Source organism: Cryptomeria japonica, chromosome 5, assembly GCF_030272615.1.
Source record: "Cryptomeria japonica chromosome 5, Sugi_1.0, whole genome shotgun sequence".
In the NCBI taxonomy this organism is placed as follows: Eukaryota; Viridiplantae; Streptophyta; class Pinopsida; order Cupressales; family Cupressaceae; genus Cryptomeria; species Cryptomeria japonica.
The window spans coordinates 531929823-532001911 of NC_081409.1; positions in this window are offsets into that span (position 1 = coordinate 531929823).

Below are 72089 nucleotides of genomic sequence, written 5' to 3' on the forward strand. Positions count from 1 at the left end.
CTCTTGTTTCTTGAACTTCATTATTCTTTTACTAGGTGAAGGCTCTGTCATTTGCAATAAATGTACTGCAACATTAAAAGATCATCATTTGAAGTGATTAGTCTTCATAGAAATCTCCATTTGAGAGGATTAAACCATCAATCAATCACAAATTGATAAAAAAATCATCAATTTGTATGTGTGTGTATTAGGTACAAATCAGACTTATAAGTCCGATTTACACTTCATATAAGTGTAAAAACCAAAAGTGGTGTATATCAGGCTTATATCCCTAAAATACATCAAGGAGCAACAAATATCATGTAGGTGTAATTCTCCCTTGATTTACACATAAAAAAATATGTTGTTGTGCATATCAGATTTAAAACTCTAATCAATACTCTAGAAGATCAAGTGACAGGTGTTGGGCGGGGTTACACACCCGAATGATGTTGTTCAAAGGAAAGACAAAACCATGGTGTCGAGTGGGCATAGAACCCTGATTGACACTGATCAAAGAAAGGACTAAACATAGTGTTAGATGGGGTTTCAACCTCGAGTGACACTATTCAAAAAGAAATCATAGACAATAATATTGGTGATAGTCGGATTTCTAATCCTGATCACCACCAATCACTTCAAAGAGTGTGGTGGGTGTCGGGGTTACCAACCCGACTACGACCAACACATTGCAATGGAAGATAGAGAAAGGGTGGGTTGGGGATACAACCTTGATCACCACCATAGCCATAGACTATGGTAGGGATTTGGGGTAATATCCCTACCCAATATTATCACCAACGATAATAATAATTAGTGAAGATGGCACCACATACCATGAAGTATAAAACTTGGAAAAATAAATGGATGGATTGGGTATGAAATTCAACAAATATCAAAGAAATATTTAGTATGTGTCGGTTTGTAAACCCAATTCATACCAAAAATTAACTAGGGCATGACAATATGAAAATACAAATCAAAAGCTTATCAAAACAAAGCTTTTGAAAGTAAAATCTAGAAATGCAGTGCAAATAACATACCACAAATTCTGCAAATCAGGCTTGAAAGAAATCAAGCTCTTAACAACTCCATGAAAATAATAATGAATTATTAGGGCATAAATCAGTAAATATATGGGTAAATAAACCCAATTAAAATAAACTCTCAAAACATTAATTGCAAAATCATGCACCATTAAGATGTTAATTGAGCCTATATTTCCGATTTGCACTTAAATGACCAAAAAGGTGTAAATCAGACCTATAGGTCCGATTAACACTAAAATTGATTACCAAGGTGTAGAGTCGGGGTTAAAACCCGATTTGACACCAAGAAATCAAATATTGGTACAAAATTGGAGATAGAACCTGACTTTACACCAAAATAGGGAAATTAACTTTTAAGTTAAAATTTTGAAATTTTAACTTAATGAGGGAATTTCAACATTGAATATCAAGTATTCAAAAATGAATGAGATGACCAAAATGCCTCATTTACTTGACTTGAAATAAAAGAGGATGAATTATGAAAAATTCGTAGGGGTTGTCTTGTTTTCACACAAAATGAAAATAAGGACAATAGTTAGCTTTGCAAAGTTGCTAATTCATTAAAAAATGCAAAGATGTGCCAAGCTTACACTTCCCTTAAAATTATTGCATTAATGATGATTAATGAATCACCCTCCAAATGAATTTTTGACAATCCCAAACGTTTGTCAAATTTAACCTCTTGAAGGGCTGCCATTTCCTCTGCCAAATTGTTTGTACCATCCTCTATTTTTTTACACCCATAGTAATAATATTCCTTGTCCAATCCCTTGCCACAAACCAATGCTCGAAGGACCCAGATTTCCCTTAGAGGCACCATCAAAATTTATTTTACACCAATATTCCTCTATTTTTTTCCAAGAAACCTCCAAAGATCTATTGATATTCAGATTAACCCGATCAAGCCCATTCATAGGCCATTATGATTGCAAGATTTAATAGCATAGGAACATTTGGTATTGGTACTTAAAATGAATGTAGTATCTTAGAAGTGTTAAATATGTTATATCTCATGATTATCTTTTTTTGGTTTAAATAAGTACCTTCTTATGCTATGTTTAATGATAAGTCCTTATTTTAAGTAGGGTATGTTTCATGTATCTATATAGTTGTTGCATTATTAGTAATGATGTTAGGAACCTTAGAGGACGTAGGTTAGATGTTATGATTTTATTCACACTTTTGCATTAGTGTTATGTTATCATGTTAATTTAAATGTATGAATTTACTTTAAGTTTAGTGTGACACTGTATCTCTTAAATTTTTTTTATCTCTATGATGTCTAGTTAGGTTGTTAGTTGGGTTTGTTCTCTAGGGTTTCTTGGTAGGCACTACAATTCCAATAGTCCAGACATGTCTATAGAAGCAATAGACGTGTCCCTGGGCTTATAGAGCTCCTCATAAAAAGCATTGAAATCCCACTAAGAAACCATGTCTTCAAGGGCAAGATCTCCTAGGAAGAAATATGCAATTTTCTAGGCGGTCTATAAAAACCTCACCTTTTGGGTGTAACAATAAGTCATGGTAAAACCCTTCTTAAATACTCTTCTTGGGTTTAGATCATCAATGACATTTATTTGAAAAGGCATTGAATTCAAAAATTTCTTATTCCTTATTTATATTTGTACATTTCTGCATGCATGTCTTTCATATTTTTTCTTCTTATGTTTTGATGGATGTCCATACCTTGTTTCACAACTCCCATTTTGACAAAGGAAAGAAGGATATTAGAAAAGATCATGGAATTTGGATTTACACCTGCCAAGTTTTATTTACATAAAAGTCTTTTGAAATTATTTTCAATAATTTTTTTGTTGTTATGAATATCATGCAATTTAGTAGGCCATATTTCAAGGCAATTTATATGATCATAATGATTCTATTAGTATATGCCATGATGGTGTTAGTCAATTCCAACTGCATATTTCAAAATTTGAAACAAAAGACATATTTTTTTGACTTCCAACATTAGTAAGAATTCTTATAGGCCTATAATAATATACCAACACTAATGCTTATCTATTATAAGGAAGTTAAGTGGCGGAACAACTTCATACACTAACCTTGAGAAGAGGGTAATGCAATTTTTTTTATAGATCGTTACAAAATTTATATAAACTTAAAAAAAGTAACAAAATATCATGCATACAACAACACAACACAATGATTTATGTGGGGAAAACCCTTTCGGGAGAAAAACCCCACACTCCAAAAACAACTCAATAAATTATTCAACAATCAATAACATATTACAATATACTTGCAGAGCTAGCTATTCACAGGAGTACCACTAATTATAGACTCAAAGGTAACTCAATAACCATAAGACTCTTACACACAACCTCTATCTCACACACCTCATATATAAGAGATACAATACAAGAAACTGTCAAATGATATTACAAAACCATGGGCTAAAACCATCCAATAAAGTAGAGCTGACCTTAACTCCATTCTAAATGCCCTATGACATGTTAAAACACATATCAACACATGTTCCTCCCTTTTATAGCTCATTTTTGTGTCTGATGCAATTTATATTTCCTATTTTAAGAGTCCAAACTTATGGAGGCCATAACTTGTGAACAATATGTTCAATTGACGAACCGTTTCAAGTGATGGAAAGCTCGCAAAGTTCTCTATCACCTCATAAACATATACACTATTTATGCCCACTTTTAAGGGAATTTAGGAGCCTATAAAGTCCTCAAAATTAATTTTAAACCTTTCATCACACTTTCTAAAAATGGAAACTTTAATATCTTCAAAGCTAGCTATGATCTTGTGACAAAATTTATTGGCATGCTCATCTACCCAACCAAAAGCTTCGGGGAGAATTTCACACTGTATTATGCTCAAACAAAAACTTACTATAAATAGTAACCCCATGTAAATGCAAGGTTGAGACACCATTTTCCTAACATATAGGAGGTGGAAGCACATGTTTAAATCATGATATGATTGATGAGTATTCCTAGTAAGAAATAAAAGAATTTATATGGAGATAGGTAGATAATAGACATCAACCATTGTTGCACCCTCTTTTGTACAATTCGTTCCAAATTACTATTACCATCTACAAAGGCAATTGCCACTACCATTAAAGTTATTTTCTCCCTTACAAGGTTTCTAAGATAAAACTTTGTCAAATTGATTGAGTTTTTATGACTTTCTCGTAGGATATATTTGAAGAGCACATAGTTATATTGAGATGAGGTGGCATGCATCACTATAATAACATTTTTTACAAATTTAAACTATTACTACTTATCAAGTTGCCATTAGTTTTATGTTCAAAGTTATTCTATATACTCTAGTCAGTTATCTCTATTGGAATATTCAGTCGGTATGTATAGTCCAGTCGGTTATAGAAGAAAGTAGTCTCAGAGCGTAGTATACACCGAGCTGTCTATCAAGTATCATTCCATGTCTACCAAGAAGCAAAGATGACACACCGAGTTGATATACACCGAGTGAAACGTGTTACCAGATTCATTGAACCTGGACATACATATGGAAATGTGTTACAAGATCAAGGAACATCTAACCGTTATCACATTGGTAATTGCACTTTAAGATTGTGTATGATTTTGAGGTCATCTAACCAATGAAATATTTTGCATGGTTATTCATTCAATAAAACATATTTGAATGGATCACCATCATAAGAGATCTATTTATACAACATGGATTAAGAATAGATATATACATGGAGCATGACAGAAAGGAAGATAGAGAAATATATGAAGCAAGACATGTGAAAGCACTAAGTGTTATGACTATTATAGAGACACAAAGGTCACCGAGAAGGATTTTGGAGAACAGTCAAAGAACAGAGTAAACAAAAGGGTTTATCGAGTTACTATATGGGTTACCAAGGTATGCTATAAGCAAGGTAATCTTATTCTAAACACATAGAATCTGCTATAACATTTCAGATGTAAAGTTGCAGATATTTGTAAAGATTTTATTGTAATATTTTGAAGTTGTAAGAGAAACCTTTAACAGGGTAAAAGACTCTAATCAAGTCTATAAATTGTAAAGCCTCTAACTAGGTGCAGCATTTAGATTAAGTGTTGGAAAATCCTTTAGCAAGGTAGATCTAATAGATCTTGATACTCCTAACAAGGTAAGCTATCAAAAATAGCTAAACATGTAGCTCTAACTGAGCAACCTTTATTGTTGCAGTAGTGAAGTTGTGGGTGCTATCCCCACTGCAATTTTTCTCTCTAACCAAGAGTTTCTGCATAACCAAAATATATGTGTTATGGAGTGAATCATGTATGATTGTTATCTATTTGTTTTAGCTTTATATTATGTTACTGCACTATTCGGTTTATGCAATAACAGTAAAGTTATTGTTGAAGAAAAGTTTTGAAGTACTGATTCACCCCTCCCCTCTCAGTACATTAGCTTTCCATATTGGGCCTAACAATTGGTATCAGAGCTTCAATCTTGGAAAAGGGTTTAACTACCTAAAGAGAAAGATCTTATCAATGGAAGGCTATAAACAATCTCAGAGGATTGTGTATCTACAAGAAGAGTTGGACCATGCTAATCAAGTGATTGCAGACATGCAAAGGCAAATGCAAAAATCTCTAAAAGTGAGAAGAAGATTGTCTGATGATTTGCAAGACTCTCAAGAGTTAGTGGAACAATGAGACATCATCTGAGAATAGTATGTCTAAAGAGACTGGAGAAATGATTGGAGTATTTAAAGAAAAGAACAAAGCACTGGCTAATCAACTAAAAGCAATGAAAAGAGAACATGAACATTTTAGCACATAGATGACTGAAAATCTTGATGCATTGAGGATAGATGAGGATAAGGTAAGAGATCTAGAAAGAGAGAAACAACAACTTAAAGCCTTAGTATCTGATAAGAATGATGAAATCACAAGGATGACTAGAATTAAGAGTTGGACCATGCTAATCAAGTGATTGCAGACATGCAAAGGCAAATGCAAAAATCTCTGAAAGTGAGAAGAAGATTATCTGATGATTTGCAAGACTCTCAAGAGTTAGTGGAACAATGAGACATCATCTGAGAACAGTATGTCTGAAGAGACTGGAGAAATGATTGGAGTATTTAAAGAAAAGAACAAAGCACTGGCTGATCAACTAAAAGCAATGAAAAGAGAACATGAAAATTTCAGCACATAGATGACTGAAAATCTTGATGCATTGAGGACAGACGAGGATAAGGTAAGAGATCTAGAAAGAGAGAAACAACAACTTGAAGCCTTAGTATCTGATAAGAATGATGAAATCACAAGGATGACTGGAATTCAACAAAACCTGTCAGATCAACTAGGTTATGCACATCATGAAGCAAATCTGAAAGATGGTGAGAATCAAGCATTGAAACTTGAAGTATCAAGGTTGACCAATGACCTTGAAATAGAGATAAAATCCAAAGAAACACTGAAGAAGAGTTATGAAGCATCAAAGATGTTGGATGAGCAACTGAATACAAGAAGAACCAACAAAGATGCAGGACTCGGTTACAAAGGAAAAGACTCCACCGAGAAGGGAATCCATACTACCGAGAGAGGAGAATCATCAAAGCAAGCTAGAATCAAGAAGAACATCAAAAGAAAGAAGCCTATTTGCAACTACTGTGGAAATCAAGGTCACACTACCAACATGTGCCAAATCAGAAAAGGTAAGCAATCGACTGTCACTAAGTCCAATGGTTATTATTACAATTGCAATAAATATGGTCACACATCTAATAAATGTAGGACAAAGTCTGTTAACAATTATCAGAAGGCAAAATTCAAAGGGTTTTGTAAAAACTGCAATAGATTTGGACACAGTACCAAGAAGTGTTGGCTTAAGCAAAAGAACTATATGTGGTTTGCACACCGAGCAAATACTAGAGGTTAAAGAGCTCACACAGATCCTTATCGATAGTATTCTGAAGTACCATGGGATTACAATACAAGGATATGGTGTGAATGTTGTGGAAGATATGGACATATAAGTGCCAACTGCTTTATAAGGTTTAGGATGAACAACCAAAGATCATGGAGAAATCCTAGTATGGCATGTTTTCATTGTCACAAAGTTGGACACTTGGCTGGAGATTGCAGAGATCAGCCTAGAAAAGACACTAAGGAAATAAAAGAAAAATTAAAGATGATTTGGAAAAAGAAGGAAATTGTGTCAAATGAAGAAAGCACCTTACCTATCGAGTTAGGTGCACCTATTCCAAATTAATTGGTAAAGGTATGAAGGGACTACATTCTCTCAAGGTTAAATCTTAACAGTTCCTATTTTTATTATGTACTTAAGTCAAAATCTGCATAGTTAAGATGTAGTAGTAAGTTTGAAATTCTATCAAAGTCTTTTGGAGCACTATACAGGAAACCTGTCAAGTCGGTGAATACAGGAAACCTGTCAAGTCGGTAAATGAAGTTTGGTTACTCGGTTAAAGCGCAAAAAAAAGGAGAAAGAAAGTTTAGTGGAACCGAGTGCATTTAATGTTTTTGACCTAACCTGCATGGAGCCTGATAAGGTATATTGTGTACTTAAAGCATTTACACGGTCATTTTCACTTACCAAGTTTTCAAGAGAGCAAAGCAAAGCGAATCTAAGGTGATCAAACCTCCTACAAAGAAAAATTCAAGGTATTTACATCAATCTCAATGCATTGTTAATCTGGTTTATGGATCTTATCAAGTTATTATTATCTGCTAAGTGTGAAGCGTCTGTCGTTTGAAAATCATCAAACCCTAAGGATCTTTTGTTAGCTTTTATTTGAAATCTACAAATGGCACCTAAGATCCAAGATCCCATCATTGTTAAGAATGTAGAAAAGCCTTCACTAAAATACTCGTTAACTCCCAAAGTTGCATCTGAACCGGATGACAAAACTGCATTTTCACTCATCCCGGATAGAGTGTTATTAGTCGAGGATGTGAGATTCTTCACTAAATGTCATGTTGAAGAACTCAGTCATGTTGAAATCAAAGAAACATATGATGAATTGTGCACCAATAGTAAATTGAATAGAAAATATGAGCACATTAAGATCAAGGGATTAACTGAAGCCCTAACCTATCCCCATGTGTTCAAACCCCAGTGGGTCAAGTTTGTTCTGAGCAGAGTTCACGATGATTTCATGTGGCTAGAAGAGAAATCGTTAAAGATTATCAAGGAAATCATTCATCTGATTACCGGTTACCCTATTTATGATCATGCCTGAGCTCAAAAAATGATATCACAGAAGGAATTGATCAGTTTAACTAGAGTCAAATCAAATTGCAGAGGATTGAAATTGAACAATGTCACTGGTGAAGAACTAAAATTTGCCATTAGAGTAATAGGCTATTGTTTTTTCCAATCGACAAGGGAAAATAGTGTACCCTATGCAGTAGTAGACTTAGCATACAAAATTGTGAAGAAAGGCATGAAAATTGATCTATGTGAGGTGTTTCTGAAAAACCTGTTTGAGAATCTGAACACCATCAGGAAGCTGAAGAAGAACAACTCGTCTAATACACTATAGTTTGGATCACTGCTTGTATGCATGTTTTTCTATTTTGAAAAATTCTTTCCATCAGTCAGTAAAGTTGTTTGGGAACTACACCGACCAATCACCCATTAGATCAATGACTTCATTAAGAAGCTAGGTGATAATTTTAATGATATTATGGATGATTACTTTAGTAAATTTCAAGTGAAAATGCATAATAGATATCGGATTCCACCCAAGCTAGTGGAAAAAATACAAAGATGACATATGTTTTGAAGTAGACACTGATTACTGTTATGTGAATTTTGTGGAACCAAGAACTCAATATTTGTCACCTATGGGTTATGAGATTGATTTTGACATCACACAACAACAAATTGATGCATTTCTTACATTGCCAAGGCATGCTACCGAGCTGAGGTATGGGACCTATGAAGAAGTGAAGGAAAAAGTAAAAATGAGCATTGTAGTACCCAAAGCTACAAGAAAGGCAACAAAGATGATAAAGGCATTATCAGAGAAATTCAGAGAAGATTCTTCCTCCACACCTGTCAAAGGCAGTACAACCATTATCGAAGAGGAATCTGAAGCCCAAGAGGCAGCTATAACACTGAGCACCGAATTGCCTAAGGGAAAAGTGTTGAAAAGAAAGAAACAGGACACATCAAAGGCCTCACTGACTCCTCCAGCAAAGCAACCTAACACTAGAGCATCTGTAGCTTCACCAAGTAAGAAAACAAAGAGTGTTACTGTTCCTAAGGTAACAAAGACTTACAAGAAATCTACTCAGAGACTCATTTTGGCAAAAGAGTCCAGTGACACAGAATCTGAGGATGCAAGCAAATTTCAGATTGTTAAGAGCAAGAAGGTAAATGTACATAGTGTTGAAAATTTTTGTACTAATCTGAAAGAATATAGTGGATTTGGAGGATTCAGATATGTTAAGTATGAGACCAGAAATGAAGATGAAAAGAGACAAATTGAAGAAGCTGTCATCTGCACACTTCTAAAATTTTGATTGGTCCCATTAGAAGTCTCTAATTCTCTCCCAAAAGAATTATATGCACATATTGATAACAGGTGGCAATATGCCCTGGACCCGGAGAAAAAGATCAGAGAAAGAAGTTTGGTACATCTCTTTCTTGACATGTCAGTAGCTGAAATAAAGGAACATCTGACAACCTACCACACAAAGTTCCTCGTCAAACAAAAGGCCTTGAAACTGATGAATGGGCTATATATTGAAGTGGAAAATGAGAGAAAAGAAAAATGGCAAGAAATCTTTAGAAACAAGGATGCCAGTGAGCAAGCTGAAGTGGAAATAGTTGATGTCACCGAGCAAGATCCTGCTGACACCATTCAAATAGATGAAGATATCATGGATACAAAGGCACCGAAATAGGAAATGATAGAAGGCAATGCATATGAAAAACTTGTATCTAGTGAATTAGTCTTGGAACAAGTTCAGCCTTATCCATCGGTCAATCAACCTGTCTCAATCGAAACCCCTCAGGATACGGATAAAGGCACTGGAGATCACAAGTCTACAGTAGGAGAAGTTACTACTCAAGAACAAACGTCTCAGGATCCTTCTAGCATTGAAAATGTTGCAACTGAGACACCGAGTACCGAGACACCAAAGAACACTATAGAGGCTAAAGAAACCAACCAAAGTGTTGCCTCTACTGAGAAATGTACCAAGGGTCATCAAGCCTCACAAGACCTTGTCTTAGTTCAATCGGTAAAAGGTAAAGAAAAGAAGATGAAAAAGCATAGTTTCAAAGTAGATTTGTCAAAACCAATAGTGTTTCCCAATGTTGATATATCCAAATTAAAGGGGCAAGCATTCATTGATTTTGGTGAACTATGCAAAGCAAAGGCCAAACAAGAGAAGCAAATGGTCATTCAAAAGAAAAATAAAGTACTTTAGAAGGTGAAAGAACTCTTAACAGATATGCTACCTGAAGCTACAATAACCAAAGATGCAGCCATCCACATTCAACTAGATGAACTCCTAACCAAGATAGAGACATCTGGAGTAGATGCATCCAAATACTTGAGCATGCTAAAAGATAAAGAGCTCACTGCAAAAATGATAGAAGAGGTACAGAAAGCTATAGCTATTGGCAAAGTCAAACTTGTCAAATTTATTGCTGAGTTGACCCCTCAACTCAAGCACATTCATTATTTATTTTAGAAACTCTGTACATTTTCTTTATTCATTAAAGACATCAAAAATAAAACAGAAGCAATTGAGAAAGAGATCACCGATCTCTCAAATAAGTTGACCACAAAGCCCAATTCTGTTCAGAATTTCTATACAAAGTTACAACAGCTCATGGCTCAACAATTGGACCTAAGAAATGAAGAACACAAGATCCAGATGGACATAATGACACTTCAGACATTATTCCTTCCTCATCTTTCATCCATCCAAGAACAAATCAATCGAGCCACATTCTTGTCTACTACAAAGAGGGAAGCACTTTAGATGACTTAATATCATTATTGGCTGATATTCAAGCACAAAATTCTTTAATGGACAGTGTAAAGGTTGCCCTCTTTGTCACTCTCACCGAAGCACAGACAAGTACAAAACCATTTTTGACCAGTTGCCACCACCGAATGGTAACTAAATTTTGATGTTTGTCAAAAAGGGGGAGTGATATAGTATTCAAAGCATCAAAGTATAGTATCAATCAAAAGGAGTGTAGTATATAGGGGGAGTATACCGAGCAGAGTAAGCAGTGAATTGAACAGTAAGTAAAGAACAAGAGTAGATCACCGAGCATGCAAAATCAGAGTTTTGTACAGTATATTGATAAGGGGAGTATATCTGGACATATTATTTCATTGACTATTGTATATATTGTCTGTATAGTCAAATTTTGCAAGTATATAGATTATTGAGTTATAACTTTGAAAGTAGTTTTTGTCAAACATCTCAGCTAATGTCAAAAGGGGAGATTGTTACTACTTATCAAGTTTCCATTAGTTTTATGTTCAAAGTTATTCTATATACTCTAGTCGGTTATCTCTATCGAAATATTCAGTCGGTATGTACAGTCCAGTCGGTTATAGAAGAAAGTAGTCTCAGACCGTAGTATACACCGAGCTATCTATCGAGTATCATTCCATGTCTACCGAGCAACAAAGATGACACAACGAGTAAAATGTGTTACCAGATTCATTGAACTTGGACATACATATGGAAACGTGTTACAAGATCAAGGAACATCTAACCGTTATCACATTGGTAATTGCACTTAAAGATTGTGTATGATTTTGAGGTCATCTAACCAATGAAATATTTTGCATGGTTATTCATTTGATAAAACATATTTGTAAGATTGAAGCAATGAATGGATCACCATCATAAGAGATCTATTTATACAACATGGATTAAGAACAGATATATACATGTAGCATGACAGAAAGGAAGATAGAGAAATATATGAAGCAAGACATGTGAAAGCACTAAGTGTTATGACTGTTATAGAGACACAGAGGTCACCGAGAAGGATTTCAGAGAACAATCAAAGAACATGGTACACATAAGGGTTTATCGAGTTACTATATGGGTTACCGAGGTATGTTATAAGCAAGGTAATCTTATTCTGAGCACATAGAATCTACTATAACATTTCAGATGTAAAGTTGTAGATATTTGTAAAGATTTTATTATAATATTTTGAAGTTGTAAGAGAAACCTTTAACAGGGTAAAAGACTCTAATCAAGTCTATAAATTGTAAAGCCTCTAACCAGGTGCAACATTTAGATTAAGTGTTGTAAAATCCTGTAGCAAGGTAGATCTAATAGATCTTGATACTCCTAATAGGGTAAGCTATCAAAAATATCTAAACATGTAGCTCTAACCGAGCAACCTTTATTATTACAGTAGTGAAGTTGTGGGTGCCATCCCCATCGCAGTTTTTCTCTCTAACCAAGAGTTTCTGCGTAACCAAAATATATGTGTTATGGAGTGAATCATGTATGATTGTTATCTATTTGTTTTAGCTTTATATAATGTTACTGCACTATTCGATTTATGCATAATAGTAAAGTTATTGTTGAAGAAAAGTTTTGAAGTAATGATTCACCCCTCCCCTCTCAGTACATTAGCTTTCCATATTGGGCCTAACATAAACTTTATCAAAGAGAATACTATTATTTACTAAATTCCAACAATCATGCACATAAGAACACAATAACACAATGTTACGTGGAAACCCTTGTGAAGGGTAAAAATTTAGGATTTCGCCATTTAATGTAATAAAATCACTAATTTCCCTTAATTACCATTACATTAGGGAGAGATAGGAATTTGATAGATCTAAGCCTAATAGACCAATATTTTGATCAAATTCTAAGCCTCCTAAATTGGGCTCTCCTTTCTCTTAAATTGAATTGTATTTGTGAATTGTAAAACATTAGGGCAAAATAGCAAATTATTGAAGTAATTATGCATAAAAATTGAGCTATAGTAGTCGTATGGAGCCACAAGCTTGGATCTGAGAAAAGGAATATGATTTGGTTATGCTGCCCAACATTTGGCCTAAATTGTTGAGACCATGGTGCTGGTTTCCTTGGTCCTCCTAACTTTTTGTTGTCCAAAGGGGAACCTGTTCGTCTTTATGAATCCTATTGTTCCTCCAAAATGAAACTTTTTACCTATTCCTGCACACAATGAAAAGGGGAAAATTATTAGGAATAGGGGTTTGCCTTAGGTCAAAGTCAGTTTTGGAATTAACCATGAAATAGAATTGAAATGTAAATGAAGTACTATAGTAAAAATACTTTCCTTTTGAGGGAAAGGCTAAAAATATTTGAAACACTAATTATATACCTTTAATGAAGTTTTATTTGTCTCCACCAAGGAATTAGGGTTTCATGTAGATAGTCTTGATAAAAAATAGAACATGAATGTCATTTGTGTGTGCGTGAAAAGTGGATCTATATTTGTAAATGTATCTAAATACACAACACTTCAATTAAGTCATTAGATGCATGGTTAGTAAATCAATAATCAATGAATAATGAAAGCATTACAAAGTGACCTATTGCCTTCTAGTAGATGTGAGTTTAGTTTTACTCTCAGATTTCCATATGCAACACTAGTGACTAGATGACACCTAAACAAAGGATTTAATCTATATGAGTATGAAATTGAGTTAAATGGATGCAAGATATGAAAGATTAAGCTAACATGATTTAAGTAATTTATCCATCTATATGATTTTAATCAAACTAACATGATTCAAGCAATATGATTAAGCTAATGCAATGTTCTCAATAGACCAAGAGTAAAAACAACATAATAACGATAATTTCTGAGGTTCTTTTTTATGAGAGATGAGAGCTTGAATTTATAGAAAATTCAGAGTGAGACCAATGGTCAAGATCGATCAATGATGAGCAACAGAGATTCTCCAAGAGGAAGCACAATCCAGGTGAATTGATGTGGTTGGTTGCTTTTCTTAGCTTTAAAGGAAATTGAACTAATTTTAAGATAAAATAAAAAAAAATTGATTTATTTCATATTTTATTCAATTTTGACATTTAATTGATTTTCTGAGATTTTTCAGTTTAATTCCATTTTGATTTCTTTTCTCAATTTTAATTTTTTATTCAAATTAATTCCTTTTTAATGATTTAATGGCAAACTGATTTATTAATTAAATATGCTAGGATATTTAATTAAATAAATAGGAAAATTAATTAAATAATTTACTTGGAATGATTAATTAATTAAATAATTATTTAATTAATATGGAATTATTTATTTGCCATGTGACATTGATGACTGAGAATTAATTAATTAGGTGCTTATGATTGATTTAATTACCTCTGGTTAGGACCTTGGTGATGTAGTTGAGATTTAGGGGCCCATGGTTTAGGTGACCATTTTAGGGTATTACATTTGCCCCTCTTTGAATTGATGTGAGAGCAGTGCATTGATTCAAAGAAAATTTAATGTCAAATAGATTATTAGTTCTAAATTTAGTGGATCACAAACCGATGAAGAGCGAGATGTTCGGCTTGATTTGAAGCGATGAAACTGAACAAATTGATTAAAGTGACACCGATCCCAAACTTGATTGAACTAGGACCGACAAAGAGAGAGATACCGGTCTTGAACTTGATGGATCAAGAAATGAGTATTGATGTAGAACTTGATTGAACTAGATGAAGAGATGAAACCAATTCTGAACTTGATTGAACTAGAACTGATTGAGCAAAGAAAATGTCCAGCTTGATTTGATACGATGAAACTAAACACTGAATTGAAATAAAAATGATTCAGATGAAGACAATATCAACTTGATTTGATGTGATGAAATTGATATGCTCCTAGAGATTGATTCAATTTTGAAGAACAATAAGGTTTTGTTTGATTAATATTTGATTAAAAATATTTTTTGCTCGACTTTTGATGAAGATTTGAAAAAAAATCTTGACTTTTGATGATGCAATCATTGATGATAATGATGTAATGATCATGCCCCCTTGGGAGTGTAATCGAAAGATGGAAAGGTTACAATGATTGTAGGCAATTGAAAGGATAAAAATATTTAAAGATAATGTTGAAATTAGAATTGATTTGAGCAAAAAATGATGAGAAAAAGTGATCTGAAGATGAATGTAGCAAGTGGTCAATGTTGTGAGATTTTTTACTAGAAAAATGATCTCAGGGTTCGATTTCGATCCCGAAAATGGACTCAAGATGGTCGATTTAGTCAAGGGTATAATTTTTACGTCCATCGGAGCAAGTTGAAAAGTTAGCGTTTTCTATATAAGGGGTGAAAAGGGTCATTTTCATTTCATTTTCACCTCTCAAAGTTAAAAAATTAAAAAACCTTCTCTGAAGAAAAATGGCAATTCTTGAGCATAGCCACCGATTTGAGCTGCAAAGATAACATAATCAACCTAGGAACTATCCCCTCGCAGTAAGTAATCAATCTTGAGCTTGTTAAATTTCTGCATTAGTAAAAATTTTGCATGAGTTTATCATTTTAATTTTTGTTTTAGCTCGTGTCTTGTCGTTTCATCGTATTGCTAAGTAGGGGTTGTCGTACGAGTATCTGTTAAATAATGTTTGCTTATATAAAGTCATTTGTTTTGTCATTAAATGTGTGCCCTCAATTCATATGAGACATTTCATCAGTGTCTGTTTAATCATTCTGCAATGTTTAGTTACTCATATTGGATAGGTTACTCATATTACATGAAATATTTACTTGTATAAAAAATAGTGAGCATTTTTAGCATCAAAACTTGAAATTTTGATTTTTCGTGATTGATTAGTTAGATTCATGTGCACTTTTGATATCTTTCTAACTCAATTTGTATTGCGTAATGAGTTTTCATTTAATTTTGCAGGTTAGCTTGCCCAACATACAGTTTTGATGTACTTATCTGCCTACCATCAGATTAGTTCGACAACTCTTAGATGCTCAGAGGGCTCATATTGATGTATGTGGTTTTGGAAACTTGTTACAAATGCTAGATATTCATGTGAATCATGGATTTCTGAGTGCAGTAGTCAAGAGATTCCATTCAGAGCATAACACATTTCACCTGCCTACCAGAGAGATGACGATTACTCCTGAGGACGTACATAGGATTCTAAGGATTCCTTTTTCAAGTGGCAGAGTGGACTATGATTGTTCTCCTCAAGTGGGGATTACAACATTACATAGGGTATTTCAGGATGATAGTTTTATAGTGTGATCCATTTCATGGGATGACCTGATGAGTAGATATGGAGGGAGATTTCTCGTCGCTTGTGTGTTGGCTGGACTGATAGGACATTTTGTTATGCTTGATAGAGGATAGCAAGGATTCTTGTGTGGATGGGGGAGGATATTAGAGATGTTAGTTGCTCAGTCAAGGAGATTAGGTTGGGGATCTTGCTTGCTGGTGTTGTTAGTATTTTGAGTATTGGGAGTTTTTCCTTGCAATCCCTAAATTTTTTAGGTTTTCAGTGTTATATTCGTTCCTAAGGGTTGAAGCTTTGAGGGTTCAGGGTTTTTCATTTTTAATTTTTCATTATGCAGGTCTTTCGCTTATGTTTCCTCATTACCTTTTTCCACTTAAGTGGAAGGTTCGGTCCATCGTTAGAAGGGGGGCTCCTTTTAAAGTCTTGGCCTAGGTGGGTTACAATATTTTATTGACTTGTCGCCTTTTTCCTAAGTTTTATTTCCCATTTTTTTGTCTATCGGGTTTCGTAATACTTGTGCAAATCCTGTTGATCCAGTGGTTATCGTTGTTTCACTATGCGAAGGTGCATGAAGTTTACCATTCGTGAAATAGCAAAAACAACATGTGGAAAAAGAAAAATAAAGATCGCGCATCTTAAAAATGATTGGACGACTGTCGCTGGTTCGCTATACAAAGTGGCACAAAATTTACCCTTCACGAAACAACAAAAAGGTGGTTGGCTCGGAAGGTAAGAAGCTCCCGAGGTAATGATCAAGCAGGTTGTAGATGATCGGATGGTTATCCCTATTTCACTATTCAAAGGTGCACGAAGGTTACCCTTCATGAAACAACGACCGATGAGTTGGCTGTCCGGTGGAAGATGAAGGGGCAGTTACATGGTAGGTTAGGTGGCAAGACAACTAGATGTGTGAGGGAAGCAGAGGGTGATCTGTCGATAGGACGTGTGGCTCCAAATGGATTTTCTATTGGTCTGATTAATAAAGTAGCAGTGTTGATGGAATTCTTGGTTCGGTGAGACACTTGGCGGTTGGAATGTGGAGCCTCACAGATTTCTTGAGCAAATAAGTGATAGACACATGGAGACATCTCATGGAAGTGTGCAGGTGAGTGGATTTACATAAGGCACCCACTTTGAAGGCTAAGGTACTTAATGACTGGGCACGTTCAAAGATGATCAGTTGTTGTCGTTGTTTCGCTATGCGAAGGTGCACGAAAGTTACCCTTCACGAAACAGCAAAAAGCCACTAGTGGTGGTGGTTAAAGTCAATTTTAAAGGAAAAAGGTTACAGTGGAAAATAAAGATCAAGAAGTTATTTGTTGATCTAATGGATGTCATTGTGTCACAAAGGGAAGTAGCACAAAATTTACCCTTCGCGAAATGATGAAAAGGTGGTGGGACCCGTTCTAAAGAGGATGACTCAGGTAAGGTAAAGGACGTGCAAGTTTTACATGATCTCATAGCTATCGCTGAACTACAATGAGGAGAAGCTCGACTGTTAAGCACCGCGAACCCACGACAAAAGGCAAAACACTTAGAGAAATTTTGTTGTCCGTTGGAGTCAATTGTTGAATTCAATTTAAGAATTAATTGTCAAAGCATGTCGCATAATTGACTCTAATCAATGCTCAGTTGCCATAATAATCCTTACACAAGTTGAAACTTTTTGCATGCTATCAAGGAATTTTGTAGAAGAACCAGTGCAGAGGGCAACATTTCTCAGGCAACAAGTAAGTTTCTTGCAATTGTTTAACAATTATAGATTGCTTGGTGTCACTGGATGTTTGAATTTCCAAAGAGTCTATTTGAAATTCCATTGAAATAAGTATAATTCTGAGATGGCACCATGAAGATAATTTAGAGGGAAGGTTGATTATCAGGAGAGAGCCATTTGTGACAATTGTCTAGAGCAATTAACTCAGTCCACTAATAGTTCGGCTAGAATAAAGGAATTGGTGCCTAAGTCTCCCCACCTGAGAATTGGCAAAGGTCTATATGATAAAGGGAACTGGCTAAGAGATGCCCAGATAGGAATGGTGGGCCTGGGACTCTTCAAAGTGGGGTTCAGTCAATGAAATTCCCCTACTCCAATTAATAGCATATGGGAGCTAGATGTTGGGAAGCTTATAGAACCTGGGATTTTCATGGACGTGGATTTGTTAACCCAAATTGCAAACAATTATGATCCCAATACCAGGACTGTGAGGAATGTAAATGGTGGGTCTCTAATTGAAATAAATGATGATGAGTTTAGGAGAGTTTTCTGGCTTAGTAAGGTGTCAAATTATTTAGAGCCTATCAATTTTGAAATGCTCAAAAAGGTCTATGAGGCACAGAGAGATCACCTCAGAAATGGCCCCTTGAAGGAATTCTTTGCCAAAATAGGAGGACTGACAGTAGTAGGCCCGAGCACCATGGAGCCTTTCTCCTTAAATTTATTTACTTTGAAGGCTAAGGGAATGTATTGGTCCTTATGTCAAATTCTTGGAGAAGATTTAGAAACTACCATGCCAACCCACTATATTCTCATGATAGCACAGATTTTGAAGCCATCTCTGGTAGTAACTTTTGATTTTGCACCTTATCTCACTGATGCCATTCATGAGGGATTGATAGGGATAAATAATGCTAAGGTGGATAGACCTTCTGGATGGTATTCTCTCCTCATGCACATGTTTTTTATTCAAAGGTGCTAAATATTTTGCTAGTGAAATGGACTTGCTCAAGGAAAAAAATGGAGAGGAGATGCATGTTCAGTTATGGAGCACAATTTTGTCTTGGGATAGAGAAGACGCAAGTTACTTAAAGTTTGATAGATGTTTTGCATCTAGTCTTAGAATCCTTTTGTGCCCACAAAACCCTAGGATTCCTAAAGCTCTTCTGGAATTCCTTAGGCCTAAAGAATTTGTTGAAGACATGAAAAGTGTACACAACTGGGGTGATATATATTTGTACCTAGTCTACACTGTGTTTAGAGTTTATGCTTTTAGAGGAACTCCATATCTGCTACCCTATCAAGTCCCTTTGAAGATAGGAATTGTTGAGGTCCTGAGACAAATTGGAGGCCTGCAGGAAGCGGAATTGACTAATAAGGGGTAGGGAACAATTTTACCAACTATTACCCTAGCACATTAGTTTGTAATCACCAAGGGTGGTTGGACACATTTGGATGATTTCTTTTAGCCATAAAGGCTATCTACGGCAGTGGCGAGGTTTGTTGATCCAGAGGATTTCTTTAACAACATGTTTAAGAAGAGGGCCAGATGTGTAGGTAAGGCCCACCAGTTTCACTTCCCTGAGGATTTAATAAGGAATGAGTTCAATTTAGATGAGCAAGAAGTCAAGAAGGAAAAATGGATAGCCTTCAAGAAAACTTTGGAATTCATTCACCATTTTGATAACAGTTATGATCCCTTCATTAGCTTTCATCCTTTTCAAGAAAAGATCAAGTTTTTGGTAGTTTATTTTGAGGATTTAATGCAAACCTAGAAGGAGAAAAAGGATGTTGTGACGAAAGATAAGCCTGGAAAGGCTAAACTAGTTTTAGCCAAGCCTGCCTATGCCAAGGTGATTCCCCCAGGTGAATATTGAATGCATAAAAGGTCAAAATATAGTGTACTAATGCTGATAAGAGATGAGCCTTGTAATTCAAAAGGAAAAAGGGCAATAGAAGATGTGGTTGAGGTCCAAGATTCCCCTAAAAGGTAGAGGGTATGGAAGGAAGTGCAGACAAGTGAGATTTTGTATTCTCTTTCCGAATCTCCAATACATATAGGAGATGAGCAAGTAGTAGAAGAGCAACTGTTGCAATTAGGAAGTCTTGGGGAAATTGCTTACACATATGAATAGTTGCAAGAAGGAATGTCGGAGGAACCAGCAAGTGCCCAAATGGACTTGACTATGAAGGAATTCAGAGGTAAAGAACTAGACCCTATCATTAAGCAGGCTAGTGAGGAGTTTCTGGCATATGATAGTTTTGTCAAAATAGGATCCTTTTTGTAGTTTGTTTGGAGAAAAAATATAGAACAATTCAAGGTAAGATGTGGGAAGAATAGAAATGAATGTCCTCACAAAGATGCATTTACGATTGAGGTAGATGTAAAGCAAGAAATCTTGAAACAATTTGAGACCATTACCCTAGTGCAAGGAAGGAAGATGATTGCAGAAGCTGGAGTTTTGATTCTCCCTAAATGGGACATAGCAGATGCATTAATTCTTGAAGCAGTAAGGAAGGAAACAAAGCCCCTGGAGGGAGTGACCTATAGTAATTATCATGATGCCTTAGTTATATGGTCATTAAGAAGGGAGGAGAGCAAAAAGAGGAAAGACTCCTCAGAAGCTAGCTATTTTGGAGGCATGATTGTGAAGAGAGTGAAGGACACAGGGGTGGTGGAGGCTGCTAGTACAATTATGGAATCCACAAAATTTAATATGGTTGTAGCTGATAAAGAGGCCAAGGAAAAGGTTAATCTCCTGGTAAAGTTGGAGTTAAACCTAAAAGCCTATAATGAGGCTAAAATTTAAATAGCTCAAAAGGATAGTACAATTGCAAAATTGAAGAATCAAATAGCAGGGCAACATCAGAAAGGTGAATCTTCTACCTTGATGATTGCCTCCTCTCCAACCAAACCTCCATATACTATCCCAATCATTGAGTTTCCCCCTTCCCCTATGACTCCTAATTTCCAACCTACTTAGACTATCTAGGATGAAATGGAAAAATTGAAGCTAGCTCAGGCCATGTTTGCAAGTAAATATGAGGAGAAGATCAGGGGCACAATTTTGAAGTTTGCTGACACAGTAGGGGCTTCTATTGTGTGTGTGTGTGTGTATATATATATATATATATATATATATATATATATATATATATATATATATGAAAAGTGTTTTGAGCATGTTGACTGCTTTAAAGGAGGACAATGCTATTCTGGAGCAAATTTTGAATAAATGGATGGCTAGGGAGGTCAATTTGGAACTTATGTGCTCATCCCATGAAGAGGCAGATGTTGATGCCACTATTAAATCCACTTGTGAGTTGGCAAAAGGTATGTTTAGGTTGGCAGAGGGAAGAGTTGGTCTAGAAAGAAAATAAAACATGTATAGAAAAGAGTATGTTGACCAGAAGTTTGAATTATTTCCTGGAGGTTTTGTTAGCAACAACAAGTTAAAAGGTGAATAAGTATGGCTTGGCGAGTTAGGTCATAAATTATCACAATGGATAAATGATGTCATCAATTCAAATGATACATCTTTATTCATTCGAACAATTGAGGAAATTGAAAAGATAAAGTCACATTATGGTTTTCTGGAAACTGAAGTTAAGCAGTTAAGGAATACATGGAAAAGATTAAATAAGTTGAAGAAGAAAATTGTTAGCTTCTCTTGGCCTAGTGATGATGTGTTCAAAGAATGGAAAGATAAATATGTGATGCAAGAAGCAGAGGCTCAAGAATAGTCAATTGATGCTGCAACATTGTAACAAACCTCAGGAAAGTTGGAAGTGGTTAGCTCTTGTAACTGCTTGTTTTAGGCTAATCAGATTTTTGAGGAATTAAAGACACCTGGCACTTGACCTGTGAATACTGAGAGGTCTCTTGGCCTCTATCCAGCTGGTTCACTAATTGGTTTTCCTCATGTTTCCTTTAGTAAGAATTGTAACCCTTTTTTGAGAGGGAATTATGGTTATAACAAAATTTCCTAGGAAAGTCTGAAGCTTGTTGCATCCATATCTCTATAAATGGATACCAATTTTATTTAGGAAATCATTACAAGAATTATGTAAGAAAAATCTAGTAAAATGTATTTAGGGTTTGTCTGGTCTTTGGAAAATCATTCTTGAGTTGTGTAGAATTTGATGGAAAGTATTAATTTACAGACCAAAGCATTTTAAGTCTTATTTCCTATTGTCTTCATGTCTTTATGATTGGCTACCATTTTGATTGAATGATTTGCAAGGTAATTTACAAGAATGAGTTTAGGTTGTTCCCTCAAGGAGGGAAACTAGATATACTTAAACCCTTTTCGTTGGTAACTAGTGATTCTTACTTGAATTCGATGACTGGATTTATGCATATGGTGAGAGTTTATGTATGTTAGGCATATGTAGATTTAGTTAAATAACTGTAATGGCATGTATGTGAAATCTTTTCTGTCAGTTCTTGCCCAATTCTGAGTGACTCTGAAGTCCGAATAAGGCACTGGTATAGCTTGTTAAGGTTCATGATTTTCTTGATGATCAATGAAAATGAATACAATTATTTCTTTTATGTCCAATTATGTTTAAAGGTGTAGGGTTTGCATGAGTTGACACTGGTCTTCTGTAAATTTTCAATTGCATAAAGTGATCTAGGAGGTATACCCACCCAAGCTTAAGTTTATGCTTGAAGTGAAGAAGGTTTTTGTGTAAATCTTGTTAAATGTTGTCTTTTGTTTCAGTTTCATGTTGTTTCTCTACATAAGTGATAGAGGTTTGAGAATTCTAATAGAGAAAACAAAACAATTAGAAATTGAGAGCAACAAAAATGGTGACTCTGCTAGGGAGAGTCATAGTGTAAATCTATATTGCAGATCAATGCTTGTATTGTTGAAAGTTTGTTCAATTTTGTGTACCCATGCCCTCGTGATAGGTTGCTTTATCCCTACATCTTATCATTCCCCTTTTTAAACATTGTGTTCCCATTCTATTATCTCCTATGAATGATTTATCAAGCTTAATAATTTCTTAATATTCCCAATTTGGGTGGCGACTCCAATAAAGAAAAAACCAGTGTTCTTGACAAAGCATAATTCATTTTAAGGAAGTACATATAATGCAGAGGGGAGAAACACAAGGTCTTACATGAGGAGAAATCCTCAAGAGAGATTGCAAGAGGGATTGCCTGAGCAAGCCTAGAAAGGTCAAAGGAGAATGGTTGCACATGAACCAGCTAACGCTGCATGGATAAAAAAGAGTAATCATAAAGGTAAGTCTTCTAAAAGACCCATCTATGAAAATTCCAATACTTCTTCCCATGAATCTGAGCAAGACATTATGGGTTTTCATTCGGGTCTGTTTGGCAATAATGAGGATGTCCAAACTTTGCATCAAAGAGTCTCTCATACTGGTATTTCTAGAAAAGATAGGAATAGTTCTAATGTTAGGATGGATTCTGTACCACAAACTATAGACGAAAATATTAGTTTGATTGATATTGATCAAGCCCATGTATCAGATTCTGAAGAGGTTTTTCCAGATCCAAATGAAGTATCCCTAGAAATTAAGGTTCTTAATAGAAGAGTTCATTAGCTGATCTCTTTAAGAACATAGAAGGAAATGAACAAAGAAAATGAGATTAAAGCTAAATTGATTGAGAGAGATAGGCTGTTGAGGCAGATTGCAGACCTTGAACTATTTACCCAAGAAAAACCCAATAGCGAGGAAGAAGGCCCAGTTATCAGGGAAAATATGACTGTTAGGACCAATCCTACACATAAAATTATTGTGCAATCTAGTAGAGAGGTTCATAGTGACCCAAAACCCACTAGAAACACTATTGACAAATGGAAACAAAAGGTCATAGAGACTGGATCTGGGTCTTAAACTGTAGAAGAGATATCTCACAGATTATCTGCACATGAAACAGAAATAGAAAGAATGAGAAGAGAAAGAGAAGATCTACAAAGGGAATTGGAGAGAGCTGAATTAGAAGCAACCAATAAAGAAGTTAAGAGAAAAGTTGATTACTTAAAGGCTCCTCCCATAATATTTCCTCCAACAGACCCAAATAAGCCACCACCTCAGCATGTCTCACATCCTGTAGTGAAAATTCCGTCAACCTTACCTGTGAGTATTGTTCCAGTAAATCAAGTTCCTATTACAAATCAAAATAACCAAGTCCCTCTAACTCATGGTCCTAATATGAGAATGAAAATGGGTAATAATCCTACTAGTAACAAGTTCCAGAGAAGACCCATTAATCTGGAGTTGTATAGACAACTTTTCTTTGAGGGAATCCCGAGATACCCAACCCATGTTCCTATTGATTTGAGGGACATGCTTCAGAAATTTGCTGGCAACAATGCCATAAGTGTAGAGGAGCATTTAAAGTCTTTCGGTGACATGATAAATGAGTATGAGAGTGCCAATGAAGATGTCATCATGAAATTGTTTGTATAGTCTCTGGTGGATGATGTAAGGGATTGGTATAGAGGCTTACCTATAAATAGCATCAGTTCTTGGGAAGAGTTTAAAAACTGCTTCCAAGAGCAATATGGTGATAAAAACAATGTGAGATTTATGTTAAAGGAATTCAACAATATTAGGAAGTCTGATAATGAAGCTGTCACAGACTTCAATGCAAGGTTTCACAAGGTAATGCACAAAATTTTTCAAGTAATGAGATTAGATGAAAATGTGTGTTTACTTACTTACTATAATGTTTTTGATCCCAAAATGGCTTACATCCTCAAGGATAAAAACCCACATAGTTTAAGAGATGCTTTTAGAATTGCTATAAATGTAGAAAGTAATTGGAAAGCATTTGGGAAGGTGGGAAGGAGGATAGATGGTAGACTGTGGCAAGAGCCAAAGCCTCAACAAAATAAAGCTCCCAAGGAAGAGGATAAAATTGAGAAGCTTATGATTGCCATGAAAGATCTTATTGCCAAAGTGAATAAAAATGACAAACCTAACTACAATTGGCAAGATAGGGCTCCTAGGTTACATGAAATATCATATAACACCACTTGGAAGGATGGTAAACCTGTCCAAGATAAGCCAAAAAACACACATAACCAAGATACACCTGACCCCTTGAAAGGTGGAAATGTGCACAATATGGAAAACACTCCTTGGTGTATGGCTTGTGATGGGCCACATTCTCCTTACTAGTGTGTTGTGGCTTAGGCGTTAAATCAATCTATGAGGGGTGATGGTGAGTTGAGGTATCAGAATGAGGATAGGCCTGTTGTCAATATGTTTGAAACCATTGTTGAAAGTGATGATGAGTCCTCACAAAGTAAAGCTAGCAGGTATGATATATTGAGTCACAATGAAGGTTATCAAGGGAAGCTAACAAATGACTGGCACCCCACTTTGAATGTGGTGACAATTGAGGATGAAGAAGTTCATCTCAGAAGGCCCAGTAAAGAAGAGGTCAAAAATCTCACTAAATATGCTATAGCCAAAGCCAAACATAACTACAATTTGAGAAGTAACAAAAAGGATGGTGATCATGGTGAGCCTGGTTCTATGTTTATGAAAGAAGTGTCTCAAAAAAAGATGGCAGGCATTAACACTTCACCCAAAGATGACTCTGCAAAAGAGGATCGATCCAAAGATTTGGAAAAAATGCAGATAACTATACTACTGGCACTTTACAAGGGACTGCTACAGTTAAAAAGGCAAGCCAGCCAAAAACAAAGAAGGTTAAAGCACATACTGAGTCAATTTTTAGCTCCACATTTTATATGACTCAAGATTTGACCCAAATGAAAGTTACAGTGCCATTGGTAGAACTGTTGAAAATACAGGAACACAGAGAAGATGCTCTTTCTTTATTTTCTAATATATCAGACAATAATGCATCTTTACCTATAGATACCAAGAAGGATGAAAAGGATCAGGAGCAACAAATCCCAGAGATATATGTTGGAACAACAATCACTCAAGAACCTTCCCAGGTTGATCCTTTTTATGTAAATTTATTAGTCAATAATAGGTTAATTAAAAATTGTATGATAGGCTTTGGTGCTGCTGCAAATGTGATGTCATATGGTGTCATGAAGGAATTGGGATTATCAGTGAGTACTGTGTATGGGAAATGCTATGCCATGGACAATAGAGAAGTACCTATGGTAGGTACAATGAAGGATGTAGAGGTAAAAATAGCAGCGTTCCTTGAAGCCACTTACAAGATGGATGTTATAGTGACTGACACTAAACCTCACTATGGAATGCTATTATCTAGGCAATGGGTTGCTGCAGTTGGGGGGAATGTTCAATTAGACCTTTCATATGCAACTATCCCAGTGAATGGAAATCAGGTTAAGCTGTATAGGGAACCGCGTACCCCAAAGGTTATTAAGAAAATAGACCCTAATATGCTGAATTGTATGATTGATGTGGACCTTGACAATTTCAGAGTACAACCAATTCAACCTCAATTGAAGAATACTGATCCTATTGTTAATGAATTGGAATCTCAACAAGAAGGCTTGTGGCACATGTACTTTGATGGAGCATGCTCTAAAGAAGGATCTGGAGCAAAAGTACTTTTTGTGTCTCCATCAGGTATCACTTTCAAATACTCTTTTCTGATGGCTTTCCAATGTACAAACAAAATAGCTGAATATGAGGCCTTATTATTGGGGTTGGAAATTGCTAAGAAGCATGGAATTCAGTCATTAAGAGTATTTGGGGATTCATAATTGGTATTTTTCTAGATAAGGTCAAGATATGCATCAAAAAATGACCGTTTGAAAATGTGAGGCCTCACCTCGACTCAGTCTGACATTTCAGTGGATTTTATATTGAGACTATTATGGATACTTTATTTTGATGCATTTTGGAATTTAGAACTTATATGATTTCCGGATTTGCATAACATTGCTATATATTGATGATTTATTTATATGCTTTATGAGATAGAACACTACATGATTTTTGAATAAGATGAAATTGCAGTGATATATGTCGATATTGAATTTGCAAGACTTTACTATGATAATAGAACTATGATGTATGTTTAAGTTTTGTGAATTAGGATGAATTGCTTGGATAAAAGATGTATTTAATTTGTTCAGATGTAAATTGTATGCAAGTGATGATGTGTATTATTATTCCTTGGAATTATATTATATGTGGATATTTGAAAGTACTAATGTGTAAATTGAGATGCGCAGGAAGTTAACCATGTGAGCATGGAAAATTTACGAAGAACCAAACCTAGACTTATGTATGTTCGTAAGCCAGGGGTTGTCTATTAGGAGAGACAACACCCCATTTGTGTTGTATTTTATTCGTAATAGTATATGTTGCATGTGTGTTAAGTGTATTTAATTTACTTGTGTAAAATACACGAGAGACGATTTCATGTTTTAAATTGTAAAAGTGTTTTCTTTGTGTCACTTGACACATGTGTGGATTTAAGTTTAAATTTTTATTTTTGTCTCTTGGTGGGAAAGTGTTCAACTATAGCCTTTTCAATTAATATAACGTGATGTCATAAATACCTTGGGTAAAGAATCTTTGGGGTGGTCAACATAGGTTTGACCCGAAAATAAACTTCAGAGGGGTTTAAAATGGGTTAAATGAACACCTAAGGGTAGTTTAATAGGGTTTCCTAAAGCCCATAAGGTATACCTAAGGGTTAGGGGTAATTTTAGGCAAGTTTTTACTCCTAAGTGACCTTTTAGACACTCTAAAATTTGACTTTTCTAAGTTGTGCGAAAATTGAAATTAGAAGTTTGAACCTAGTTGTAAACTTTCCTTTTCGAATGAGAGTTCTCTTTCCCATTCTGTCTTACCTTCCTTTTTAGTTTTTAGAAACTTGTGAGAACTGAGAGAATGAGCTTCTTAAGAAAGAATTGGAAAATTTGAGGGTAATCACCCACTCTCCATTTTTGGAAACAAGAGAATTTTTGAAAAGAATAGAATAGATTTGAATAGTAAAATTTGGCTAAGGGTAGAAAGAGAAGATCCGTGGATTTGGGCAGCTCTTCCTCAACTATACTATCCTACCTTTGGGCAGATTAAGGTTGGTTACATTCTTCTTAAAATGAATTCTTTTTGGCATGTGTTTGAAAGTATGTTGGTGTAAGGAATCTGTTCCCTTGTTTTTTATTTTTGGGGATTTCATTTGGTATTTGTATTATGTTTTGTATGTGTTTTTGGGAGTCTCCAAGACCTCTTACTCTTGGGAGAGAGGAGGATCTTGTGGGTGGTAGCAGTGACAACCCTCGAGTGAGAGACTCTCGTTATGAGAGTGATCACAAGGGATTTTTGTGTGACCCTTGTTGCATGCCCTGTTTGTGCAATGGGGGTCTTAAGGAGGGATATAAGGCTAGAATGCCTTGGGGGCATAAGGAATAAGGGGTTGAAATTCTTGATGTATTTATTGTGCCATGAGGTGGCTACATGTTTTCCATACTTTTAGTTCTCCTCAGGGTATTGGTCCACTACCACCCTTAAAAAGGTCATCACCAAAGTGTGGTGCAATGTAGCCGGGAAGGGAGTGTGTTTGAAATCTGTGTGTAATTTGTCTTCTATGTGTTTGCATGTTTGTATCCCATCTAGGGCTTGGTTCTCCGAGCTCAGGGGTGGCTACCAGTTAGCCTAGGTGAGGAGGTGAGCACTCCATGGTCATATTTGTGATTTATTATGCAAGATTGTCGGGAGAAAAGAATAGGTCAAGTGGGAAGTTGCAGGAGATTATTGTTACAGAAATTTAATTGCAGTTGTATTTATTAGTTTTAAAAGGAGAAATATACCCTCATTCGTTGGAATGAGAGGCTAATTGTAAATTTGAAATAAAGATATGAGATTAGTTATTGTATTTAAATAAAGAAACATCTTGTAAATTTTGTAGAATATCTTTAGGATTGTAAAAAGCTAGATATATTCATCTTTATCTTGGAAAAGAAATACTTTTGAATTGCATGCAGTAGTCACTGAAATATGGAAATCATTTTTATTTAATTCTATGTTTTTTTTTAATCTGCGATTTTGTCTTCATTTTAATTGCAGAAAATATGAGTTGTATTTGTTGATAGATTTAAAAAAAATAAAAAAAAATATAATATCTAATTAGTTGTTGTAATATTTGCAGAATTCAGTAATTTATTTATTGTAGAAGGAAATAAGTATTCCTAGATTAGTATCCCCAAAGTGAAAATAAAATTGTATTTATGATGTGTTTATGATAAATTGATTTGCAGTAAATTTTTCCATTCTTAAGCATTTAAGATAAAATAAAACAGAAGAGGCATAAGTTAGATTTGCATGCATATTGTATATAGAAAATAAATTATTTATTTCTATTTTCTGTAAAAGCAATATAGTAGAATGAAGTTTGAAAATTATTAACCCATCTAAATCCTCTTCATCTAAATCAAAATACTAGAGCCTATTTATTTTAATTGGATGTCTCATGCAATTTATAAATTCATACAAATATTTTATTGGCACGCAGTTTGCATGTATGTCATTATAAATATGTTTAAAAGAAAATAAAATAAAATGTAGTGAATTTATATATATATATAGGATGTATATCAATATATATATATATAAGTATATATATTTAAAAAAAAAATACATAAAAATAAAAATATTTATAACTTTAAAAAAAAAGGGGGTTTTTTTTTTAGTATTGTTGAAGGGCCGAAGCCACTATGTGGACACACAGTGGATCGGCCGCAGACCCCACTGTGTGTACACATAGTGGTTGACCTCGCGGCTTCCACTGTGTGAACACACAGTGTGGACCGCGACTTCCACTGTGCGGTCATAGAGTGTGGGCCGCTGCGGCTCCCACTATGTGGACACACAGTGTCAGTCGCGGCCGCCACTGTGTGGTCACACAGTGGTGTTGTGCTGCCACTGTGTGGACACATAGTGGTGTCGCACTGCCACTGTGTGGACACACAGTGGCACCCCCATCACCCCCCCTTTGACCTGCGAAACTTCACCATGGCCGCCGCTCGATGGGTTTCGGCCCTGCGCAGTCCGAACCAAAAATAAAATGAAAGGTACAAAAAAAAAATCATTCCATTTTTTCCCTAAATTTTGGGCATGACATTTTGGTATCAGAGCGAGGTTTCCACACTAGGAACCTTACTCCACTTACATTTCGCCTTAGATTATTTAAATTATTTTTGTTAAATTGATTTTATCAGACATTTAAATTTAACTGAATTAATTAATTATTTATTTTGCCTTATTTTCCTCTTAGGATGCCTCTGACAATGCGACAAGCTCGCAAGCATGGACGGGGTGCTAGACATGTGCATATAGCACGCGAAGAGGTAGTGAGGTAGGCATTGGTTCTAGAAGAGAACCCAAGAGCACCTCTTGAACAGCCAAATGAACCTAACCGAGACCTCTTAGAAGCAATACAGAATCTTATTGGCATAGTTCAGGAAAGGATTCTAGCAGAGAACCCTCATGTTATAAATCAGGACTCTGGGAGTCATAGATCAGTTGATAGAGAACGAACCAGGAGCCCAGCTCCTATTCCTATAGAGAGTCAGGGTGGAAATGAGCCAGAGTCTGTGCACATGCCAGGACCACCTCTAGTGGTCGAACTAGTTTATTTTGAGAGAGCTCATCGGGATCCAGGGGATCTTATCAGGGAGGTCATGCACCTCTAGCCACCATCCTTCAGAGGTTCTACCAATAGGGTAGAGGCCGAGGCATGGCTTTTGAGTCTTGAAAGATGCTTTGCATTGTGTTCTTACGAGAGCAACCTAAAAGCACGTGTCGCAGTCCATCTGCTGAGAGGGTCGGCCTCCACTTGGTGGAGACAAGAAGAGTACAAATGTGGATTAGTTCCTGATACTCTCACTTGGGAGATATTCACAGAGAGGTTCCATGAGAGGTACCTATCAGAACACTTCAAACAACATCGTATAGACAAATTTCACGATCTCCAACAAAAAGGCTTATCAATAACCCAATATGAGAGCAAATTCTTTGAGTTGTTGCCTTATGTAGATTATCTAAAGGATGAGAAACTTCTTGTAAATGGCTTCATCAGAGAGTTAAATGCTAGTATAGCCAAGCCTGTTAGGATGTCCGCTCCAGAGAGCCTTTGGGTTGCTGTGGAGAAGGCACTAATTACCAAGGAAATTCAGGTCAGACCATAGGACAATAGGGGTCGGTTTTAGAACCGAAATCCCACACCTCAGACTTATGGATTCCAAAAACCACATTGGAAAGGAAACAACTGAAATTCTCAGGGGTTCTCAAAACCCCCTCCTTCGCAACAGACACCATAGAACTAGAGGCAGAAGCCTCCACAGTATCAGCAGGGCTCCAAGCCCAAGCAGTGGTAGACTTAGGGACAGAGACGTGATCAGAGAGCACAGGTGCAGTACACACCATCAGTGAGGACTCAGTAGTCCTCTAGGGGTGGGTACAGCGGATCCAGTAGGATAGGAGGTCAGGCTTTCTCTAGGCCTCAGGGTGCCCAGTTCCAGGCATGGGGTGCTTGCTTTACATGTGGAGACATGGGGCATATGGCGAGGGATTTCCCTCAGGGTCAGGTGGCAGGGAATCAGCAGATGGCTGCTTCAAAGCCAATAGTTGGTGATATGGGCAGGTCCCATAAAGTATTTGCAGCGGTTGACAACCGCTAGGCTGAGCATCAGGCCACGGTTATCGAATCTACAGGTATGATCAAAGGTAACAATGTATCTATTTTGTTTGATTCAGGAGCTACTGACTCCTTTATATATCCAATGGTTGTGGAGTGTTGCGGGCTAGTGGCAACTAGACAGGGTGTCAGTTGGGAAGTGGAATTAGCTTCAGGGGCTAGAGTGTTAGTGGAATCAGAGGTTAGGACATGCCAGCTGCAGATTGGCAAGACCACCACTTTAGTAGACCTTAGAATGACACCACTTGGATCTTACGGTATCGTACTTGGCATGGATTGGCTTTATGCCCACAGAACCAAGATGGATTGCCGCCTAAAAAAGATCAAGTGTGAGGATGATCATGGTTCGCCCATAGTTATCACCGGGATTCAGAGGCCCATGTCTCTTCGTATGATCTCCACAATGTAGCTTAAGTGGAGCATGCGAAAGGGATGTCAGCTTTTTCCTATCACTATCAGTGATAGAGGAGAAGAGGAAGAAAAAGAAACATCGCTTGACGACCATCCTATCCTTAAGGGATATTCAGATGTATTTCCTTTAAAGTTACCGGGAATGCCGCCCCATAGAGAGATTGATTTTCATATAGACCTAGTACCAAGAGCCGAGCCAGTTTCCAGAGCACCTTATAGGATGACCACCAACGAGCTTAATGAACTCAAAATAAAGCTTGAGGAACTCCTTGAGAAGGGTCATATTCATCCTAGCATATCCCCTTGGGGTGCACCGGTCATCTTCGTTAAGAAGAAGGACGGATCTCTGTGATTATGTATGGATTGTCGGCAGCTAAATAAAGTAACCATGAAGAACCAATATCCTTTGCCCAGAATTGATGATTTATTTGACCAGCTTCAGGGTGCCAAAGTCTTTTCCAAAATAGATCTGAAGTTAGGATACCATCAGTTGAGAATAGTGGAGAATGATGTCCACAAGACCGCATTTCGCACTAGATATGGTCACTATGAGTTCACCGTAGTTCCATTTGGACTTACAAATGCCCCAGTAGTTTTTATGAGCCTCGTGAATGGGGTGTTCCATACATTTTTGGACCATTTTGTTATTGTGTTTCTCGATGATATACTGATATATTCTCAGAATGAGAAGGAGCATGAGGAGCACCTGAAACAGGTGTTGCAGTGTTTGTGGGATAACCAGTTGTTTGGCAGTTTGTCAAAGTGTTCTTTCTTTCGGTCAGAGGTCAAGTACCTTGGGCACGTTATTTCCGGTGATGGGATCTTAGTTGACCCATCAAATATTAGGGCTATTATGGATTGGCCAGCGACAACCAGTGTGATAGAGGTCAGGAGTTTCATGGGCTTAGCAGGGTATTACCAACATTATGTCGAGGGATTCTCCAGAGTTGCACACCCTATTACTTCTCTTCAGTGTAAAGGGAAGAAATTTGAGTGGACAGAGAAGTGCAAGAAGGCCTTTCAGGATCTCAAGAAGGCACTTACTAGAACTCCTATCCTTATTGTACCAGATCCCACAACTGACTTCATGGTTTGTACAGATGCTTCACTAGAGGGTTTAGGAGCAGTTCTTATGCAGGATGGTAGGGCCATAGCTTTCGAGTCTAGGAAACTTAAGACTCATGAACTTAATTATCCCACTCATGACCTTGAGCTCGCAGCAGTAGTGCATGCACTTGTGAGGTGGAGACACTTCTTTTTAGGTCATCACTTCGAGCTGCATTCAGATCATCAAAGTCTTTAGTACATCTTCACTCAGCCGAACCTTAATGCATGTCAGAGGAGATGGATGGAGTTCTTCTATGAATATGATTTTGACGTTCACTACATCAAAGGAAAGGAAAATGTAGTTGCAAATGCTTTGAGTAGGATACGTCATGAGGTTTACACCATATCTATGGGCACAGATTTGAGAGACCGTATACTACAACACTTGCCAGAGGATGGATGGTATGCAGAGGTTGGTCAGGTAATACGATCTCAGGTTACTCTAGAGGGGAAATATGTGGATTATTCTTTGGAATCTGATGGACTATTTCACCACAAAGGGCACATTTATGTACCTTCCTCCAGAGGATTCCGAGAGCTCATTGTCACGGAGGCTCATAGAGCTCCTTATGTAGCGCATCCCGGGGTTAAAAAGTTGCATGCTGACTTGAGGCAATTATATCATTTGCCAGGAATGCGGCAGCTCATTGCTGAGATAGTAGCTCGATGCCTCGAGTGTCAGAGAGTAAAGGTGGAGCACCACCATCCAGGTGGGTTGCTCCAGTCTCATGCTATACCAGAGTGGAAGTGGGATACTATATCCATGGATTTCATCATTGGTCTTCCTATGTCTTCTCATCGCCATGATGCTATCTTGGTGACAGTTGACAAGTTGACCAAAGTAGCTCACTTTTCACCAGTTCGTACTACATTCACAGCTCCAGTAGTAGCATAGGTGTTCTTATGAGACATTGTTAGACTTCATGGCATGCCCCACAAGATTATTTCTGACAGGGATTCTCTTTTCACTTCTTCCTTTTGGAAGTCATTACAGGAAGCTATGGGCACTAAGCTCAATTTCAGTATAGCCTATCACCCGGAAAAAGATGGTCAGACAGAGAGGGTCAATCAGGTGTTAGAGGATATGCTTTGCATGTATGTCATGGATCATCAGACCCGGTGGGAGGAGTATCTTCCCTTAGTGGAGTTTGCCTATAATAATGGGCATCACACTTCTTTGGGGATGCCACCCTATCAAGCACTATACGGCAGGCCTTGCAGGACGCCCTTGAGTTGGGATCGCATAGAGGACATAGTTGCTATTGGTCCTGAGATAGTTTGGGATATGGAACAGCAGGTGGATTTGATTAGGCAGCATCTTAGAGAGGCTCAGGATAGACAGAAGAAATATGTTGATGCAAAGAGGATAGATCGTAGCTATTTGGTTGGAGATAGAGTCTTCTTGAGAGTGCGACCGCATAAGAGTCCAATCCATTACAGAAAGGGTTCTAAGCTCGCACCTCACTTTGTAGGGCCTTTTGAGATTCTTGAGAGGATAGGCCCAGTTTCCTACTGTTTAGCATTGCCACCTAGCCTGTCTAGCATCCACGATGTGTTTCATGTATCAGTTTTGAGGAAATATATCTATGATGAGTCTCATATTTTAGATTGGGATGCCTTGCAAGTGGAGTCAAATGGGTAGCTAGCTTTGGAGCCCATTCACATTTTGGCACGCTGGATGCTGGCCCTTTAAGGTCGAGAGCTGGACCAGGTTAGGGTCCAGTGGGATTGCTATGATGAGGTTAGGACTTCATGGGAGGACGCAGCACGTATGAGATCAGAGTACCCCCACCTCTTTGATGAACTCCAGGAGGAAGTTCATGCCTAGAGGGGGAGGGTGTGAGGCCTCACCTCAACTCAGTCTGACATTTCAGTGTTTTTTATATTGAGACTATTATGGATACTTTATTTTGATGCATTTTCGAATTTAGAACTTATATGATTTCAGGATTTGCATAACATTGCTATATATTGATGATTTATTTATATGCTTTACGAGATAGAACACTACATGAATTTGGAATAAGATGAAATTGCGGTGATATATATCGATATTGAATTTGCAGGACTTTAGTATGATAATAGAACTATGATGTATGTTTAAGTTTTGTGAATTAGGATGAATTGCTTGGATAAAAGATGTATTTAATTTGTTTAGATGTAAATTGTATGCAAGTGATGATGTGTATTGTTATTCCTCAGAATTATATTATATGTGGATATTTGAAAGTACTAATGTGTAAATTGAGATGCGCAGGAAGTTAACCATGTGACCATGGAAAATTTACGGAGAACCAAACCTAGACTTATGTATGTTTGTAAGCCAGGGGTTGTCTATTTGGAGAGACAACACCCCGTTTGTGTTGTATTTTATTCGTAACAGTATATGTTGCATGTGTGTTAAGTGTATTTAATTTACTTGTGTAAAATCCACAAGAGACGATTTCATGTTTTAAACTGTAAAAGTGTTTTCTTTGTGTCACTTGACACGTGTGGATTTAAGTTTAAATTTTTATTTTTGTCTCTTGGTGGGAAAGTGTTCAACTATAGCCTTTTCAATTAATATAACGTGATGTCATAAATACCTTGGGTAAAGAATCTTTGGGGTGGTCAACATAGGTTTGACCCGAAAATAAACTTCAGAGGGGTTTAAAATGGGTTAAATGAACACCTAAGGGTAGTTTAATAGGGTTTCCTAAAGCCCATAAGGTATACCTAAGGGTTAGGGGTAATTTTAGGCAAGTTTCTACTCCTAAGTGACCTTTTAGACACTCTAAAATTTGACTTTTCTGAGTTGTGCGAAAATTGAAATTAGAAGTTTGAACCTAGTTGTAAACTTTCCTTTTCGAATGAGAGTTCTCTTTCCCATTCTATCTTACCTTCCTCTTTAATTTTTAGAAACTTGTGAGAACTGAGAGAATGAGCTTCTTAAGCAAGAAATGGAAAATTTGAGGGTAATCACCCACTCTCCATTTTTGGAGACAAGAGAATTTTTGAAAAGAATAGAATAGATTTGAATAGTAAAATTTGGCTAAGGGTAGAAGGAGAAGATCCGTGGATTTGGGCAGCTCTTCCTCAACTATACTATCCTACCTTTGGGCAGATTAAGGTTGGTTACATTCTTCTTAAAATGACTTCTTTTTGGCATGTGTTTGAAAGTATGTTGGTGTAAGGAATCTGTTCCCTTGTTTGTTCTTTTTGGGGATTTCATTTGGTATTTGTATTATGTTACTCTTGGTAGAGAGGAGGATCTTGTGGGTGGTAGCAGTGACAACCCTCGAGTGAGAGACTCTCGTTATGAGAGCGATCACAAGGGATTTTTGTGTGACCCTTGCTGCATGGCCTGTTTGTGCAATGGGGGTCATAAGGAGGGATATAAGGCTAGAATGCCTTGGGGGGCATAAGGAATAAGTGGTTGAAATTCTTGATGTATTTATTGTGCCATGAGGTGGCTACATGTTTTCCATACTTGCAGTTCTCTTCAGGGTATTGGTCCACTACCACCCTTAAAAAGGTCATCACCAAAGTGTGGTGCAATGTAGCCGGGAAGGGAGTGCGTTTAAAATTTGTGTGTAATCTATCTTCTATGTGTTTGCATGTTTGTATCCCATCAAGGGCTTGGTTCTTCAAGCTCAGGGGTGGCTACCAGTTAGCCTAGGCGAGGAGGTGAGCACTCCATGGTCATATTTGTGATTTATTATGTAGGATTGTTAGGAGAAAAGAATAGGTCAAGTGGGAAGTTGCAGGAGATTATTGTTGCAGAAATTTAATTGCAGTTGTGTTTACTAGTTTTAAAAGGAGAAATATACCCTCATTCTTTGGAATGAGAGGCTAATTGTAAATTTGAAATAAAGACATAAGATTAGTTATTGTATTTAAATAAAGAAACATCTTGTAAATTTTGCAGAATATCTTTAGGATTGTAAAAAGCTAGATATATTCATCTTTATCTTGGAAAAGAAATACTTTTGAATTGCATGCAATAGTCACTGAAATATGGAAATCATTTTTATTTAATTCTTTTTTTTTTTATCTGTGATTTTGTCTTCATTTTAATTGCAGAAAATATGAGTTGTAGTTGTTGATAGATTTTAAATAAATAAAAAAAGAAATATAATATCTAATTAGTTGCTGTAATATTTGCAAAATTCAGTAATTTATTTATTGTAGAAGGAAATAAGTATTCCTAGATTAGTATCCCCAAAGTGAAAATAAAATTGTATTTCTGATGTGTTTATGATAAATTGATTTGCAGTAAATTTTTCCATTCTTAAGCATTTAAGATAAAATAAAACAGAAGAGGCATAAGTTAGATTTGCATGCATATTGTATATCGAAAATAAATTATTTATTTCTGTTTTCTGTAAAAGCAATATAGTAGAATGAAGTTTGAAAATTATTAACCCATCTATATCCTCTTCATCTAAATCAAAATACTAGAGCCTATTTATTTTAATTGGATGTCTCATGGAATTTATAAATTCATACAAATATTTTATTGGCATGCAGTTTGCATGTATGTCATTATAAATATGTTTAAAAGAAAATAAAATAAAATGCGTTGAATATATATATATATATATATATATATATATATATATATATATATATATATATATATATATATATATATATATATATATATATATATATATATATATATATATATATATTAAAAAAAAGGATGTATATCAATATATATAGATATAAAACTATATATATTTTTTAAAAGAAAAACATAAAAATAAAAATATTTATAACTTGAAAAAAAAACGGGTTTTTTTTTTTAGTATTGCCGAAGGGCCGAAGCCACTGTGTGGACACACAGTGGATCGGCCGCGGACCCCACTTTGTGTACACACAGTGGTCGGCCTCGCAGCTTCCACTGTGTGAACACAGAGTGTGGGCCGCAGCTTCCACTGTGTGGTCACACAGTGTGGGCTGCTGTGGCTCCCACTGTGTGGACACACAGTGTCGGCTGCGGCCGCCACTGTGTGGTCACACAGTGGTGCCGTGCCCCGTCACCCCCCCTTTTGACCTGTGAAACTTCACCATGGCTGCCACTCGATGGGTTTCAGCCCTGCACAGTCAGAACCAAAAATAAAATGAAAGGTACAAAATATATATATATATATATATAATGGAATGCCCTAATCCAAAACTTAGGGTTAGGGAAAACAAAATATGATTAGGGTAAAATAATAAAATATCCTAAGGGAAGTTTTATTTTTATAAATAAAAAAAAAGAAAAGGATTTATGAGATAGGTATTTGATTAGATAGGGTTTGCATGGGTAAAACCCTAGGTAGTTTTATATACATTATATATATATATATATATAAGGTTGCCATTATATAATTATGTTTTATATAAATGTAAATAGGTAGAAATGGTTTAAGTTAAATTGTATGGAATTATTATTTGATTTTCAAATAGTATGAAATGATTTAAATTAAATATTGGAGAAGTAAATAATTATTTTAACTTTATTAGCTTGAGAAGTTTTAAAATAAAATTAAATATTTCTAAATTAACTATTTATGAGAACTTGAAACTAAAAGTTAGGAGTTTAGCTCGATTGTAACTTTGGTTGTCTATGGGGACATAATTAATCTATTGACTAGGTATCTTGTGAAAATAAATTTAAATCGTCTAGTATTTCGCAAATAAATTTTGAATTAATTTCGTTACTTGATTTAATAACAAAATTAGCTCGAATATAGTTTGGGCAAAATACATTAGTGCATGTCATTTTAGCGAACTTTATGTTATCTAATTATTTTTAAAAAAAATCATTCCATTTTTGCCCTAAATTTTGGGCATGACAGAAAAGGTACAAACATGTTGTTTGGGATGTAATTAAGTATTTTAATGCATTTTCTATTGACTAGATTGAAAGATCAAATAATATTATGGCAGACTTTTTAGCTAATGTTGCATTGAAAAATAATGATGTAACATTGACCGGTGTATCTACAGTTGAGGTTAAAGCTAGACCTGCTATTTCGGATAATGTGTATAATTGGCAAGTATTTGCAAATGATGATGATATACTCAGATTTATACAATGCATTGACGATTATGACGGACAAAAAATTGATTGCAATGTATTAGTAGAAGTAGTGGATGATAGAGAAACAATATTCAGGAATGACATGGTTCAGTTAGAAACTAATGAAATACCCAGAGGGTTGGTAGAACTGGAGGGTATGTTCAGCTACAGTGATAGTCATTTGCACCAAGAGTCAACCACTAAAATGGAAGAATTGGAGGAAATGAACTTAGGGACATAATCATTCCCTAAGTTGGTATATATTGGGAAGAACGTACCTCCTCATGTTAAGACCAACCTCATTAACTTATTGAGAAAGTACAAGCATGTTTTTGCTTGGTCCTATGAGGACCTAAAGGTGTATAGACAAGACTTATTTCAACATGAAATTCCTCTACATCCATATGCTAAGCCTTTTTGACAGAAGTAGAGACCTATCAACCCCCTTTTGGAGACCAAGATGCAACAAGAACTAATCAAGTTGAGAGAAGGGGGGATTATCAAGCCTATAAGACATTCTTCATGGGTGTCCAATTTAGTCCCTATCAGGAAAAAGAATGGGGACATAAGGCTTTGTGTTGATTTCAAAAATTTGAATGTTGCCTCTCTGAAAGACAATTATTCTTCCCCCAATATGGAGGCTATGTCGCAAATAGTAACCGGCTGTGATTTGTTGTCCATGATGGATGGGTTCTGAGGATATAATCAGGTATTAGTAAAAGAGGCTGAGCAATTCAAGACTTCTTTTACTACCCCTTGGGGGACATATGTTTATGTGAGAATGCCATTTGGCCTAAAGAATGTTGGAGCTACTTTTTAGAGAGAAATGGATGTAGCTTTTAAGGAATTTATCAAGATCATCATGGTTATTTACTAGGATGATTTAACATGCTTCTCTAAGAAAGCTGAGGACCACTGCGGTCATTTGGAAAAGATTTTTAGCAAGGCTATGGAGTTTAGTGTGTCCTTGAACCCAAAGAAATGTCATTTTGCACTCACTAAAGGGAATTTACTAGGGCATATTGTCTCCAAGGAAGGGGTTAGAATAGACCCTGAAAGGATTGAAGCTATAAATAATGTACCTAAGCCAAAGAATATCAAAGGAATCCAGTCTTTTTTGGGCAAGGTAAATTTTGTCAGAAGGTTTATAGCTAACTTTGCTGAAATTATTAAGCCTATTGTCAAATTACTTAAAAAGGATGCAAAGTTTTCTTGGGATGAAGAAGTTGCACAAGCTTTTGACAAAGTTAAGAAGGCTATTCAAGAGGCACCAATGTTGAAATCTCCTGATTACAGTAAGCCTTTCTCATTATTTTCTTTTGCTTCTTATCACATGGTAGCAGTCATTTTGCTTCAAAAGGATGGTGAGGGATATAAACACCCAATTGCTTTTTATAGCAAATCCTTACAAGATTCTAAGTTGAAATATGAAATCATGGAGAAACAAGCATATGCTCTAGTCAAGGCTATGAAAGCATTTAGGCCATATCTTGTAAATGCAAAAATAGTTGCTTATGTCCCACATGCAACTGTTAAGGACATTTTATCTCAGTTTGAGGTTACTTGTAAATGGTGCACATGGATAACTCAAATACATGAGTTTGACTTAGAAATCAAGATCACTAAACTGGTAAGAGGACTAGGCCTTGCCAAATTGATGGTTGAATCAAATCTGGTTGATGTTGATGTCAATAATGTTGAAATTAAGGAAATCCTAGTTACTAGTACTGAGAGGCAGCCTTGGTACTCACAAGTAGTGCATTTTCTAAGAGATGCAACTTATTTAGAAGGAATGACTCAGAATCGAAGAAGGATGCTAAAATTGAAGTCTCAAAAATATGTCCTTATTCAAGGTGATTTCTATTGGTGAAATAGAGATGGGGCATCGTTGATGTGCCTAGATGATTCCCAAGCTTGAGGGATGCTGACATAAATGCACAATGGAGTATGTGGAGGTCATTACTCGACCAAGACCACAATTGGTAAAATAGTTAGGGCAGGATACTATTGGCCCACCTTATTTAAAGATGCCCATGAGCATGTTCAGAAGTGTGATCCGTGTCAAAAAATTTCTTCTAAGTTGAAGTATGGAGCTTTTCCCCTTAACCCTGTTATAGTGGAAACCCCTTTTGTCCAGTGGGGCATTGATTTTATTGGGGAGATAGCAGAGAAATCAGGTAGAGGTCACATATGGATCATGATGGCTACTGATTACTTCACTAAATGGATTGAGGCCATACCCACGAAAAGGGCAACTAGTAAAGTGGTCATTGAATTTTTGATGGATAATGTGATAACATGGTTTGGTGTGCCTATAAAACTAATAATGGATAATGCTATGAGCTTCAGATCAGAGGAATTCATCGAATTTTGTGCTAGTCATGGAATTATCATGTCTTATTCCTCATTATACCATCCACAAGGCAATGGTCAAGTAGAATCCAGCAATAAAAGCCTCCTGAATATTATAATGAAAATTCTTGAGCAAAATAAAAGGTCTTGGGATCAAAAACTCAAGTTAGCCTTATGGGCAAACATGATTACTGTAAAGAAAGCAATTAGTGTATCACCATTTGAATTGGTTTATGGAACATAGACCAAGGTACCAGTTAATAATCTTCTCCCTGTATACAAATTCCTACAAGCTAAGGAATTGGAATTATCAGGACCCATGGAAGACAGAACGGTTCAGATGGTGGAAATGGAAGAAATTAGAACTTTGGCTCATAAAAGAAACATGAAGATCCAATTACAGTCCAAGTATCTTTTTGACAAGAGAACCACATCAACGAAATTTCAAAATGATGACATGGTTCTTCAATGGAATGCAAGAGGACAAGATAAGGGTAAGCTTAAGAAGTTTTAATCACTATGGATAGGCCCTTTTATTGTCGATGATATCAACAAAAAGGATTCATACTTTTTGAAAAGAATGAATGGTGAAGTACAAAAATTTTCAATGCATGGACAATTCTTGAAGTATTACTTCTCTTAATTTTTGCTTAAGTCCATGCACAGTAGGTTGTAGGCTGTACATATTAGGTTTGTTTCTATTGTTTTTGGGCTTGTTTTTGTTCTGGTCTTCTTTCCAGGGTTTTCTATGTTCTTGTGTTGGTCTCACGTCCAACCATCCCCAATCAGAGCCGTTGTTGTCAGTATTTTGAGTATTGGGAGTTTTTCCTTGCAATCCCTAAATTTTTCAGGTTTTTAGTGTTATATTTGTTCCTAAGGGTTGAAGTTTTGAAGGTTCAGGGTTTTGCATTTTTTATTTTTCATTATGTAGGCCTTTCACTTATGTTTCCTCGTTACCTTTTTCCACTTAAGTGGAAGGGTCGATCCGTTGTTAGAAGGCAGGATCCTTTTAAAGTCTTGGCCTAGGCGGGTTATAATATTTTATTGACTTGTCGCCTTTTTCCTAAGTTTTATTTCCCATTTATTTGTCTTCCAGGTTTTGTAATGCTCATGCAAGTTCTTGTTGATCTGATGGTTATCATTGTTTCGCTATACGAAGGTGCATGAAGGTTACCCTTCATAAAACAACAAAAAATAATGTGTGGAAAAAGCAAAATAAAGATCCCGTATCTTAAAAATGATTAGATGACTGTCATTGGTTCTCTATTCAAAGTGGCAGGAAAGTTACCCTTCGTGAAACAATGAAAAGGTGGTGGGCCCGACAGATAAAAGGCTCCTGAGATAATGATTGAGCAGGTTGCAGATGATCGGATGGTTATTATTGTTTTGCTATTCGAAGGTGCATGAAGGTTACCCTTCATGAAACAATGACCAATGACCTGGCTATCCAATGGCAGATGAAGGGGAGGTTACATGGTAGGTTAGGTGGCAAGATAGTTGGATGTGCGGATGAAGCAGAGGGTGATCTATCGACAGGACGCATAGCTCCAAATGGATTTTCAATTGGTCTATTTAATAAAGTAGCAATGTTGATGGAATTCCTGGTTTGGTGAGACACATGGCAGTTGGAATGTGGAGCCCGACAGATTTCTTGAGCGAATAACTGACAGACACATGGAGACATCTGGCGGAAGTGTGCAGGCGAGTGGATTTACATAAGGGGGCCACTTTTAAGGCTAAGGTAGTTAATGACTGGTCACATTCGAAGATGATCAATGGTTATCGTTGTTTCGCTATGTGAAGGTGCATGAAAGTTACCCTTTGTGAAACAGTGAAAAACCACTAGCGGTGGTGGTTAAAGTCAGTTGTAAAGGCAAACGGTTAGGGTGGAGAATAAAGATTGAGCAATTAGTTATTGATTTGATGGATGTTGTTGTGTTGCAAAGGGAAGTAGCATGAAAGTTACCCTTTGCGAAATAGCAAAAAGGTGGTGGGACTCGTTCTAAAGAGGATGACTAAGGTAAGGTAAAGGACGTGCAAGTTTTACATGATCTCATAGTTGTCACTGAACCGCAATGACGAGAAGCTTGACTGTTAAGCACCACAAACCAGTGACAAAAGGCAAAACACTTAGAGAAATTTTTTTGTCCGTTGGAGCCAATTTTTGAATTTGATTTATGAATTAATTGCCGAAGCATGTGGCATAATTGACTCTAATCAATGCTCAGTTACTGTAATAATCCTTACATGAGTTGAAACTTTTTGCATGATTTCAAGGAATTTTGTAGAAGAACTAGTGCACAGGGCAACATTTCTCAAGCAACAAGTAAGTTTCTTGCAATTGTTTAACAATTACAGTTTGCTTGGTGTCACTGGATGTTTGAATTTCCAAAGAGTCTATTTGAAATTCCATTGAAATAAATATAATTCTAAGATGGTACCACAAAGAGAATTCAGAGGGAAGGTTGATTATTAGGAGAGAGCCATTTGTGATGATTTTCTAGAGCAATTAACTCAGTCCACTAATAGTTCAACTAGAATAAAGGAATTGGTGCCTAAGTCTCCCCGCCCGAGAATTAGCGATGGTCTATATGATAAACAGAATTGGCTGAGAGATGCCTAGATAGGAATGACAGGCCTGGGACTCTTCAAAGTGGGATTTAGTTAACAAAATTCCCTTGCTCCAATTAATAGCATATGGGAGCTAGATGTTGGGAAGCTTATAGTCCTTGGGGTTTTCATGGACGTGGATTTGTTAACCCAATTGTAAACAATTATAATCCCAATACTAGGACTGTGAGGAATTTAAATGGTGGGTCTCTAATTGAAATAAATGATGATGAGTTCAGGAGAGTTTTCTGACTTAGTGAGGTGTCAAATTATTTAGAGCCTATCAATTTTGAAATGCTGGCAAAGGTCTACGAGGCATAGAGAGATCACCTCAGAAATGGCCCCTTGAAAGAATTCTTTGCCAAAATAGGAGGACTGACAGTAGTAGGCCTGAGCACCATGGAACCTTTCTCCTTAGATTTATTTACTTTGAGGGCTAAGGGAATGTATTGGTCCTTATGTCAAATTCTTGGGGAAGATGCAGAAACTACCATGCCAACCCACTATATGCTCATGATAACACAAATTTTGAACCCATCTCTGGCAGTGACTTTTGATTTTGCACCTTATCTCACTAATGCCATTCATGAGGGATTGATAGGGATAAAGAATGCTAAGGTGGATAGACCTTTTGGATGGTATTCTCTCCTCATGCACATGTTTTTATTCAAAGGTGCTGAATATTTTGCTAGTGAAACAGACTTGCTTAAGGAGAAAGATGGAGACGAGATGCATGTTCAGTTATGAAGCACAATTTTGTCTTGGGATAGAGAAGATGCAAGTTACTTAAAGTTTGATAGATTTTTTGCATCTAGGCTTAGAATCCTTTTGTGCCCACAAAACCCTTGGATTCATAAAGCTCTCCTGGAATTCCTTAGGCCTAAAGAATTTGCTGAAGACATAAAAATTGTACACAATTGGAGTGATATATATTTGTACCCAGTCTCCACTATGTTTAGAGTTTATGCTCTTAGAGGAACTCCATATCTGCTGCCCTATCAAGTCCCTTTGAAGATAGGAATTACTAAGGTCCTGAGACAAATTGGAGGCCTACAGGAAGCAAAATTGACTAATGAGGGGAAGGGAACAATTTTCCCAACTATTACCCTAGTACATCAGTTTGTAATCACCAAGGGTGGTTGGACACATTTGGATGATTTCTTTCAGCCATATAGGTTATCTACTGCAGTGGTGAGGTTTTCTAATCCAAAGGATTTCTTTAACAACATGTTTAAGAAGAGGGCCAGATGTGTAGGTAAGGCCCACCAGTTTCACTTCCCTGAGGATTTAATAAGGAATGAGTTCAATTTAGATGAGCAAGAAGTTAGGAAGAAAAAATGGATAGCCTTCAAGAAAACTTTGGACTTCATTCACCATTTTGATAGCAAGTATGATCCCTTGGTTAGCTTTCATCCTTTTCAAGAAAAGATCAAGTTTTTGGTAGTTTATTTTGAGGATTTAATGCAAACCTTGAAGGAGAAGAAGGAAGTTGTGATGAAAGATAATCCTAAAAAGGCTAAACTGGTTTTAGCCAAGCCTTCCTATGCCAAGGTGATTCCCCCAGGTGAATATGTAATGTATAAAAGGTCAAAATATAGTGTACTAATGCCGATAAGAGATGACTTTCTACTTCAAAAGGAAAAAGGGAAATAGAAGATGTGGTTGAGGTCTAAAATTCCCCTAAAACAAAGAGGGTAGGGAAGGAAGTGAAAACAAGTGAGATTTTGTATTCTCCTTCCCAATCCCCAATACATGTAGAAGATGAGCAAGCAGTAGCAAAGCAGCTGTTGCAATTAGGAAGTCTTGGGGAAATTGCTTACAAATATGAAGAGTTGCAAGAAGGAATGCTAGAGGAACCAGCAAGTGCTCAAATTAACTTGACTATGGAGGAATTCAGAGGTAAAGAATTGGACCCTATCATTAAGTAGGCCAGTGAGGAGTTTCTAGCAGATGATAGTTTTGTCAAAATAAGATCCTTTTTGCAGTTTGTTTGAAGAAAAAATATAGAACAATTCAAGGAAAGATGTGAGAAGAGGAGAAATGAATGTTCTCACAAAGATACGTTTGCGGTTGAGGTAGATGTAAAGCAAGAAATGTTGACAAAATTTGAGACCATTACCCTAGGGAAAGGAAGGAAGATAATTGCAGAAGCTGGAGTTTTGATTCTCCCTGAATGGGACATAGCAGATGCATTATTTCTTGAAGCAGTAAGGAAGGAAACAAAGCCCCTGAGGGAATGACCTATAGTAATGATCATGTTACCTTAGTGATATGGTCATTAAGAAGGGAGGAGAGCAAAAAGAGGAAAGACTCATTAGAAGCCAACTATTCTGGAGGCATGATTGTGAAGAGAGTGAAGGACACAGGGGTGGTGGATGTTGCTAGTACAATTTTGGAATCCACAAAATTCAATATGGTTGTAGCTGATAAAGAGGCCAAGGAAAAGGTTGATTTCCAGGTAAAGTTGGAGTTAAACCTAAAATCCTATAATGAGGCTAAAATTGAAATAGCTCAAAAGGATAGTACAATTGCAAAATTGAAGAATCAAATAGCAGGGCAACATCAAAAAGGTGAATCTTCTACCTTGATGACTGCCTCCTCTCTAGCCAAACCTCCATCTACTATCCCAATCATTGAGTTTCCCCCTTCCCCTATGACTCCTAGTTTCCAATCTACTGAGACTATCTAGGATGAAATGGAAAAATTGAAGTAGGATGAGGCCATGTTTGCATGTAAATATGAGGAGAATATCAGGGGCAAAATTTTCAAGTTTGCTGGCATAGTAGGGCCTTCTATTGTGTATATATATATATGAAAATATTTTTGAGCATGTTGACTTCTTTAAAGGAGGACAAGGCTATTTTGGAGCCAATTTTGAATAAATGGATGGCTAGGGAGGTGGATTTGGAACTTATGTGCTCATCCCATGAAGAGGCAGATGCTGATGCCACTATTAAATCCACTTGTGAGTTGGTAAAAGGTATGTCTAGGTTGGCAGAGGGAAGAGTTGGTCTAGAAAGAAAAGAAAACCTTTATAGAAAAGAGTATGTTGACCAAAAGTTTGAATTATTTCCTAGGGGTTTTGTTAGCACCAGCAAGTTAAAGATGAAGAAGTATGGCTTGGAGAGTTAGGCCATAAATTATCACAATGGATAAATGATGTCATCAATTTAGATGATACATCTTTATTCATTCGAACAATTGAGGAAATTGAAAAGATAAAGTCACATTATGGTTTTCTGGAAACTGAAGTTAAGCAGTTAGGGATTACATGGAAAAGATTAAATAGGTTGAAGAAGAAAATTGTTAGCTTCTATTGGCCTAGTGATGACATGTTCAAAGAATGGAAAGATAAATATGTGATGCAAGAAGCAGAGGCTCAAGAATAGTCAATTGATGCTGCAACATTGTAACAAACCTCAGAAAATTTGGAAGTGGTTAGCTCTTGTAACTGCTTGTTTTAGGCTAATCGTATTTTTGAGGAATTAAATACACCTGGCACTCGACCTATGAATACTGAGAGGTCTCTTGGCCTCTATCCAGCTGGTTAACTAATTGGTTTTCCTCCTATTTCCTTTAGTAAGAATTGTAACCCTTTTTTGAGAGGGAATTATGGCTATAACAAAATTTCCTAGGAAAGTCCGGAGCTTGTTGCATCCATATCTCTATAAATGGATACCAGGACTATTTAGGAAATCATCACAAGAATTTTGTAATAAAACTTTGGAAAAATGTATTTAGGGTTTGACTGGTCTTTGGAAAATCATTCTTGAGTTGTGTAGAATTTGATGGAAAGTATTAATAGAGAGACTAGAGCATTTTAATTCTTAATTCCTATTGTCTTCATGTCTTTATGATTGGCTACCATTTTGATTAAATGATTTAGGATTGTTTAATTGAATGATTTGCAAGGCAATTTATGAGAATGAGTTTAGGTTGTTCCCTCAAGGAGGGAAATTAGATATACTTAAACTCTTTTCATTGGTAACTAGTGATTCTTACTTGAGTTTGATGACTGGATTTATGCATATGGTGAGAGTTTATATATGTTAGCCATATGTAGATTTAGTTAAATAACTATAATGGCATGTATGTGAAATATTTTCTGTCAGTTCTTGCCCAATTTTGAGTGACTCTGAAGCCCAAATAAGGCACTGGTATAGCTTGTTAAGGTTCATGTTTTTTTTGATGATCAATGAAAATGAATTCAAGTCTTTCTTTTATGTCTAGTTATGTTTAAAGGTGTAGGGTTTGTAGGAGTTGACACTTGTCTTCTGTAAATTTTCAATTGCATAAATTGATCTAGGAGGTATACCCACCTAAGATTAAGTTTAAGTTTGAAGTGAAGAAGGTTTTTGTGTAAATCTTGTTAAATGTTGCCTTTTTTTTCTGTTTCATGTTGTTTCTCTCCATAATTGACATAGGTTTGAGAATTCTAATAGAGAAAACAAAACAATCAGAAATTGAGAATAACAACTGGCATATATGTATCATGAGATGCATGAGATCATATATTGAGATATGAAGAGCATGGCTGCTGGCGTTCTTATTCTATAAATATGGGCATGGGAGCATATCCCAGTGTGCAGGCTAGTGGTTGATGATTTGAGAGAGCCACATCAACCCATTGTGTACTGATATTCAGGTTATTTGATGCAGCCCCACTTGTAGAAGATAGGTTTCTGGAGATGCCAGTTGGATGACATGATTGTAGTTGTCTGGAGGCCTTATAAGGGTTTAGAGGAGTGGGATGACTGGAGGTGTGAGCATAGATTGATGTTTATGACATACCCACTCATTAGGAGATCATAGACAGTTATTGAGCAATTTGTTGTTTGCCGAGTGATGAGGCAATATGGGCGAGTGTAGGCTATTTCATAGGATTTTATTGCTTATGCTCGGTTTAGGGATGAGGAGAGGAAGGGATGGGGGCTGAAGTAATCCTATGACCTAGTGGTATAGGAGTTGATAGCCCTCCAGCCACAACACTGGAATTATTTAGAGGATATTGCTGATGTGGTGGTGACTCCAGAGTATAGGGATGAGTCCTTGAGACATCCATTATCATGGTTTATAGATCTAGGAGAGTGAGCACCTCAGATTGATGAGGGTAGAGAGGACATACCAACTCAGGGTCAAGTACATGGATAAAGAGTAGATCCACCTAGGCGGACAAGAGGTGATCCTGGTGCGAGCAGTGGTAGGGCACTAGTGACTAGTTAGCAAGGGAGGAGGGGAAAGGGTGGTTCATTGGGTGTAGTTAGTGGTGAGGGAGGTGGAGTTTAGGGTGCAGGGGCTAGATGTGGTATTGGTGGTGAGGGGGAGATGGGAGAGAGATTTGTGCCTTGATAGGTGTGATAGCGGAGGGATGAGCTGATTGAGGGAGGAGAGGAGGAGATACCTTGGGGATAGATGCCAACGAATATGATCTGTATGCTATGAGGGAAGGCGAGGACTCTCCAGACACAGTTGGTAGTCACATAGACCTAGGTTACAAAGCATGATTAGGAGGTGTTGAGATTATGAGGAGAGTTAGCTACCTCTTGACGTACGGTTCTGCATCAGTCTAGCTGAGCCATGTATTATGTGGCAGCATAGAGTGCATCAGTGTCGACAGATAGATAGGTGGCTCCTTAATCATAGTACATGGCTAGATTAGAGGGAGTACAGGCACCTTGACAATTTGATGTTCCGTAGGCACCTCCTCCTCCACCAAGCGATGAGGGAGAGGACCAGAGCTAGATTTTTATAGGCTTTGTATTATTTTGTACACCCCATTTTTGTAGTTTATGTGATTCTTGCCACGATGGACATTATTTATGACCATTTATATCATTTTTACCCCTTTGAAATTGAAATTTTGATGAGATATATACGACACATGATTTGATCGTATTGTTCTTGTGTTGAGTTATATGAGATGTCTTGTGAGATGTCCTTCTATATGCATTTTTCTACATGATATTGTAAATGAATGCATTTGTTTTCAGTATGTATGTAATGTAGATGAATATGGATGTTTTTGTGTCATTTTCATATGAAATAAATGATAAAAATGATGAGCTAATGATGTAAATGTATATATATATGTGTGTGTGTGTGTGTGTGTGTGTGTGTGTTTTTATTTCCATGTAATAATATGAATGCAAATGAATGATTAATGAACTTATGGATCTATATATGATATGCTCATGTGAATCTAACATCTTATGTAAGATTTTAGATGTCGATGTTCAAGAACTCAGTCGTGTCGATAAAGTCAATTGACCACTTGGTGAAGAAATGATGATTGTTTCGAAGCTAGGTTCTCATTCAAAGAACAAAGAGATAAATTGTATTATGTTGAAATCACTTGTAATGCACAAAATTAAGAATGAATGCAACCTAAAACTGAGTCACTGGAGTTTAATATTCTTTTTATCATCATTGAGAGGAAATGTAGGAATAAACATAAGCATCAAAGCACAAAGATCCGGGATGACCTGAATGTCACATCTTTTTTAATATAGAAAGCGAACATAAGGATCAAGGCATAAAGAGACAGGATGACTTGAATGTTACCTACATGCAAACACACTAGACAAAGCATAGTTCCTTCCTTGTTATATGTAATATTGATTATCTTGTCCGCAATGACCCTTGTACCATTCATATCCTAAGATAGATTAAGCATGTATCCAAATTGCATGATAAAGAAATTTACTCAAAACAAACAAGGAAATGATTCCAACCTCCCTGTAGCATACAAATAAATGGAGTCAAGGTATGTGTGGCGAGTTCACATTAATGTGAAGGCACTTATCACAGACACCCATCTTATGAGATGTGTTCAGATCATCAAAATCATTCCTACAAGCAGAAAACAAAGAAAATTATCATGCCCCCAGTCCTTGCTCATCTTAGTTAAGATAGAATTCCTCAAGTTACTTAGAGGGAATAATAATCGAAAACCAATTTAAAAGAAAACATTCAAAGAAAATTTCAATGTTTTCAGTGTTCTTTCTTTATGTATTTATTCAATGGTAAAACTCTATACTGGATAGGAGATAGGTGAATGACGTAGATTGGGCGACCTGGTACTACTGACATAAAGATGACTTGGTTGAACTACTTAGGACATTTAAATTGATTAATTGATCACCCTTAGACTAGGATGTTGATCGGTTTCAAGGCATGAGGGTTCCAAGGAGAACCAAGGTGTCACGAAAGCACTGAAGGATATATACAAGCTAAAGAAAAGATGCAAAAAAGAGGGAAAGAAAGTGGGAAATGCCAAATTTGCGTTGATAGATGGAGCACTTTAGTACAAGAGGCACCTATTTACCAGGTTTTCACTTGCTTGGTAAAGATTCTTTCTTTTTTTTTTTTTTACTACCCAGGTGCTTGTTTACCAGGTTTTCACCAAACCATTTTTCTGTCATATTTTGATTTTTTTGTTGTTTTCTCTATTATCTTTTTTTTTCAGGACTTTTTCTGATTTTTTAGGATTTCTTCAGGACTTTTTCTGAGTTTTAGAATTTCTTCAGGACTTTTTTTGATTTTTTGGATTTCTTCAGGACTTTTTAGCTATACAGAGTGCTAGAGCAAAGAATGCTAGGTGTAGAATTTCTTCAAGTGGATGGTGTTGATCAATTCATGAAGTTGTTCTCCTTCCGATGTTGAGAGTTGATAAGCGCTAGAGCCAAAGGTTGTAGTAGTGATGTAGGGACCCAACCAGTTGGGTTCAAACTTCCCCTTTTGTTCTTGAAACTGTTGATTTTTAGGATTCTCTCTTAAAACAAGGTCACCAACCTAAAATTCTCTTTGTCGAACTTTCTTGTTATAACCTCTAGACATTCTTTTCTGATAATCTCTTAGATGATCGAGCACCACTTGCCGATGTTCATCTAGCAATTTGAGTTCTTGCAATCTAGATATTCTATGATATTCATCAGTGATAAGACCTTGCGGAGAAACTCTCAAAGACGAGATTTCCACCTCTATAGGAAAGACTGCTTCAGCCCCATATACAAAAGAAAATGGTGTATCTCCTGCAGGTGTTCTGATACTTGTTCAATAAGCCCATAGTACTAGATTGAGCTACAGATGCCAATCCTTTGTAGATTTGTTGACCATTCTGTATAAGATAGTCAGTAAATTTTTATTAGATGCTTCAGCCTGGTCATTACCTTGAGGGTAATATATAGAAGACTAATGCTGATTAATTTTAAACTTTTTGCAGAGCTCATCTAGATCCTTGTTTTTGAATTGCCCTCCATTGTCAATCACAATCGAAGAAGGTATGCCATACCTGCAGATGATATAGTTAAGAATTAACATAGATACATGTTTGTTGGTTGCTTTGATTAGAAAAACTGCTTCAACACACTTGGTGAAGTATTTAGTTGTAGTTATGATAAACTTGTGTACATTAGAGGATACAGGATAAATTTGGATGATGAGATCAAACGCCCATTTCTAAAAAGGCAAATGTGTGATAAAAGGTATTAGATCTCTTACTAGAGCATGTATGAGATGCCCATGTAGTTGACATTTCTCACAAGTTTTAGCAAATTTTATAGCATCTTTTTCCATATCTAGCCAATAGTAGCCAACTCTTAGTAGTTTCTAAGCTAAAGTTAACTATTTGAATGAGATCCATAAATACCTTCTATTGGACACAATGAATCACTAAGAGGAGGGTGAATCAGTGATTTAAACAATTTTTACTTAATCAGAGCTATACTTGTTCAATATGAAATAAACAAAATGTAGACCAATTACCAAAGCAATACAAACAACATGTGTAGGAGAAATATCTAAAAGATTAATACAATACACACATGAAGATGCAACACATAACACCAGATGTATGAGGAAAACTCAATGTGGGAAAAACCTCGGTGAGAATAGCTGTTGGAGATCTTTTGCTCCAATCCAGCCTCACAATGAAAAGATCTGATTACAAATTTTAGGGCACCACCAACCCCTAATTTATGTACACCAACTCAAAGGAGCACCAGCCCCTACACAATTTATAGGCTACAACATAAAGGAGTTGCAACCCCTTCACTAAGTACCTAATCAGTAAAAACAATATGAAAACTTAGATATACAAATGAGATCCTTGCTGCAACTGAATTTTTGCAACCCTTCAAAGCTTTGCACTACCAGTTTCTATCTTACCGATTCGTATCAACTCAACACACACTGCAACTTAACCTTTTTGCTGGTTCTAACTCTACTTAATCTTCTCTCCCTCTATTCTGCTGAATTCAAATCACACTTGGTCACTCTCTATTAGGTACCGCTTCTTTCAGTTTGTCACCCCTGCATTCTATGCTCACTCTACCAGTTTGTTCCTTACACCAGTTTACCCCGCTTCTCCTTACCGATACAATCTTCACTCACAAACACTTCAAGTATTTATCTCTTCGACTCTTAGACAAAAAATTCACTCTCCTTCACCCTTCAACAAACATACTATTTGTCTTAGGTCACCATATTAGAACTAAAGTTTTCCCACCAAAAATCAATTCAAACTGAGGGTGGCTAGGGTATCCTTCTACAGACCAAATCTCCATCCAATCTGATTTGATCCGCCTTGGATCGCACACCTGTTTTGGAGGAATAAGCCATCACTTATTTTCCAACTGTCCAAAGTATGTTTGCCAAAATAGAAAACCCGACCATGACCTCCGGCCTTGAAATGTGTTGACTCATTTATGACCCATTTGTTTCCTTCTTGAGGTCCTCTTGCAATACAATTTCCTTACTTTGATCCAGGTACCTACAACTCCCTGATATTTCTCTGTGATTCATTCTTTCTCGAGTCGCATCAATCTATTATCGACCCATGATTTGTGGTTGTTTCATTTAATATTGACTAACTGCTCCAACAACCATGTCGATAAACTTCACCGACCTCTGCATGATCACCACCTCAGCTCCATGTGGCATCACATCGGCATACACTCAACTCACCGATATGGGATCGGTTTAAACTTGAATATTCAACAAACTCATACCAACACAAGCCCTTACTAGTAAAACCTTCTCCTACTACTATCCGACAACATACACTACACCGATAGCTCAACTTTACCTCTGGTAGTTTGTGATCTCTTTTTCACTCTGCATCTTTATCACAAACATTATCACAAACAAATAGCCAACCTTCATATCGGTTAAAATTTGACATGCCAACACACAACTTCATATCACCTCTTACTGGTGATGTCACTGGCAGTCTCAATACCTGCTTGTCTTCCACACCTTCATACTTGTTTTGTCTTCCACCATACCAATTGCCAAGCCTTCATGTTAAACTTCCTTATGTCGGTTCTATCTTCTTTATACTAGGTTGACATACCCTAACGATAGCCTGCAATACCAGTTGACATGAATGACAACTCAATGCTTATACCTTCATGGACTTCAAATAATGCATGTTGGGACTCTTCAAGTTCTAGAAACCTACGAAAATTACTATCCAAACCTCACCTATACAAATCATTAGCAATAATGACATACCGTGAAGCATTTTAGATTAGGTTTCTTTTCTCATTACGGGCAAGGTTATCAAGGATAATTTGCTCATGTAGGTAAGAGTAGATATGAATATAGTGAGATGAGTCATGTCCAATGATAGAACAGACCATTTGGGACTCAGGAAAATCATAAGCAGGATAATCAAGCTCTTCCACTAGGAATTCATAGTGATACTCAAATTCTTGTAGTTGTGGTATAGATGCCAATGTAGCCATAGCATCGACTGCTTTGTTTGTTGATCTGGGAATCTGCTGAAATGATATAAAGGTAAAGTATTTCTTAAAGTCATCAACCATTCTTTTGTAGGGTATCAGTTTTTCATTTAGAGTTTGATATATATCATTGATCTGGTTGATTATTAGCTTAGAGTCACCATAGATATATAACTCAAAAACTTTCCATTCAATAGCTAGCTTGATTCCATTTACAAAGGCTTCATATTCTACAATATTGTTTGTACAAGGAAAGAGGATCTTGTATGCCTTTGGGATTGAGTGTTGTTGAGGAGTGATAAAAATAATTCCAACACCAAAACCTTGTTGAGTAAAAGACCCATCAAAGAACATTTTCCAGGATCACTGAGTAAGGTGCATTATGGATTCATTCAGAAATTCTCTGTGCAAAGGTTGATTGTCTTCAAGAGGAGCATCAACAAGTTGATCTGCAATGAATTGTCCTTTGATAGCTTTACATTCTATATATTCAATGTCAAATTATGTAAGTATCATAACCCACTTAGCCAATCTCACTGTAATCGTTTCCTTGTTGAGAAGATATTTGAGCGGATCTATCTTAGCCATTAGTTTGATAGAATGTGCTAGCATGTAATGTCTTAATTCCTGTGATGCAAAGACCAATGCCAGACAAGATTTCTCAGTAATAGTATAGTTCATCTCATAGGACACCAATGTTTAACTGATATAATATATAGCTCTTTCCTTTTTATTCTCATCCTATTGAGCCAAAAGTGCCCCTAGTGATGTATCAGTAGCTGATTTGTAGAGTATCAAGGGTTTGTTTTGAATTGGTGACATTAAGATAGGTGGATTAGAAAGATATTCCTTGATTTTCTTTAGATGTTGTTCACGGTCCTCATCCCAGTTGTACATAACTCCTTTCCACAAAGCTTTTGTGAATGGTTGAGATTTATCTGTGAGCTGAGAGATGAAATATCTTATTGATTGGAGCCACCCTTTTAGAGTCCTTATTTGAGTGACATTATTTGGAGGTGGGATGTCCATGATAGCTTTAACTTTTTCTGTGTCCACTTCAATTCCTTTTGCTGATACAATGTATCCTAGGAGCTTTCTAGATGTGACTCCAAATGCACATTTCTTTGGATTTAATCTGAGTTTAAATTTTTCCATCCTATCTAAGATTGGACCCAGTTCTAAGAGATGTGTTGATCTTTTCATAGATTTGAGTAGAGTATCATCGACATAGTCCTCCATGTTTTTGTGCATCATATCATGAAAAATTGTTGTTACAACTCTTTGATAAGTGGCGCTTGCATTCTTTAAGCTGAAGGGCATTACATTCCAACAAAAAATTCACCATTCATAGGTGAACGTTGTTTTCTCTTGATCCTCAGGTACAATTTTCATCTGATTGTATCTGAAAAAACCATCCATCAGAGAGTACATTTCATAATCAGCATTCATGTCACTATCATGTCTATGTTGGGCATTGGAAAATCATGGTTTGGACATGCTTTCTTTAAATCTCTAAAATCTGTGCAAACACGTATTGATTTTTCAAGTTTGAAAACATATACAATATTAGATATCCACTCAGCATAATCAATTTCTCTGATAAATCCAACTTTTAGTAATTTTCTAACTTAGCCTTAACAAGTAATGCCACATGAGGATGCATTTTTTTGGAGTTTTTTCTTGACAGGTTTAACTTCAGGAGCGATAGAAAGATGATGCATTATGAGGTTAGGATCTAGACCATGCATATCAACATATGTCTATGAAAAATTAATCTTTTTTCCATGAAGAAATCAGTAAATTATTTTAGTTCGTCTGCTAATAAGGATTGAGCTACATGTATGGTATGTTGAGCTTCTTTTGTTTCAATGTTTATGGGTTGTGTAGGTTCAATCAGCATTGATGATCACTCTTGAAAGTGATCAGGCAAAATATGAAGTATCTCACCTTTAGGTGCCTCAGAGAGGTTTTCACCGTTAGGTACGTTCTTTATTTTTACTATTTTTGATTCGGACACCACCACAGTGTGGTTTTTGCCATCAAAACACTTATTTTTCTTTTTTTGATTATTGAGACTAAGATACTTGACATGTGTTGTTGTCATGTTGTCACTTTGTTCAATGGTGGAAGAGCCCATTTGCTCGACTGCATTAAGATAACAGGCTAATGTATAGTCATTGGCAAAGGTAGGGATATTCAAGGGTTGATCTTGGAGAGTACAGTCAATAAGATCAAGATGTACTAGGGATAAATATTTCAACGGGCTCAAGGGAATTCACAGTATTGTCATCACAACCTCGAACCGACAAGTTGAGTTCTAGAAAACTACCTTGTGTAAGCGTCCCGAGACTAGAAAGAGCTAGAACATGACTATCGAAGTTTACGTTAGTATTTAGGGGACCTAACCCATTAGACCTACTGCTAGCACCTTCCTCTACTTTGGAATGGACTACATATTATGGTTCAACAGTAATAGGATTTTTCAGACAGAGTTTCCATATTCATGACAAAGTAATCATAGTTTGGTGTTGAATAGGTAATGTCATAAATAAATCTTATCTCAGAGTGATCAGAGTTAGAGATGAAGCCTCTAACTCCTCTTCAAGTGTCTTAGTGAATGCATGTATAGTATCAATATCAACATCTTTTATGTTGCAAGTTCCTTCATGATTTGGTTCAATGATCACTTGTAGTTGACATACCTATTGATGTAACCTTGATGAATCAGTTAGTCTCTATCGTCTTTCCCATTCAACTTCCTCTCGACTGATGACCTGTCCTACTTCTCTAGCTTCCAGTTCTTCATTTTTAGTCCCATATATGATTTTCTCTATCTCATTAGAGGGAGTTGTAGTAGGTGAATAATTTTCCTATGCTTTTCCTTCTTTTAGTTGTTGTTCATAATCTTCTTGTCTTTTTAGTTTGATTTCCTCTATTTCCTTTTGCAGCTTCAAGCGTATCATCTCTTGTGCTTTGGCTATGATGTCATTAGGTTCTTCAGGAGTTTCTTTGGTAGATGTATCTAAGAGAGGTGTTGGACCCCATTCATACTCATTCGAGTTTTTTTTTAATCCTCTACTTGCATTCTCCCCGTATATGTGACACAAATGTTTAGTGGTGCAAACATGTTTTTAATTCCTTCCACCTCTTCTCTCATGTCTTCTAGAACATCTACTTCTTGTAGTGTTATTGCTGATATAGTTGGAACTTGATTATAAGTTGCTTCTTCTCTCTTGATTGCCAATTCTTCTTGTTCTTTCTCATACTCATCCTGAATTTGCTCAGAATTTCTCTCTTGTGATGTTGGATGTAGTATCTTTTTCCTCCACTTAGGTTGTTGATGAGAAGGGTTTTTTTAATTTGATGACTCTTCTAGATGGTAGCTAAGTCCATTTTTATCATTTGTAGACTTAGTTTGTAACTTGATAGGTTTAATGATTCCTTCTTGGTGCTTTTCCAAAGGACCGGTACCTGAATATCCCATTCATTGAATCATCTTATAACCTGGACCATATTGGTCAAGGGAAATATCATTGTGTTTCCCTTCTCTATTTTCACTTTCTTCTTTGAAAAGTCATTTTGAGAACTATCACCTCCTCTATTTCATCTGCAAGGGAAGAAGAGCATTGTAAAAAATTACCATCATAGATGACGTTTGTAATTGAAGTTTGTGGCTTCATAGCCTCTGATGGTTTTCCAAACTATCTTGGTGATGGTGGAAGAGATATCAATGAAAGTAAAAGTTCTATCTTGTATCCATCCATACCAGTACCTATGATTTTTAATTTCTTTTCTAAGTCTTTCATCAAAGTTTTTGAACTTTCAACTATAGAGGCTTCTCTATTATGAGGAACAAGGGTATCAACACATTACTTTAAAACATTATAGGTGTAGGTTGTATCAGTATGCATATTGACTTCAACCCCATTGTAGGGAAATTTCAAACACTGATGGTAAGTAGATGACACTGCTTGCATTTTGTGAATCCATGGTCTACCCAACAAGATGTTGTAGGAGAGATGAAGATCAAGCACTTGACAAATAACATCTTGTTCTATAGGTCCCACCCTGATCGATAATAGTACTAGACCCTTAGAGGTTCTTTCCTCTTCATCATAAGCTTTGATTGTTATTTTCTTTGTTGGATTAAAGACATTATCAAAAAATCCCAACTACCTTAGTAAATTGTAGGTACAAATATTCAACCCAGTGCCTCCATCTATCAAAACACGCTTGAATCGGTGCTTATGGATCAAAGCTTCAATATGCAATGGCTGGTTATGCAGATGATTCAGTGAATTGTCATCTTCTTCAGAAAAGGATAGGTAGTGACTTGAACTCAAGTGACCCATCATATATTGAAACTGACCCAAATCTAAGTCTGTAGGGACATTAGTAGCGAGCAAAGCTTTATCCAGAATCTCTCTATGAGAAGAAGACATTTTAAGTAGTTCAAGAATGGAGATTTGAGTGGTAGTTCATTTTAATTGTTCAACAAAGCTATAACTAGAAGAAGATGATGAAGCTAGCTATTTGGATTTAGTCATGCTCATATCTAGTTATTTGTTTGAAGAAGTTGGTAGGTTTGACACTGTCAACAGATTTGATGATGTTTGATCAGGGGAGGAAGAGATAGATCCTTTAAGAGTAACCTTCTTTTGAGCGCGGGTTACGACATTTGCAGTTTGTGTTTTATTTTGCTTATCTTTAACTATGATCACATTGCAATATTTAGATTGGGAAGACTCAATCATGTTGATCACATTGTCATTGTTGTCATAGGTGTAATTGACTTTGGCACCTCCCTTGGATTTTGAGGAATCTCCCTGCTCATAAGCAGGTAAGGGATCTTTGAAATCCTTGTGATCAACATTGGTTTCATGATTTCCAACAACAATTTTGCTAGTATCGATGAGTTCTTGAATCTCATGTTTAAGTTTCATGCAGTTATTTGTTGTATGACCCTTGTTTTGATGATATTCATAGTACTCATTTTACCTCCACCATTTATGTTTGACTTCAAGATCATATGGCTTAGAGTTGTTAGGCAATGTGATCAGTTCATTTGCCAATAGAGTTTTAAAAGTTGACTCATAGGATTCACCCAGAGGAGTAAAATAACGCTTGAGTTTTTAAACCACTCTTTTGATTTCCTAGGTGGGTTTTTTGTAGCGCTTTCAACTATTTTGAGGGATTGTGTTCCACTAGTCAGATTGAATACTACAGGTTTTGATTTTTTTTTGAAATTATCAACCACTCTGCCACTAACAACATTCTATTATTATCTTTTCCATACTTCCAGTATTTTTTCTTTTCTTTGGAACTAGAGCCTTGATGTGTTTCTTTATAAAGTGATATATCTCCTTTCCTTACAAGCACGTCTTCCATTTTAAGAGAATTATCCACCATCTTGTTGAATTAAGGATATACTTGCATTTGAATATTATATTTCAACTCCGGAATCATATTAGTGACAAAGAAGTCCATTTTCTCAGAATCAAGAATGGGTCGTGAATATCTAGAGAATATCTTTCTCCAACACTGAAGGAAAGTGATAAAAGGTTCCCGTGTCTTATGTTTGGTATTAAAAAGCTCAATCATTGTGACTAGATGGTGAATGTTATATGAGTATTGTTGTAGAAACAATTTGACCAGTTCTTTAAAAGATTTAATTTCTATAGGAAGGCTTGAAAACCATCCCATAGCTTATCCTCCTAAAATTCTTGGAAAGAGGCGTATGAGATAAGTTTGTTCATCCATGAACTCTATACATAGGGTACAAAATTCTCGAACATGGTCCTAGGGTCCGAGTTGCCATCATATTTATAAAACTTAGGAATTTTTGTTCTAGAAGGAAATAGAGGCATGCAAAGACTCTTGTTGAATGGAAATAGGAAAATTGTATCCAAGGAATATCACATAGGATATTTGTCCTTGTCTTTCATTTCTTTAATCTCAGTTTGTAGTTCTTGTATTTTTTTTTCTCACCAATGCTAGTGGAGTATCGTCTTCTTTAGTGATAAGACTTTCAACATTGTAATCAAGGAGGAGTTTGGTTCCTTGTTTGGCCAATTCTAGAAAGTATTCTTCTTTTTCTTGGGCCATGATAATCTTCATCATCTTTCTGAAGTCTTTGTCCTTTTAAAATTTTCCTTTTAAAATTTTACTAATGTATCTTCTCTGGGTTCAAAAACTTTAGAATCATTGTCATTAGCCTGGATGCTAAGGTCATCATGAGCTTTACCTATTCCATCCTCTTTTTCTTGTCTTCCTTCAGACATATTGGAAGATAAGGATTGATCCAAAAGTGGTTTGTTTGAAGATGAAGGGTTGTCTAAGGTTTGTTGTTCAAAAGGTTCATAAAAAATTGGTTGTTCTTGAAAAAAAGGATTAGTTTACAATGTTACTGTCTATTCCTTTTTCTTTTCTTGTTCTTAGAAGAGATCATAGTTTGAATAAGCATTTACAACTAATGTGATCGAGAGTTAGATGTGATGCAGATGTCAAGATAAAATTAAAGCTAGTTACATGTTTTAATGTAGTGATTAAGAGAGGTGACTAAGACCTTGTCTAGTTTTAGGAATGATCTATCCTGTATAAGACGTGATCTAAGAAACCTAGGTTGATTAAGTTCGATAAGTGATTGATTAAACTAGCTGGGAGATGATTGACAAAGTCATGCAACACAATAGCAGAGGTACACTATCAAGGCTATTTATGCTCAAGATTAAAATGACCAAATTTACACTCACTGCAGATTGATTAGTCAAGTACAACAGATTAGAAAAGGATGCAAAAAGATAGACTTCTAGACTGATAGAATCAGAGGCTCGTATGACAAAATATAACAACCCAGATGATAGTTTAGTATCTTCTACATGATAAAGACAGATAGTGTGTGTGTGAAAAAGTGAAAAGAGTCTGATAGCTGTAGGCACAACACTTCAATTAAGTCATTACATGTATGGTTAGTAAATCAATAATCAATAAATAATAAACCATAACAAATCAACTAATTTCCTTCTAAAAGATGCGAGTATAAGATTGCTCTCAGATTTTTATAAGTAGTACCAATGACTAGACTACACCAAGACGAAGGATTTAATCTATATGAGAATGATATGGATGCAAGATGGATGAATAATTCAAGCAATATGAATTCAAGCAATAAAGAATAAACTAAATATGGAAAAAGTTAAACTAAGATGCAATAATAAAAAAACACAATGTATTCAATGACTCCAGAGAAAAATCAACATAATAATAATCTCCAAGCGTGTTCTCAAAAATCTTTGGGGTGATTTGATGAGAGTTGAAGGCTGAATTTATAGAGAATTACAAGAGAGATGAAGAGAAAAGCTCAACTTAGGATTAATTGAAATAATTGAGAAATCAGGTTCAGTTAACCTTGAGATAGATTCCAATTATAGTTTAATTGAAATGCATTTAGATAGGAAGTTCAAGTTGCATTGAAAACATATTCAATTAATTCCATGCATTTGTGATAAAAATAGATAACTCTTTGATTTATTCAAGAAAAGAGTCTTTTAATGCAACTGAACTTCTTTTTCTCAAAAGCTTTGAGTTCTAATTTTAGAGAATGATTGATAATTCAATTAATTTCTTTTCTAATTTCAAGTTCTAAATTTAGAAAAAGAAATAATATCTCAAGTTTGATTTCTCTCTCAATTCAATTCTTTTATTTTATTTTCAATTCAACTCTTTCTTTGTAATTAATTCATCTTTTGTAATAAATTAATTCCTTTTTTAGATGATTAAATGGAAAATTTATTAATTAATTAAAAATACTAGGATATTTAAAAAATTAAATTAGATTATTGATCAAAAAATGATATTCTTGGAATGATTCAATTAATTAAATAAATATTTAATTAATATTGAGTAATTGATTTGCCATGTGACATTTGATGATTAAAGAATTAATAATGTGCTTAAAGTTGATTTAATTGCCTTTGGTTAGGACCTTGGTGATGTTGTCAAGATTAGGGGCCCATGGTTTAGATGACCAATTTTAGGGTATTACATTTGCCCCTCTTTGAATTAATGTGCGAGCAATGCATTGGTTCAAAGAATATGTGATGTCTAGGAGATACCAGTTCTGAACTTGATTGATCATGAACCAGATAAAGAGCAAGGTGTTTAGCTTGATTTGAAGCGATGAAGCTGAACATAGTCTGATTAAAGCGAAACCAATCCCAAACTTGATTGAACTAGGAATGATAGAGAACAAAGATACCAAACTTGAACTTGATTGATGAAGAAGCAGATCTTACTGATCTAGAACTTGATTGAACTAGACGCAGTGAGCGAAGATAAAATCAATCTTGAACTTGATGGATCAAGACACGATGAGCAAAGATAAACTATCCAGCTTGATTTGATGCGATGAAACTGAACACCTGCTTAGATTGAGAATGTGATCAAAGATACTCTTTAAACTTTTGATTGAGTTTAAATGAATAATCATCTTGATGAAAAGCGATGAAACTGATTAACATTAAGAGACTGATTCAGATGAAGACAAATATCAGCTTGATTTGAAGTGATGAAACTGATATGCCCCTAGCGATTGATTCGATTCAGATGATCGAGAGATCTCAACTTGATATGAAGTGATGAAGTTGAGATGCCCCTTAGCAATAAGAATTTGTTTGATTTTCTTTAGTTGAAAAGATTTTTTACTCGACTTTTGATGAAGATTTGAAAATTTTCTCAACTTTGAAGATGTGAGGTCATGAAGTCATGAGTATGCCCCCCTTGGGAGCAAAATCTAAAGATAGCGAGGGTACATGATTAAAGGCAATTTTTGGTGATGATAATTATTTGAGCATAAATTGATTCTAAGGAATTTTTGAAAATTCGACATTGATTGATAAGAAATTGAGATTCAACATTGATTCATGAGAAATTGGGCGCAATTTGAAGAAAGAATGAGATTTTGATGAAAAAGCGCTAAGTGGTCCAAATTATGAAATTGACTAGGAAAATTATCTCATATTTCAATTTCAATCCCGAAAATGGAATCAGAATGGGAAAATTAGCTAAGGGTACAAATTTCCTGTCCATCGGAGCAAGTTGAAAAATTAGGGTTTTGGCTATATATGGGGTAAAAGTGTCATTTTTAATTCATTTTAACCCTCCAAGTTTGAAAATTCAATAAGCCTTCTATGAAGAAAAATGGTGGTTCCCACTTATGAGCATCGATTCAAGCACCAGAGATGACATAATTGACCACGAAACTATGAGCCAATAGTAAGTGATCTATCTTAAGCCAGTTGTTCATTTTATTTTTGAATTTTTTTGTTGATTTTTTCAAAATTTGGCATGTTAAAGGTCGGCCATTCTCATTTTGTTGTGCGAGATAGAATCCTATCTCATACAACAAACTGATGAAGTTTGTTTTGTCATTTAAGCCTACTAGTGTTGTCATTCGAGGCCTACCCTTGTATCGTACACCAACATTCAAAAGAGCCCCTTTTGTCATCCTAGGTCTAGTCTTGTATCGTATAGGAGTTTTGGTGTACGAGGCCTATTCTTGACTTGTACAAGTTTCTACCCTTGTGTGTTTTACCGTTTGGAAAATAGTGAGCATTTTTGAAGGTGCAAACTTGAAATTTTGATTTGTCAATTAACATAGTTGAATTTGCATGATGTTTTACTTCTCTTGTAGGCTTATTTGAAATGTTTCCTGATGCTTCGTTGTTTGATTTTTATAGGTTCAATTGCCTCATGTTCTTTTCAGATGCCTCTATCCACCAATTATGACTTTAGTGCAGCAATTGTTAGATGTTGACTGGGCACATATTGATTTGTGCAGATTCACACACCTTCTTGATTTACTTGATATCCATGTGAATCATGGTATGCTCACGATGCTTGTAGAGAGATTTCATTTTGAGCATAACACATTTCATTTGCTAGTTGGGGAGATGACCATCACTCTCGAAGAAGGTTATAAGATTCTCCGTATCCCTTTTGCTAGGGGTAAGGTAGATTATGATGTAGTGCAACTTCCTGGGTTACTTCCTGTCAGACAAGTTTTCAGGGATCTAGATATTTTGACATGTTCTATCAGTTGGGACGTGATGATGAGCAGTTATAGTGAGGATTTTCCACTTGCTTGCATCTTGGCAGGGTTTATCGGTTGTTTTCTTATGCCGGATAGGGGACAGTAGGGATTTTGTGTGGATGGGGCAGGATGCTGGAGAGGCTTATTGAGACCCCTTAGAGGTTAGGTTGGGGTTCATGTATATTGGCCCACATGTATCATGAGATGCATGAGATTGTTTATAGGGAGGGGAAGAGAATGGCTGTCAGAGTATTGATTTTACAAGTATGGGCTTGGGAGCACCTCCCAGCATGCAGGCTGATTGTAGATGATGGCAGGGATCCTGGTCAGCCCTTTGTATATAGATATTCAGGTTATGTTACTCAGCCCCATCTGGGCAAGACAATTTTTTTAGAGATGACAGCTAGATGATTTGATTGCCATGATATGGAGACCTTATAGGGGTTTAGAGCTATGGGATAATTGGAGGATTATTTGCAGAGATCTATTTGTGACTCACCCACTTATTGGCAGATCACAGACTATGGTTGAGTGACTCATGGTTTCTCAAGTGATGAGGCAGTATGGTAGACCTCAGGGGATCTCGCAGGAGTTCACTACATATGCACGATATATGGATGAGGAGAGGTGGGGATGGGCACCAAGGTTATCTTACACATTGGGTATGTAGAAGTTCACTAGGTTACAATGACTCAGGTGGGATTACATGGATGACATTGCAGACGCAGGGGTATTACCCTAGTACAGGGATTGGTTTCAGCAGCATCCATTCCCTAGATTCACTGATCTGGTTGAGCAGGCACCTCATATAGGGGAGGTTGAGGATGATGCTCCCACACAAGGATAGGGACAAAGAGCAGATGCTCTGAGGTGGACACATGGTGATCCTGGTGCTAGCAGCAGCAGGGTTCCAGCTGGAGGTAGACAACACAGGGGTGAGGGTGGATTCCTAGGGAGTGTCGGTGTTAGGTTGGGTGGAGGTGAGTAGGAGCAAGTAGCTCCTAGATAGGTTAGGCAGAGATGGGAGGAGTAGGGTGGAGCTAGAGGTGGAGATGGGGGTGGAGAGCTTGCAAGGGAGCAAAGGGCCGACGCAACACGATTGATGAGAGAACGCCTAGTGGATCTGCAATCACAGTTGACAGTGGCACAGACTCATCTAGCAGAGAGAGACCAATAGGTAGTAGAGATGAGAGAAGAGTGAGACTCTTTGCGGTAGGAGGTACTCCATTAGATGAATAGGGCAGCCTATTATGTTGCAGCTTACAGCATAGCAGTTCTAGTTGCGTAGCAGGTTGTTCCATAACCATAGTACATGGCACGATCAGAGGGAGCATGAGCACCTCGCCAAGATCCCGGTCAGCAGGCTCCTCCTCCTTCACCACCTGGCGATGAGGGATAGGCTGAGAGATAGATATTCTTTTTATAGCTCTGAGATTTTTTTGTAGACACACCCATTTTTTTGTAGCATTTATGATTCTTGCTCCGATGAGAGCTTGTATATGTCAGTTGACATTGTTTTGTACTCCGAGACTTTATACAATATATATATATATACAAGATCTAATTTGACTTCATTGTACTTGTGTTGATTCGACTATGAGATTCTTTCTATATGCTTTATTCTATATGTATGCATATGTTTTCAGTATGGATGTATGTAATGCAAGTAATTATGGATGTCTATTTTTGTTTCTTTTCTTATGTGAATAAATGAATGCATGTGAGTAATGAGTAATGCAAAAATTTATTTTTCTATCCAATAAGGTGAATGCAAATGAGTAATAATGAAATGTATGGATATATATAAGATGCTTATGTATGTAGCTAACATCTCAAAACACAAGTACTCGATCGGAGAAATGATGAAAAAGAGACCACTTAGCTAAGAAATGATGATGCATTCAACTCTCATTCAGAAGATAAAGAGATTATTACCATACCAAAATCACTCTTAATTCACAAAATATAGAATGAAATGCAAAATGAGATGCAAAATGAAATGCCACCTAAACCTAGTCACTAGATACTGCTTAAGTTTCATCACTGAGCATAACAAACATAACAGGCAGATTAGAGTTCCTTTCTTTGCATGTACAATATTAATTATCTTGTCCACAATGACCCTTTTTCATTCATATCCTTGGACAGATTTTGCAGGGACCCGGATTGCATGATAAATAAATTCCCTCAAAACAAACAAAGAAATGATGGGAACCTCCCTATAGCATACAAATAAGCATAGTCGAGGTATGTGTGGCAATTTCACCTTGATGTGAAGGCTCTTATCACAGACACCCAACTTATTAGATGTTTCCAGATCATTAGAATCACTCCTACAAGTAGAAAACAAATAAAATATTATGCCCCCAATCCTTGCTTCTCTTAGTCAAGATAGACTTCCTTGAGTTACTCAGAGGGATAATAATCAAAAAATCAATATTAAAGACAACATATAAAGAAAATTTTTCATGCATAGCTCAAACTGTTTAATGATTATTTTCAGTAATGTTGTTTTGCTTGTTTACTCAGTGATAAAACTCTTCAGTAGTCAGGAGACAGGTGACTGACTTAGAGTGGACGACCAGGTTTCACTAACGGAAAGATGACTTGGTTGATACTTCTTAGGACATGTAAATTGCTCTGTTGATTAACCTAAGACTAGGACATTGATCAGTTTCAAGCCATGAGGGTTCCAACGAACCATGATGTCACAAAAGTGACTAAAATATATGTACAAGCAATAATAAAGATGCATGAAAGTGAGAAATGCCAACGTTGCGTTGAGTACAAGAGGGCACCTATTTACTAGGTTTTCACCTTCTTGGTAGAGATTCATTTTTAATTTTTTTTACCAAGGTGCCTGTTTACCAAGTTTTCACCAAGGCATTTTTTCTTTTTTTTCCTTTTCTTTTTTAGGACTTTTTATGATTTTTTTTTTTTTTTTTCAGGACTTTTTAAGTTGTACAGGTTGCTTGGAGCAAAGAATGCTAAGTCAAGAATTTCTTCAAATGGATGGTGTTAATCGGTTCACAGAGTTGTTCTCCTTCCGATGTTGTCTCAAAACTATTGATTTTTAGGATTTTCTCTCAAAACTAGGTCACCAACCTGAAATTCTCTTTGTCGAACCTTCTTGTTATATCCTCTTGACATTCTCTTTTGATACACTTTGAGATGATCAAATGCCACTTGTCGATGTTCATCCAACAATTCAAGTTCTTGCAATCTAGATATGCTATAGTCTTCATCAGTAACAAGACCTTGCAAAGAAACTCTTAGAAATGGTATTTCTACTTCAATAGGTAATACTTCTTTAGACCCATACACCAAAGAGAAAGGTGTAGCCCCAGTAGGTGTTATGACACTTGTTTTGTAAGCCCATAATGCAGAATTGAGTTGCAGATGCCAATCCTTCCCAGATTTGTTTACTGTTCTATGTAAGATAGTCAACAGGTTTTTGTTAGATGCCTCAGCTTGTCCATTACCTTGAGGGTAATATACAAATGACCAGTGTTGTTTTATTTTGAATTTCTCATAGAGATCATCCAAATATTTATTCTTGAATTGTCCTCCATTGTCAGTCACAATGGACGAAGGTATCCCATACCTACAAATGATATGGTTTAGAATGAACAGAGCTACTTGTTTACCGGTTTCTTTGATGAGCAGAACCGCTTCTACCCACTTAGTCAAGTACTTAGTGGCAGTTATCATAAACTTGTGTCTGTTGGATGATGCATGATAGATTTGACCAATGAGATCAAAGGCCCATTGCTGGAAAGGCCAATGTGTGATGAAGGGTATGAGATCCCTTGCTGGAGCATGTATGAGATTTCCATGTAGCTGACACTTCTCACAAGTCTTAGCAAATTTAATAGAAACTTTCTCCATGTCTGGCCAGTAGTAGCTAGCCCGTAGTAGTTTCCAAGCTAAAGTAAGACCATTCAAATGAGATCCACAAATACCTTCATGGGCTTCCGATAATGCATGTTTAGATTCTTCAGTTTCTAGACACCTAAGCAATGTACCATCCAAACTTCATCTAAACAAATCACTAGCAATGATGACATACCATGAAGTGTTTCAGGTTAAGTTCCTTTTCTCATTACAGGTAAGATTTTCTAGAACAATTTGGTCACGCAGATAAGAGTAAATATGGTTATATCGAGATGATTCATGTTGAATAATAGAATAGACTATCTGGGACTCTGGAGAATCATAGGCAGTGTAATGTAACTCTTCCACCAGGAATTCAAAGTGAAAATTAGATTCCTGTAACTCGGGTAGAGATGTCAAGGTGGTCATAGCATCTGCTGCTCTATTTGTTGATCTGGGAATCTACTAGAATGATACAAAAGTAAAATACTTCTTGAGATCATCAACCATACTCTTATAAGGCATTAGTTTCTCATATTGAGTCTGATATGTATCATTGATTTGATTGATAATTAGTTGAGAATCTCCATAGATATGTAATTCAGCAACCTTCCATTCAATAACTAGCTTGATCTCGTTTACCAAAGCTTCATACTCTGCAATATTGTTTGTGCAAGGGAAAATAATCCTAAAAGCCTTCGGGATTGAATATTTCAAAGGAGTGATAAATAGTATTCCAGCACCAAAACCATTTTGGGTGAAACATCCGTCAAAAAACATCTTCCATGATTATTGAGTAAGGTGCATTATTGATTCATCTAGAAACTCTATATGCAATGGTTGAGTGTCTTCAAGTGGAGCTTCAGTGAGTTGATCTGCAATTACCTGTCCTTTGATGGCTTTGCATTCCATATATTCAATATCAAACTCTGTAAGTACCATGACCCATTTTGCCAATCTTCTGGTGAGTGTTGCTCTATTGAGAAGATACTTGAGTGGATCAATCTTAGCTACTAGCTTGATGGAATATGCCAACATGTAGTGTCTCAATTTTTGTGATGCCAAGCATGCTTTTTCTATTATAGTGTAGTTCATTTCATAAGACACCAATGTTCTACTGATGTAATATATAGCTCTCTCTTTTTTATTTTCATCTTGTTGTGCCTGAAGTGCCCCCAATGATGAATCAGTGGCTGATATGTATAAGATCAATGGTTTTCCCTGAATTGGTGGCATCAGTATTGGTGGATTGGATAGGTACTATTTGATGTGCTGAAGATGTTGTTCACATTCTTGATCCCAGTTGTATATTACTCCTTTCCTCAATACTTTTGTGAAAGGTTGAGTTTTGTCTGCCAGCTGAGAAACGAAGCATCTGATTGATTGGATATGTCCCTGTAAACTTGTCATTTGACTAATGTTCTTCGAAGGCGGCATCTCCATTTTAGCTTGGACCTTCTCAGGAACAACCTCAATTCCCTTCTTTGAAATGATGTAGCCTAGTATTTTACCAAATGTCACTCTGAATGCACACTTTTTTGGATTTAGCCGGAGTTTGAATTTTTCCATTCTATCTAGTATAGGGCCTAGCTATTGAATATGCACGGATCTCTTCATAGTATTTACTAAAGTGTCATCAACATAGTCTTCCATATTCTTATGCATTATATCATGAAATATAGTTGTTACTACTCTTTGATAAGTTTCTCCTGCATTCTTCAGCCCAAATAGCATGACATTACAGCAAAAGGTTCCCCATGCACAGGTGAATGTTGTCTTTTCTTGATCTCCAGGAGCTATTTTGATCTGATTATAATCAGAGAATCCATCCATTAGTGAGTACATCTCATACCCAGCAGTCATATCGACTATCATATCAATGTTTAGTAATGGAAAGTCATCCTTCAGACAATCTTTGTTGAGATCTCTGAAGTCTGTGCAAACCCTAATAGATTTGTCTTCCTTCGACATAGGTACTATGTTTGAAATCCATTCCGCATAGTCTATAGCTCTGATAAATCTATCTCTTAGCAGTTTTTCTAGCTTAGCTTTGACTAGTAGTGCCACGTGAGGGTGCATCTTATGAAGTTTTTTCTTGACTGGTTTAACTCCTGGTGGGATAGAAGGATGATGCATGATAAGATCAGGATCTGGGCCTAGCATATTAGAGTATGTCCATGCAAAATTGATCTTCTTTTCTAAAAAGATATGAGTGAAATCTTTTAATTCTTCCGCTGATAATGATTGAGCTACATGAATGATGTGTGGTGTATCTTGACTCCCAATATTCACTGGCTGAGTTGGCTCAATCAATATAGAAGATCTCTCCTGGAAGTGACTTGGCAGTATATCAAGTATCTCACCTTCAGATGCCTCAGAGAGGTTTTCACCCTTAGGTACATCCTTTATTTTCTCTTTTTTAGATTCTAGCACTGCCACAATGTGGTTTTTGCCATCATATCTTTTATTTATTTTTTTCTTATTTTTGCGACTAAGATACTTGATATCTGTTTTAGTCATGTTTTCACTCTGTTCACTAGTGGAAGAGTACATGGGTTCAACCATGTTTAGGTAATAGGCTAGTGTATAGTCATTGGCAAAAGTAGGTACATTCATGGGTTGGTCTTGTAGACTGTAGTCAATTAATTTAGGATGTACCAAGGATAGAGAATGGATAGGTTTGAGGGAGTTCACAGTACTATCATCACAACTACGGATCAAAAAGTCAAGTTCCAGAAGGATACCTTGTGTAAATGTCTCGAGACTAGAAAAATTCAGAACATGATTATTAAAGTGCACATTAATATTTTGTCGACCTAATCCAATAGACCTACTTGTGGCATCATTCTCTACGCCAAGCTGAACTTCATATCAAGGTTCGACAGTAACAAGATCAGTAGACAAATTCTTTCCATTTATATCAGAGGATTCAGAGTTTGATGCTGAGTAGATATTGTCATAAACAAGAGTATTGTTAGAGTCCTTAGAGTCATTGGATGAAGTTTCTGAGTCTTCTTCAAATGGTTGAGTGAATGTAGGTATGGTATCAACACCAACATCTTTAATGCTGCAAGTTCCTTCAAGATTTGGGTCATTTAACATTTGTATCTGACACACCTATTGATATGATCTTGATGGTTATGTGACTCCCTATCATCTACTACATTCATATTCCTCTGGACTGATGACTGGTTCTTCTTCTATAGCTTCCAATTCTTCTTGTGTAGTGCTATACCTGATTTGTTCTATCTTAGTAGAGGGGTACAT